Source organism: Pelophylax lessonae (genome assembly GCF_965119305.1).
Source record: "Pelophylax lessonae genome assembly, chromosome: 5".
Lineage (NCBI taxonomy): Eukaryota > Metazoa > Chordata > Amphibia > Anura > Ranidae > Pelophylax > Pelophylax lessonae.
This window is the reverse complement of record NC_138772.1, coordinates 354,460,166-354,532,254: the sequence shown is the minus strand read 5'-3', so window position 1 is coordinate 354,532,254 and position 72,089 is coordinate 354,460,166. Positions and strand designations below refer to the sequence as shown.

The window sequence follows — 72,089 nt, the reverse complement described above, 5'->3', positions numbered from 1 at the left end:
AAGCGAGTTGAAGCGACTGTGTGCACCATCCGTGACGACTGCCAGAGACCAGAGCAGCACTGTGCTTTACAGGCCATCCCTTAGAACACCATCCAGCACTGTGCAGAATTACAGGCCTCCTCTGACCAGTGACCACCGGCATTGTAGCATCCAGAGCACTGTGCATTACAAGCCATCCTTCAGACCACCGTCCAGAGCACTCTGCAGCATTACAGGCCTCCTCAGACCACCGTCCAGAGCACTCTGCAGCATTACAGGCCTCCACAGACCACCGTACAGAGCACTCTGCATCATTACAGGCCTCCTCAGACCACCGTCCAGAGCACTCTACAGTATTACAGGTCTCCTCAGACCACCGTCCAAAGCACTCTGCAGTATTACAGGGCTCTTTAGACCACCGTCCAGAGCACTCTGCAGCATTACAGGCCTCTTCAGACCACCGTCCAGAGCACTCTGCAGCATTACAGGCCTCCTCAGACCACCGTCCAGTGCACTCTGCAGTATTACAGGTCTCCTCAGACCACCGTCCAGAGCACTCTGCAGTATTACAGGCCTCCTCAGACCACCGTCCAGTGCATTCTGCAGCATTACAGGCCTCCTCAGACCACCGTCCAGAGCACTCTGCAGCATTACAGGCCTCCCCAGCCCACCGTCCAGAGCACTCTGCAGCATTACAGGCCTCCTCAAACCACTGTCCAGAGCACTCTGCAGCATTACAGGCCTCCTCAGACCACCGTCCAGAGCACTCTGCAGCATTACAGGCCTCCTCAGACTACCGTCCAGAACACTCTGCAGCATTACAGGCCTCCTCAAACCACCGTCTAGAGCACTCTGCAGCATTACAGGCCTCCTCAGTCCACCGTCCAGAGCACTCTGCAGCATTACAGGCCTCCTCAGTCCACCGTCCAGAGCACTCTGCAGCATTACAGGCCTCCTCAGTCCACCGTCCAGAGCACTCTGCATCATTACAGGCCTCCCCAGACCACTGTCCAGAGCACTCTGCAGCATTACAGGCCTCCTCAGACCACCATCCAGAGAACTCTGCAGTATTACAGGCCTCCTCAGACCACTGTCCAGAGCACTCTGTAGCATTACAGGTCTCCTCAGGCTACCGTCCAGTGCATTCTGCAGTATTACAGGCCTCCTCAGACCACCGTCTAGAGCACTCTGCAGCATTACAGGCCTCCCCAGACCACCGTCCAGAGCACTCTGCAGCATTACAGGCCTCCTCAGACCACTGTCCAGAGCACTCTACAGCATTACAGTCCTCCTCAGACCACCGTCCAGAGCACTCTGCAGCATTACAGGCCTGCTCAGACCACCATCCAGAGCACTCTGCAGCATTACAGGCCTCCCCAGACCACCGTCCAGAGCACTCTGCAGCAATACAGGCCTCCTCAGACCACCGTTCAGAGCACTCTGCAGCATTACAGGCCTCCCCAGACCGCCGTCCAGAGCACTCTGCAGTATTACAGGCCTCCTCAGACCACCGTCCAGAGCACTCTGCAGCATTACAGGCCTCCTCAAACCACCGTCCAGAGCACTCTGCAGCATTACAGGCCTCCTCAGACCACCGTCCAGAGCACTCTGCAGCATTACAGGCCTCCCCAGACCACCGCCCAGAGCACTCTGCAGCATTACAGGCCTCCTCAGACCACCATCCAGAGCACTCTGCAGCATTACAGGCCTCCCCAGACCGCCGTCCAGAGCACTCTGCAGCATTACAGGCCTCCTCAGACCGCCGTCCAGAGCACTCTGCAGCATTACAGGCCTCCACAAACCACCGTCCAGAGCACTCTGCAGCATTACAGGCCTCCTCAGACCACCGTAGAGAACACTCTGCAGCATTACAGGCCTCCTCAAACCACCATCTAGAGCACTCTGCAGCATTACATGCCTTCTCAGACCACCGTCAAGAGCACTCTGCAGTATTACAGGCCTCCTCAGACCACCGTCCAGAACACTCTGCAGCATTACAGGCCTCCTCAGTCCACCGTCCAGAGCACTCTGCATCCTTACAGGCCTCCCCAGACCACCGTCCAGAGCACTCTGCAGCATTACAGGCCTCCTCAGACCACCGTCTAGAGTACTTTTGCAGCATTACAGGCCTCCCCAGACCACCGTCCAGAGCACTCTGCAGCATTACAGGCCTCCTCAGACCACCGTCTAGAGCACTCTGCAGCATTACAGGCCTCCCCAGACCACCGTCCACAGCACTCTGCAGCATTACAGGCCTCCTCAGATCACCGTCAAGAGCACTCTGCAGTATTACAGGTCTCCTCAGACCACCGTCAAGAGCACTCTGCAGTATTACAGGCCTCCTCAAACCACTGTCCAGAGCACTCTGCAGCAATGCAGGCCTCCTCAGACCACCGTCCAGAGTGGCAAAATCTGTATCTGTGGGTTTATTCAAACCTTAATACCATAAATAATAACATGATATTAGATTTTTTTTTACTCCAGGAGTATATAATGAGTTTGTAAATTATATAGAAATGCTTAAATAATGCATTACAATTTAACTAAACACATTCGATTTTAGTCGACTAAAATTATTTCATTCAAGTAACATGTACTGGAGATTTTAGTCGACTAAAATACAATGACTAAAATGGGACTAAAACTAAAATGGCATTTTAGTCAAAAGACTATGACTAAAACTAAATTGATTGCAGATGACTAATATTGGACCAAAACTAAAATGGCATTTTAGTCAAAAGACTATAACTAAAACCAAATCAAAATTTGATGTCAAAATTAACACTGGTGTGAGCATTGACCTCATAAGTATTCTGCTTGTACAAAATGTGTGAGCAGATAATTCCAGCAGAATGGTGTTTAATGTTCATGCAATGTGCAGAAATGAAACAAAATTATGTACGCAGGTAAAGTTTTAGAATGTGTAATATTGGTATGTATAGTTAATGAATACAGCTTCAGTATAGGCAATATTACAGTTTATAAACAACGACAATGTGCATAGAAACCAACACATTAACAAAATAAGAAGAGCTAATGCTCTAAACCAACCTTTCCCAACCAGGGTTTCATGGAACCTAGGGTTCTTTCTGAGGTTCCCAGCAGTGTTAATTTTGGCAGTATATTTCAATTTAGTTTTAGTCTTAGGACTAAAATGGCATTTTAGTTTTAGTCCCATTTTAGTCTTCTGCAAGTGTTTTTTTTAGTCGTATTTAGTCAACTAAAACATCCTACATTTTAGTTGACTAAAATGTCCTACATTTTAGTCGATTAAAACTCATTTTAGTCATCTATAATCGAATGGGTGTAGTTCAATTGTAATTTTTAATGCATTATTTAAGCATTTCTCTACTATTGCCAAACTCATTATATACTACTGCTGAAGTGAAAAATTGAATATGTTATTATTTATGGTATTAAGCTTTGAGCATGCACTAGCACAGCACTACACAGACACCGATTTAGTCATTAATTCTTTATTTAGTTGTGCCAAGAATATTGCTTTTTTGACCAAAGCGGGTAACATAAAAATGTAATAAAAATACAAAAAAATAAAAACTTTGCATGGCTGGCTGTTGTAACTCACTCAGTGGGTGCTCTGCTCTGGATGTGGAGGTGGGTGCCACTGCCTGAGTGGCCTTCTGTCGTGTGATGTGAGTCGGGTCGGGACTTGATTCGGGACACCAGACACCTGGCTGTAGTGCTGCAGTACTCTGGTGACTGTTCTCGACTCTCTTCTTGTAGTCATCACGTCGGACGTCACGGTGCATGCCACGCCAGATGCCACACAGTTGCTTGCTGGAAGCGGAAGCAGGCGGAGCTCCATGAAAACCGGAAGTTGGGTAAACGTCCCTGAAAATAGGTGTGGAGGTAAGTGGCGCTGCCACAGTATAAATATTAAATATGGGTTAGGGTGTATGCATTTAAATCTGGGGTAAATCGAATAATTTAAATCTGGTGAATGGTAGGTGCTATATCTGTGCAATGAATAATGTGTGTAAAAAATATAGAATTGATAATGTAGGAAATGGTGGTATAAATACAATAAATAAATTGGTGATATATGAGCGTGAATAAATATTGGCAAGTAAAAATGTGTATAAACTGGATCTGTGAATATACACAATAAAATAATCACATGAATATATTATTAACCCCACTCAAGTGACAATGATTCAAATGAATAAAGTGCATATATCAAAAAATCATGTGCAAATAAAGTGCATATAAAGGTGCTCAGAATAATAAGACCACTTTAAAAAATGTGTGGATAAAACCAATAGCCTCAGATTAAAATTTCATAAAAGTCCATAACATCAGCAGCAATAAATATATATATAGTGGTAATCACAGTTGAGTCCATAAACCAAATCAAAGAAAACTCCAAAGGAAGTAAGGAAAAAGTGGATTCCGGGTGATAAGTAGGGATGGGGGTGCTCAATGGAGGAATAGGTGCTCCCCTCCTCTTGCTCCCGCACTCACCAGAGAGTGATACCCCTACAGGGGTAACCAGCGTGAAATGTATCTCCCAGGGGTCCCTCAAAGGTTTGTACCGATATCCACTTGTTCCCCGATAGGAATCAATGGGCAGTAAATCCAAAGTAAATCCTCAATCGTATGCCGATAATATAGTAATAGGGAACCGTATCCAGGAAATACGAGGAAGAGAAAACTCCAATAGTGAAGTATTGCTTAAACAACATTCGCTTTATTGTTAAAAACAGTACTGTTTTTTAACTGTTGATTCCTATCGGGGAACAAGTGGATATCGGTACAAACCTTTGAGGGACCCCTGGGAGATACATTTCACACTGGTTACCCCTGTAGGGGTATCACCCTCTGGTGAGTGCGGGAGCAAGAGGAGGGGAGCACCTATTCCTTCATTGAGCACCCCCATCCCTACTTATCACCCGGAATCCACTTTTTCCTCACTTCCTTTGGAGTTTTCTTTGATTTGGTTTATGGACTCAACTGTGATTACCACTATATATATTTATTGCTGCTGATGTTATGGACTTTTATGAAATTTTAATCTGAGGCTATTGGTTTTATCCACACATTTTTTAAAGTGGTCTTATTATTCTGAGCACCTTTATATGCACTTTATTTGCACATGATTTTTTGATATATGCACTTTATTCATTTGAATCATTGTCACTTGAGTGGGGTTAATAATATATTCATGTGATTATTTTATGGTGTATATTCACAGATCCAGTTTATACACATTTTTACTTGCCAATATTTATTCACGCTCATATATCACCAATTTATTTATTGTATTTATACCACCATTTCCTACATTATCAATTCTATATTTTTTACACACATTATTCATTGCACAGATATAGCACCTACCATTTTTTAGTTCACCAGATTTAAATTATTCGATTTATCCCAGATTTAAATGCATACACCCTAACCCATATTTAATATTTATACTGTGGCAGCGCCACTTACCTCCACACCTATTTTCAATTATCTGATATAGCCTTGCTATATTTTGAGGTAGGCTGCAGCCATCTTTATGCTTAACCATAAGCGCGGAGACCCCCTACCTTTAACTGGGTAAACGTCCCCGCCTCACATTCTCGTTTAGTTTTGTTTGTTAACGAAGACGGATTTGATTTTCGTCATAGTTGTCATCATTTGACAAAAATGTGCTATACTTTGTGTTTTGTTTTCGTCACTTGAAAAATGGCGTTGAAGAAAACGGTGATGAAAACATTTTTGTTGACGAAATTACCACTGGTTGCCAGGGGTTCCTTGAACAATGACCAACACCATAATTTTCACTTTCCTTTTATCATTATGAATTTAATTTCAACATTATTACTAGAATAATTTAGTTGTATAGCGGAGGGCTTGTTAAGAAATTTTCTGACCTACTGACCTGGGTGTAGAATATTCTCATAACCCATAAAAATCTCATAAAAATGTTTGGGCTTTTAAACCCTCTTTCAGATTTTGTAGTTGTTATGTCTGTGCCCCATTGGAGAAATTTATCTTCACGGTTCCTGACCCATTTACACAACAGGATGTGATAGAAAATCTCTCCAAATTCAGGAAAATTTTCTTTTAGTTGTCACTGCAACAAATATCCCAGTTGGAATATTTCCTTCATTCTTGTTCTGATGACAGGTCAGAATGTTGTTTCTTTTCCTCACACTCAGCCTCAGTGACAATGGTGACTGAAAGAAATAGAGAGAGGAATTCCTAGTACACACAATCAGAAAATCTGACAAAAATTCTGCTTTTGAAGCGATCATATGAAAATCTGATGATTAGTACACAGCTTACGAGAGCCGATCCCGACAGTTCATGTGAAATTATCCGAAGGGACAAACACAAAAAAAATTCATATACAATACCAGAACAAATGATTTTCGTTTAATCAAAATGATTCTTTTTTTTAAGTTTCCTCCAAAAAAAAAAATCTCATGCTCGGAAATGAAAGAATACATTACAATCACATTGTAAAGCGCTGCGCAAACTGTTGGCGCTATATAAATCCTGTATAATAATAATAATAAAATACAATACATTACATCACTTCCAAAGTTGTATTCTGTTGTACAAAAATTTTCATAACTTTAGTAACCTCTTCATTTTCAATATGACACTAGCATGCAAAAAAAAAAAAAAAAAATAGATGGTCATTCGTTCAATATTCTCAACGTGTGTACAAGGCTGAAATCTCCCCAGTGGGATACAGACAGTAATGAAAACCTGAAAGAGTTGCCAATTCTTCCCTTCTTTATCCAAGTATGATTATCACATACAATAGTACAATTTTTTTCTGCTCTACATGATAAGTATACACAAACTATGCATGGCTGAGGGGGATAAAACTGGATGGTCTTTATAGATAATGCCTTTGAAGTATGTATTAAAATGTATTATAAGTTCATATTGGAAATTAATATAAACAGTAATCTGCTGAATCAGGGGAAAAAAGTGTAATATACATTTGCCCATTAGCTTCTATATACTGACATTGTCAGCACAAATCACCAATCCTGAGGAAGGTAGGTGAGCTTGGATAGATTGGAAATCATTGATGGTCATTGGAGGAAGCTTGGATTCACAACAGTTGGGAAACATCAGAATGTTAAACATTATCCTAAATATATATATATATATATATCATATACACTTTTTTTATTCTATTAATGTGAATTTTCTTAGTAAGTAACCCTCATTAAACACCTATGTATTATTTTTCTCATCCTCAGGTGAGCTTGGGTGGATTGGAAATCATTGATGGTCATTGGATGAAACCTGGATACACAACAGATAGGAAACATCTGAATTCAGAACATTATCCTAACTATATATATCTATAGATATATATATATATATGTCATATATACACTTTATGAATTCTATTATTGTGAATTGATTTGAATATTTAATTAATCCTCATTGAACACCTATGTGTTATTTTTCTCATCCTTAGTTTCAAGTCATTGGTTGATGAAAACAAAGTGGTTCCCTCCAATTAGGAAAAAAAAAAAGAAAGACACTCCCACATTTTTTTTCCTATTGGCCACACAGCTGGGGGCGGGGTTTCCTTTCACCACAACCCATGGAATTTGCATGGGAGGAGCCTAGCTCTGTATGAAGATGACGTGACTGGAGTCGTCACAGCCTTGTGACTTAGCCCCGCCTCTCAGGAGACAACGCGAGACTTGGCAAGGTGAGCTCACACCCTTCACTTGTAGTATAATAGGGGGTGGGTGTGCTGTAGCTTAATTGGGGGGCAGCTGAAAGTCATAGGGCACCCCAAAACTTAGTGAACCCTTAATGGTCTCAGCTGAACATTGCCAATAGTGACTTATAAAAAAAACACAATGGGAAGGGGGCGTGGCCTGACAGTGGACACTTGGTGAATGCAAATTATAGGGTCTGTGACGTCACTTCCTACGTATATACTCAGCCGCCATTTTCTGGCGGTGAGAGAGTCGGGGGAAGGCGTCTCGGTGGCGGGAGAGGAGCGGAGACGGTACCACTGTTAGCACGCCCACCCACTCGGTGACTGAACACGCAGCGTCTCCTCAGGAAGGCAGGGGGCGGGGACAACGGCTTGTACCGGCAGGAAGAAGCGGCTCTAGGAGGAGGCGGACTCCCCCCCCGGCCCGGGGCTCTGATAAGCGGAGCAGTAGCCTCTGGCTGTGCCGGTAAGCGCACCATGTGTGACTATTGTGTGTGAGAGGGCGGTGTGCTGCGCCGGCTCGGGTCCTGTCTGCGGCGGAGACTGCCCTCTTCCCTGACGGGGGCGCTATCATTTTGGGCAGATGCGGTGTGTGCCGTTCGCTGCCCCCTAGGGGGTTGTTCTCCGAGGAGAAAGATGCAATGTGCCCGCTGTGTCTGCAGAGGGGTGATCCTTTATTCCATTTCATACACGTGTTTCTTACAGTGATCAGAGCGGAGTGGGCACAGTATTCTCCAATAAGGGATGGGAGCGGAATGAGGAGGGAAGAGCCCCATGCCATGCGGGATCAGCATCAGCCAACAATGACAGGAGCAGCTCATCTACTCCCCATCACTATAAAATACAACCACCTCTCCTTCCATATGACCTGATCACTTCATAGGACCTGACCACCTCTCCTCCCATAGGACCTGATCACTTCTTCATAGGACCTGACCACCTCTCCTCCCATAGGACCTGACAACCTCTCCTCCCATAGGACCTGATCACTTCTTCATAGGACCTGACCACCTCTCCTCCCATAGGACCCGATCACTTCTACATAGGACCTGACCACCTCTCCTCCCATAGGACCTGACCACCTCTCCTCCCATAGGACCTGATCACTTCTTCATAGGACCTGACCACCTCTCCTCCCATAGGACCTGATCACTTCTACATAGGACCTGACCACCTCTCCTCCCATAGGACCCGATCACTTCTACATAGGACCTGACCACCTCTCCTCCCATAGGACCTGATCACTTCTACATAGGACCTGACCACCTCTCCTCCCATAGGACCTGACCACCTCTCCTCCCATAGGACCTGACCACCTCTCCTCCCATAGGACCTGACCACCTCTCCTCCCATAGGACCTGATCACTTCTTCATAGGACCTGACCACCTCTCCTCCCATAGGACCTGATCACTTCTACATAGGACCTGACCACCTCTCCTCCCATAGGACCTGACCACCTCTCCTCCCATAGGACCTGATCACTTCTTCATAGGACCTGACCACCTCTCCTCCCATAGGACCTGATCACTTCTACATAGGACCTGACCACCTCTCCTCCCATAGGACCCGATCACTTCTACATAGGACCTGACCACCTCTCCTCCCATAGGACCTGATCACTTCTACATAGGACCTGACCACCTCTCCTCCCATAGGACCTGACCACCTCTCCTCCCATAGGACCTGATCACTTCTTCATAGGACCTGACCACCTCTCTTCCCATAGGACCTGACAACCTCTCCTCCCATAGGACCTGATCACTTCTTCATAGGACCTGACCACCTCTCCTCCCATAGGACCCGATCACTTCTACATAGGACCTGACCACCTCTCCTCCCATAGGACCTGACCACCTCTCCTCCCATAGGACCTGATCACTTCTTCATAGGACCTGACCACCTCTCCTCCCATAGGACCTGATCACTTCTACATAGGACCTGACCACCTCTCCTCCCATAGGACCTGATCACTTCTACATAGGACCTGACCACCTCTCCTCCCATAGGACCTGACCACCTCTCCTCCCATAGGACCTGACCACCTCTCCTCCCATAGGACCTGATCACTTCTTCATAGGACCTGACCACCTCTCCTCCCATAGGACCTGATCACTTCTACATAGGACCTGACCACCTCTCCTCCCATAGGACCTGACCACCTCTCCTCCCATAGGACCTGATCACTTCTTCATAGGACCTGACCACCTCTCCTCCCATAGGACCTGATCACTTCTACATAGGACCTGACCACCTCTCCTCCCATAGGACCCGATCACTTCTACATAGGACCTGACCACCTCTCCTCCCATAGGACCTGATCACTTCTACATAGGACCTGACCACCTCTCCTCCCATAGGACCTGACCACCTCTCCTCCCATAGGACCTGATCACTTCTTCATAGGACCTGACCACCTCTCCTCCCATAGGACCTGATCACTTCTACATAGGACCTGACCACCTCTCCTCCCATAGGACCTGACCACCTCTCCTCCCATAGGACCTGATCACTTCTTCATAGGACCTGACCACCTCTCCTCCCATAGGACCTGATCACTTCTTCATAGGACCTGACCACCTCTCCTCCCATAGGACCTGATCACTTCTACATAGGACCTGACCACCTCTCCTCCCATAGGACCCGATCACTTCTACATAGGACCTGACCACCTCTCCTCCCATAGGACCTGATCACTTCTACATAGGACCTGACCACCTCTCCTCCCATAGGACCTGACCACCTCTCCTCCCATAGGACCTGACCACCTCTCCTCCCATAGGACCTGATCACTTCTTCATAGGACCTGACCACCTCTCCTCCCATAGGACCTGATCACTTCTACATAGGACCTGACCACCTCTCCTCCCATAGGACCTGACCACCTCTCCTCCCATAGGACCTGATCACTTCTTCATAGGACCTGACCACCTCTCCTCCCATAGGACCTGATCACTTCTACATAGGACCTGACCACCTCTCCTCCCATAGGACCCGATCACTTCTACATAGGACCTGACCACCTCTCCTCCCATAGGACCTGATTACTTCTACATAGGACCTGACCACCTCTCCTCCCATAGGACCTGACCACCTCTCCTCCCATAGGACCTGATCACTTCTTCATAGGACCTGACCACCTCTCCTCCCATAGGACCTGACAACCTCTCCTCCCATAGGACCTGATCACTTCTTCATAGGACCTGACCACCTCTCCTCCCATAGGACCCGATCACTTCTACATAGGACCTGACCACCTCTCCTCCCATAGGACCTGACCACCTCTCCTCCCATAGGACCTGATCACTTCTTCATAGGACCTGACCACCTCTCCTCCCATAGGACCTGATCACTTCTACATAGGACCTGACCACCTCTCCTCCCATAGGACCCGATCACTTCTACATAGGACCTGACCACCTCTCCTCCCATAGGACCTGACCACCTCTCCTCCCATAGGACCTGACCACCTCTCCTCCCATAGGACCTGACCACCTCTCCTCCCATAGGACCTGATCACTTCTTCATAGGACCTGACCACCTCTCCTCCCATAGGACCTGATCACTTCTACATAGGACCTGACCACCTCTCCTCCCATAGGACCTGACCACCTCTCCTCCCATAGGACCTGACCACCTCTCCTCCCATAGGACCTGATCACTTCTTCATAGGACCTGACCACCTCTCCTCCCATAGGACCTGATCACTTCTACATAGGACCTGACCACCTCTCCTCCCATAGGACCCGATCACTTCTACATAGGACCTGACCACCTCTCCTCCCATAGGACCTGATCACTTCTACATAGGACCTGACCACCTCTCCTCCCATAGGACCTGACCACCTCTCCTCCCATAGGACCTGATCACTTCTTCATAGGACCTGACCACCTCTCCTCCCATAGGACCTGACCACTCCTTCATAGAACCTGACCACTCCTTCATAGAACCTGACCACTTCTTCATAGGACCTGACCACCTCTCCTCCCATAGGACCTGATCACTTCTTCATAGGACCTGACCACCTCTCCTCCCATAGGACCTGATCACTTCTTCATAGGACCTGACCACCTCTCCTCCCATAGGACCTGATCACTTCTTCATAGGACCTGACCACCTCTCCTCCCATAGGACTTGATCACTTCTTCATTGGACCTGACCACCTCTCCTCCCATAGGACCTGATCACTTCTTCATAGGACCTGACCACCTCTCCTCCCATAGGACCTGATCACTTCTACATAGGACCTGACCACCTCTCCTCCCATAGGACCTGATCACCTCTCCTCCCATAGGACCTGATCACCTCTCCTCCCATAGGACCTGATCACTTCTTCATAGGACCTGACCACCTCTCCTCCCATAGGACCTGATCACTTCTTCATAGGACCTGACCACCTCTCCTCCCATAGGACCTGGTCACTTCTACATAGGACCTGACCACCTCTCCTCCCATAGGTCCTGACCACCACTTCTTCATAGGACCTGACCACCTCTCCTCCCATAGGACCTGATCACTTCTACATAGGACCTGACCACCTCTCCTCCCATAGGACCTGACCACCTCTCCTCCCATAGGACCTGACCACCTCTCCTCCCATAGGACCTGATCACTTCTTTATAGGACCTGACCACCTCTCCTCCCATAGGACCTGATCACTTCTACATAGGACCTGACCACCTCTCCTCCCATAGGACCTGACCACCTCTCCTCCCATAGGACCTGATCACTTCTTCATAGGACCTGACCACCTCTCCTCCCATAGGACCTGGTCACTTTTACATAGGACCTGACCACCTCTCCTCCCATAGGACCTGACCACCTCTCCTCCCATAGGACCTGACCACCTCTCCTCCTATAGGACCTGATCACTTCTACATAGGACCTGACCACCTCTCCTCCCATAAGACCTGATCACTTCTTCATAGGACCTGACCACCTCTCCTCCCATAGGACCTGATCACTTCTACATAGGACCTGACCACCTCTCCTCCCATAGGACCCGATCACTTCTACATAGGACCTGACCACCTCTCCTCCCATAGGACCTGACCACCTCAACTCCCATAGGACCCGATCACTTCTACATAGGACCTGGCCACCTCTCCTCCCATAGGACCTGACCACTCCTTCATAGGACCTGACCACCTCTCCTCCCATAGGACCTGACCACCTCTCCTCCCATAGGACCTGACCACCTCTCCTTTATAGGACCTGGCCACGTCTCCTCCCATAGGGACCTGACCACGTCTCCTCCCATAGGGACCTGACCACATCTCCTCCCATAGGGACCTGGCCACGTCTCCTCCCATAGGGACCTGGCCACGTCTCCTCCCATAGGGACCTGGCCACGTCTCCTCCCATAGGGACCTGGCCACGTCTCCTCCCATAGGGACCTGGCCACGTCTCCTCCCATAGGACCTGACCACCTCTCCTCCCATAGGTCCTGACCACCACTTCTTCATAGGACCTGACCACCTCTCCTCCCATAGGACCTGACCACCTCTCCTCCCATAGGACCTGATCACTTCTTCATAGGACCTGACCACCTATCCTCCCATAGGACCTGATCACTTCTTCATAGGACCTGACCACCTCTCCTCCCATAGGACCTGATCACTTCTTCATAGGACCTGACCATCTCTCCTCCCATAGGACCTGACCATCTCTCCTCCCATAGGACCTGACCACCTCTTCTTTATAGGACCTGGCCACGTCTCCTCCCATAGGGACCTGGCCACGTCTCCTCCCATAGGGACCTGGCCACGTCTCCTCCCATAGGGACCTGACCACCTCTCCTCCCATAGGGACCTGACCACCTCTCCTCCCATAGGACCTGACCACCACTTCTTCATAGGACCTGACCACCTCTCCTCCCATAGGACCTGACCACTTCTTCATAGGACCTGACCACTTCTTCATAGGACCTGACCACTTCTTCATAGGACCTGACCACTTCTTCATAGGACCTGACCACTTCTTCATAGAACCTGACCACTTCTTCATAGGACCTGACCACCTCTCCTCCCATAGGACCTGATCACTTCTTCATAGGACCTGACCACCTCTCCTCCCATAGGACCTGATCACTTCTTCATAGGACCTGACCACCTCTCCTCCCATAGGACCTGATCACTTCTACATAGGACCTGATCACCTCTCCTCCCATAGGACCTGATCACCTCTCCTCCCATAGGACCTGATCACTTCTTCATAGGACCTGACCACCTCTCCTCCCATAGGAACTGATCACTTCTTCATAGGACCTGACCACCTCTCCTCCCATAGGACCTGGTCACTTCTACATAGGACCTGACCACCTCTCCTCCCATAGGTCCTGACCACCACTTCTTCATAGGACCTGACCACCTCTCCTCCCATAGGACCTGACCACCTCTCCTCCCATAGGACCTGACCACCTCTCCTCCCATAGGACCTGACCACCTCTCCTCCCATAGGACCTGACCACCTCTCCTCCCATAGGACCTGATCACCTCTCCTCCCATAGGACCTGATCACTTCTTCATAGGACCTGACCACCTCTCCTCCCATAGGACCTGATTACTTCTTCATAGGACCTGACCACCTCTCCTCCCATAGGACCTGATCACTTCTTCATAGGACCTGACCACCTCTCCTCCCATAGGACCTGATCACCTCTCCTCCCATAGGACCTGATCACTTCTTCATAGGACCTGACCACCTCTCCTCCCATAGGACCTGATCACTTCTTCATAGGACCTGACCACCTCTCCTCCCATAGGTCCTGACCACCTCTCCTCCCATAGGACCTGACCACCTCTCCTCCCATAGGACCTGACCACCTCTCCTCCCATAGGACCTGACCACCTCTCCTCCCATAGGACCTGACCACCTCTCCTCCCATAGGACCTGATCACTTCTTCATAGGACCTGACCACCTCTCCTCCCATAGGACCTGATCACTTCTTCATAGGACCTGACCACCTCTCCTCCCATAGGACCTGATCACTTCTTCATAGGACCTGACCATCTCTCCTCCCATAGGACCTGACCACCTCTTCTTTATAGGACCTGGCCACGTCTCCTCCCATAGGGACCTGGCCACGTCTCCTCCCATAGGGACCTGGCCACGTCTCCTCCCATAGAGACCTGGCCACGTCTCCTCCCATAGGGACCTGGCCACCTCTCCTCCCATAGGGACCTGGCCACCTCTCCTCCCATAGGACCTGACCACCTCTCCTCCCATAGGACCTGACCACCTCTCCTCCCATAGGACCTGACCACCTCTCCTCCCATAGGACCTGATCACTTCTTCATAGGACCTGACCACCTCTCCTCCCATAGGACCTGACCACCTCTCCTTCCATAGGACCTGATCACTTCTTCATAGGACCTGGCCACCTCTCCTCCCATAGGACCTGACCACTCCTTCATAGGACCTGACCACCTCTCCTCCCATAGGACCTGACCACCTCTCCTCCCATAGGACCTGACCACCTCTCCTCCCATAGGACCTGACCACCTCTCCTCCCATAGGACCTGACCACCTCTCCTCCCATAGGACCTGACCACCTCTCCTCCCATAGGACCTGACCACGTCTCCTCCCATAGGGACCTGGCCACGTCTCCTCCCATAGGGACCTGGCCACGTCTCCTCCCATAGGGACCTGGCCACGACTCCTCCCATAGGGACCTGGCCACGACTCCTCCCATAGGGACCTGGCCACGACTCCTCCCATAGGGACCTGGCCACGACTCCTCCCATAGGGACCTGGCCACGTCTCAGTTTTATACCTAGGGGGACTGTAGGGAAACATCTGCTGAGGCACAATTACTTAATAGAACAACTGTAGGAATTTTAACCTTTCTAAAAAATCTGCTGGTTTGTGTGGCCTCCTTTTACACAGGCATTCCGATCAGGGCCCCTTGTCAGTTTTTCAGGTGGACCTGGTTGGGAGGTCCGTGGGGCCCTACGGACAGGCAGATGTAAATGGACTTGTCTGGTTATACCCGCCTACCTCCACGTCTGCATCCTTTGTTTTTTTTTTTTTTTTTTTATGGACCTGACCAGGGGTAGCCTGATAAAAACAGACAGGGTTTGTTTACCCCTGTCTTCCTCAAGAGCTGACCAGGCAAAAACTGAGTAGGTGTGGCTGTGACATGCCTAAAGGGTTAAAGCAGGACTAAACCTACAATGATACATGTGAGCAGGCAGGCTTTTTATTGCAGAGAGACACACTGGCTTTGCTGTAATGATTAATTCAATGCATGGTGGATTACGTCATTCATCACCATTCACGGGATGCTGAAAACCCGGCACCTGGGAGTCCTCCAGGGAGGTGTCAATAGCCTGGGAGGGAAGTCAGTCACTTTTCTAGAAGTGGAGTATTTAGCAGAGTTTAGACATGCAGGTTGGGAGCAGTAAAACCCTGCGGTTTTGCCACTTTTATACCGCCCCTCAATTGCTTCCCCTGTTGTTGCTAAGATGGAGTACGCATGCACTGCCACGATGCTTTGCTTTACAGCTGCAGCAGGATTTATACCCCCTGTCATACTCAGCAGATGCACCCCCATTCATGTGAGCAGTACAGCGCTGAAACCATGCGACACATGTGCAAATGTCTGGTAATTTGGGGTTAAAACAGGTGGTGACGAGGCAATACACTGCCTCCTCACTTTCTGTCTATTGCTATCGGAAGCGTGGTTCAAACATGTAAATGAGGCCTTAACCTCGCTAGCGGTATCCCCGAGCGTGACTCGGGGTAGGAATTTTCTGCTATTAGCGGTATCCCCGAGTCACGCTCGGGGTGAATGGCAGAGCTATGCAGACAGCGCAGCGGAGCGTCTCTTACCTTATCCTGGCGATCCAGCGATGAGCTCTCATTGCTGTGACCGCCAGTGAGATCTCCGCCGCTCGTCTGTCGGTAGGAGGACTTCCTAGTTCCGTTCCCTGCAGCAGCAATGCTGCATGGGAGCGGAACTAGAGAGGGAAATTAAAAAAAAAAAAAAAAAACGTTGCACAAAACACATAACACATTTTATATTATATATATGTATATATATAATATAATACACATGAATTATAATCAAATCAATAATATAATTTTATATATATATATATATATATATAATGTGTGTGTGTATGTATGTATGTGTGTGTATGTATGTGTGTATATATATATATATATATATATATATATATATATATATATATATATATATATATATATATATATATATATATATATATATATATATATATTATTGATTCGATTATAATTCATGCGACACACACTATAACGCATGAATTATAATCTAATCAATAATATAATTTTATTATATATTAAATAATAAAATAATATTATTGATTTGATTATAATTCACTTGTTTGTGTTTCAAATTTATCACATCTGGGATGTCTACTAGAGACTGGTTTTGGTCAGGTTTAAGTCAGTAATTACTAAGAATTGTAGGCCTATAATACATAACGCCAAATTTCCATGAAAAGAATTGTACCGCTTTTGGAACAGAATTCCTGACAGAATCATACCGCCAGGGAGGTTAAAGAGGAAATAAACCCATCAGTTTAACTGGTTTCCATAAACAGTTACATTCAAGGCATGCCATAAATCATAACTGTCATATTTGCTTCTACTCAACTTAAGGCGGAGCTCCACCCAAATGTGGAACTTGGGGGGGGGGGGGGGGGGGGGGGGAACGGGTACCTGTTTTTGACAGGTACCCTTCCCCACTTCCGGGAAACAGCGCCGCAGCGAAGTTAGGTCCCCTCCTCCTAATGCAATGCATACTAGCTCATTATGCCTTTGTCCTGCGGTGGTTTTTTTTGTTTGTTTTTTTAAGGGATATACAACAGCTTTAACTGTCAAACCACCAAATAGGTGGAGTTTTAACTGATCATATGTGCAGCAGCGTGGCAACTGCAAATTAAACTAAGACCAAACTGGCAGCTTTCTTAGATGTAAAAAGGTTATAACTCTAAAATAGATTAAATATATATATCCTGTTCCTTTTTAGCAGATTAAACAGCACAGGGCTTGTGCTGTGTAATCTGTCCCTCTCTATGATGTAAAAAATAAAAATCTGGCTGATCCAGACTGTTCTTGTGTCCCCCTTAGTGTGTTGACCATGTTAATCATGGCTGCTGATCCATATTACCTTGGTCCGCTTACCTGACTCTGTCACTTCGCTCCTATAATAAGGCTTGCCTGTAGGTAAAATTAAGATTTACCCTGCATGCAGCCGCTGACACCAGCGGTGCATGCGCTCTGAAGGTCCAGCATATCTTGCCAAACCTTCAGAGCTCCTTGCCGGAAAGTGAACTCCCAACATCATTGCGGCTTCGGCCACTCACAGCGCCGGAGCCGCCGAAACCTGGAAGAGACGCAGAGGGAACATGTCGGCTCCCTCAGCTGTGTGTCATGGAAAGCTTTGCATTTTGTGAACCAAAGCATTCTATAAATGAACACAGGAGAGGAGGGGCAGGCAGTCACACTGCAGCCAAATCTCCCCCCCCCCCACCCCCCACAATGATGATGAAATATAGTGATAGCTGTACCCTTCGGTGCACAGGAAAATTGTAGATTTTTAAGAATGACAATTGCGCTGTCATGCAACACTGTACCCAGCCAACTTTTTTTTTTTTTTTTCACACAAACGGCTTTCTTTTTGTAGTATTCACCACTGGGTTATTATTAGAAAAAATCTTTCAGGCTATAGCGTGGGCATAAATTGGTAAATGCAGGACTTTATAAACCCTCCTATCCTTTGCAGCCAAGGAAGCTTCCATCTTGACCTCTGTGCTGCAGTTGCTTTGGCACAAATACTGCATCTTACCAGTGCTTAGATGTGGTGGCTGCATTCATTTTATTTTGTTTGTTACCTGGTGATTTTGCAAGTAACACATTTCTGTCCCAGGCTGACCTAGTTTACCATACTGTATTTATGGTACAACACTGTTATTTTAGATTAAGGGAAAGTGTTCTGTAGTCCACACAAGATAGCGCAGCAGGGCTGATAACCTGGTTTGAGATAACACATGGAGAATACACAAGACAGAACTGTATTTCTGGCAGTAACAACATTTTTTTCATTTACTGAAAAGTTCCAATAAAACACTTTCAGTGGAATATTTGCCAGACCAAAAGGGAGCAAAATGTGAGACATTTAGTATTATGGATTAATTTTTATTCCCAGTATCCCTTCCTCTATTGTGTCGGTGTTTTTCATGCTTTAGGGAGCAATGTTTATATAGTGACCTGAGGATCATTCTGTGGGGAATTTAGACTGGTTTCATGAAGCACCACAAGGGGTGTGTCCATGGCATCCTGAGATCACAGGAAGTGGGTTGAATGGCTGGAAAAAATGGCTTTCTGTTTTAAGCCTATTCACTTTGACAAAGATGTATCTATTAGATGTAGCTTTATTGATGAACATGAAAAAATGTAGGTAAATCAATTTAAAATGAATATAGATGCAACAATAGTGATTGTCAGCTTAGTTGCAATGGGGATTCTTCAAATAGATTTGACATCTGCAAAATCAATTCTATTGTGTGAGTTCCAAGAGCATCCTAAGGTACTTCACTGGAATCTGCCATTTGTAGTGTTATGTTTTATATATCTATATAAGGAATCTCCTCTGTGCTGTGTGCAGGTGATTTAAGGAGCCATTCGCACTCCAATATGTAAACAAGAAGGAACTTGCCATACTCTAATGTCAAATAGATTCTGATCTATTAAAGCCAACAATCACTGCAACAGTCCCCACCCTTAGGACCTCCCCTCAAAGAGTGTGTCAAGTTACTTGTTTTATAGTTTTTATGCATGCTTCATTTTGGCTTGACGATGGCTAAGCCTGGCAATTCAAAAAGTGCATGGTGTGTTACTTGTAGGTTCATGGTTAGTTATGTTGTAGTCCTAGTATTTAGCCAGCTTTAGGTCCAGGGATAAAAATCTTAAAGCTGATTTTTAGGAATTCAGCCACTTTGTAAAAGTGAATGCACACTTTGAGTTGTCCTGTGAGGTGCTTGACACAAATGCAGCTTTGAAATTACGCCACTTTAGCGTGATTTCAAAGTCCCCGGTCAATGTAATTTCATGTGCGGTTTCCCAACATCTATGCGACTTCATGTGCAGATGTCACAATTTGCACATGAAATTGCCAAGGATAGTGTAGGTAGTTGGAACCTTTTCAAAGTCGGAGTCACGCCTGTGTAAACAGTTCCATAGCCAGAAGTGGCTATGTGGCTATAGGGTGGATCTTGTCATGCAACTTTGATCTGTCTAATTGCTTGACAAGCCGCACTGGTGTGAACAGGGGCTGACCCCTCCTAGGCTTATCTTCATTATTTACATCTGACAAGTTTATAGCTCTGCCACACACTCCTGACTGTGAGAGGAGAGAACCACCCAGTAACTTACCCACCCCTTCGGTCTGCTGCCCATTCATAGAAACCTTTTGTATTTTGTGGATTGGGTAGGATGAGGGTGGGGGCAGGCATAGCAGCTCCAGAAAACCTACTGTTGAAGAAACCAAGTCCAGTAGGTCCAGCGTTTGGAGTTCTTTAAACCTGTCAGATGTAAATAATGGAGATAAGTCCTGGAGATGTCATGCACCTCCTTGGACTTCAGCTTCTTTGTAAAAAGTGAGTTAATTCCTGCAATTCGACTTCAAGTAGTATTTAAATGTAAAATGTTCCTGTTATAGGTCTAAGATAATAAAGATAGGCAATCGGCGCAAACAGGAAAGGTAACAACCCTAAAAATCGCAGGCTGAACACTACAGATAAATCACTATTATCCCAAAACAGTACATAAGATATAAAGTGTAGCGCAATGAAATTATTGTGCGATTTAATATGAGAAAAGTCCAAAGGATCCCATAGGACCCGATCACTTCTACATAGGACCTGACCACCTCTCCTCCCATAGGACCTGACCACCTCTCCTCCCATAGGACCTGATCACTTCTTCATAGGACCTGACCACCTCTCCTCCCATAGGACCTGATCACTTCTACATAGGACCTGACCACCTCTCCTCCCATAGGACCCGATCACTTCTACATAGGACCTGATCACTTCTACATAGGACCTGACCACCTCTCCTCCCATAGGACCTGACCACCTCTCCTCCCATAGGACCTGACCACCTCTCCTCCCATAGGACCTGATCACTTCTTCATAGGACCTGACCACCTCTCCTCCCATAGGACCTGATCACTTCTACATAGGACCTGACCACCTCTCCTCCCATAGGACCTGACCACCTCTCCTCCCATAGGACCTGACCACCTCTCCTCCCATAGGACCTGATCACTTCTTCATAGGACCTGACCACCTCTCCTCCCATAGGACCTGATCACTTCTACATAGGACCTGACCACCTCTCCTCCCATAGGACCCGATCACTTCTACATAGGACCTGACCACCTCTCCTCCCATAGGACCTGATCACTTCTTCATAGGACCTGACCACCTCTCCTCCCATAGGACCTGACCACCTCTCCTCCCATAGGACCTGATCACTTCTTCATAGGACCTGACCACCTCTCCTCCCATAGGACCTGATCACTTCTACATAGGACCTGACCACCTCTCCTCCCATAGGACCTGACCACCTCTCCTCCCATAGGACCTGATCACTTCTTCATAGGACCTGACCACCTCTCCTCCCATAGGACCTGATCACTTCTACATAGGACCTGACCACCTCTCCTCCCATAGGACCTGATCACTTCTACATAGGACCTGACCACCTCTCCTCCCATAGGACCCGATCACTTCTACATAGGACCTGACCACCTCTCCTCCCATAGGACCTGATCACTTCTACATAGGACCTGACCACCTCTCCTCCCATAGGACCTGACCACCTCTCCTCCCATAGGACCTGATCACTTCTTCATAGGACCTGACCACCTCTCCTCCCATAGGACCTGATCACTTCTACATAGGACCTGACCACCTCTCCTCCCATAGGACCTGACCACCTCTCCTCCCATAGGGACCTGGCCACGTCTCCTCCCATAGGGACCTGGCCACGTCTCCTCCCATAGGGACCCGGCCACGTCTCCTCCCATAGGGACCCGGCCACGTCTCCTCCCATAGGGACCCGGCCACGTCTCCTCCCATAGGGACCCGGCCACGTCTCCTCCCATAGGGACCCGGCCACGTCTCCTCCCATAGGGACCCGGCCACGTCTCCTCCCATAGGGACCCGGCCACGTCTCCTCCCATAGGGACCCGGCCACGTCTCCTCCCATAGGGACCCGGCCACGTCTCCTCCCATAGGGACCCGGCCACGTCTCCTCCCATAGGGACCCGGCCACGTCTCCTCCCATAGGGACCCGGCCACGTCTCCTCCCATAGGGACCCGGCCACGTCTCCTCCCATAGGGACCCGGCCACGTCTCCTCCCATAGGGACCCGGCCACGTCTCCTCCCATAGGGACCCGGCCACGTCTCCTCCCATAGGGACCCGGCCACGTCTCCTCCCATAGGGACCCGGCCACGTCTCCTCCCATAGGGACCCGGCCACGTCTCCTCCCATAGGACCTGATCACTTCTTCATAGGACCTGACCACCTCTCCTCCCATAGGACCTGACCACTCCTTCATAGAACCTGACCACTCCTTCATAGAACCTGACCACTTCTTCATAGGACCTGACCACCTCTCCTCCCATAGGACCTGATCACTTCTTCATAGGACCTGACCACCTCTCCTCCCATAGGACCTGATCACTTCTTCATAGGACCTGACCACCTCTCCTCCCATAGGACCTGATCACTTCTTCATAGGACCTGACCACCTCTCCTCCCATAGGACTTGATCACTTCTTCATTGGACCTGACCACCTCTCCTCCCATAGGACCTGATCACTTCTTCATAGGACCTGACCACCTCTCCTCCCATAGGACCTGATCACTTCTACATAGGACCTGACCACCTCTCCTCCCATAGGACCTGATCACCTCTCCTCCCATAGGACCTGATCACTTCTTCATAGGACCTGACCACCTCTCCTCCCATAGGACCTGATCACTTCTTCATAGGACCTGACCACCTCTCCTCCCATAGGACCTGGTCACTTCTACATAGGACCTGACCACCTCTCCTCCCATAGGTCCTGACCACCACTTCTTCATAGGACCTGACCACCTCTCCTCCCATAGGACCTGATCACTTCTACATAGGACCTGACCACCTCTCCTCCCATAGGACCTGACCACCTCTCCTCCCATAGGACCTGACCACCTCTCCTCCCATAGGACCTGATCACTTCTTTATAGGACCTGACCACCTCTCCTCCCATAGGACCTGATCACTTCTACATAGGACCTGACCACCTCTCCTCCCATAGGACCTGACCACCTCTCCTCCCATAGGACCTGATCACTTCTTCATAGGACCTGACCACCTCTCCTCCCATAGGACCTGGTCACTTTTACATAGGACCTGACCACCTCTCCTCCCATAGGACCTGACCACCTCTCCTCCCATAGGACCTGACCACCTCTCCTCCCATAGGACCTGATCACTTCTACATAGGACCTGACCACCTCTCCTCCCATAAGACCTGATCACTTCTTCATAGGACCTGACCACCTCTCCTCCCATAGGACCTGATCACTTCTACATAGGACCTGACCACCTCTCCTCCCATAGGACCCGATCACTTCTACATAGGACCTGACCACCTCTCCTCCCATAGGACCTGACCACCTCAACTCCCATAGGACCCGATCACTTCTACATAGGACCTGGCCACCTCTCCTCCCATAGGACCTGACCACTCCTTCATAGGACCTGACCACCTCTCCTCCCATAGGACCTGACCACCTCTCCTCCCATAGGACCTGACCACCTCTCCTTTATAGGACCTGGCCACGTCTCCTCCCATAGGGACCTGACCACGTCTCCTCCCATAGGGACCTGACCACATCTCCTCCCATAGGGACCTGGCCACGTCTCCTCCCATAGGGACCTGGCCACGTCTCCTCCCATAGGGACCTGGCCACGTCTCCTCCCATAGGGACCTGGCCACGTCTCCTCCCATAGGGACCTGGCCACGTCTCCTCCCATAGGACCTGACCACCTCTCCTCCCATAGGTCCTGACCACCACTTCTTCATAGGACCTGACCACCTCTCCTCCCATAGGACCTGACCACCTCTCCTCCCATAGGACCTGATCACTTCTTCTCCCATAGGACCTGATCACTTCTTCATAGGACCTGACCACCTATCCTCCCATAGGACCTGATCACTTCTTCATAGGACCTGACAACCTCTCCTCCCATAGGACCTGATCACTTCTTCATAGGACCTGACCACCTCTCCTCCCATAGGACCTGACCATCTCTCCTCCCATAGGACCTGACCACCTCTTCTTTATAGGACCTGGCCACGTCTCCTCCCATAGGGACCTGGCCACGTCTCCTCCCATAGGGACCTGACCACCTCTCCTCCCATAGGGACCTGACCACCTCTCCTCCCATAGGACCTGACCACCACTTCTTCATAGGACCTGACCACCTCTCCTCCCATAGGACCTGACCACTTCTTCATAGGACCTGACCACTTCTTCATAGGACCTGACCACTTCTTCATAGGACCTGACCACTTCTTCATAGAACCTGACCACTTCTTCATAGGACCTGACCACCTCTCCTCCCATAGGACCTGATCACTTCTTCATAGGACCTGACCACCTCTCCTCCCATAGGACCTGATCACTTCTTCATAGGACCTGACCACCTCTCCTCCCATAGGACCTGATCACTTCTACATAGGACCTGATCACCTCTCCTCCCATAGGACCTGATCACCTCTCCTCCCATAGGACCTGATCACTTCTTCATAGGACCTGACCACCTCTCCTCCCATAGGAACTGATCACTTCTTCATAGGACCTGACCACCTCTCCTCCCATAGGACCTGGTCACTTCTACATAGGACCTGACCACCTCTCCTCCCATAGGTCCTGACCACCACTTCTTCATAGGACCTGACCACCTCTCCTCCCATAGGACCTGACCACCTCTCCTCCCATAGGACCTGACCACCTCTCCTCCCATAGGACCTGACCACCTCTCCTCCCATAGGACCTGACCACCTCTCCTCCCATAGGACCTGACCACCTCTCCTCCCATAGGACCTGACCACCTCTCCTCCCATAGGACCTGATCACCTCTCCTCCCATAGGACCTGATCACTTCTTCATAGGACCTGACCACCTCTCCTCCCATAGGACCTGATTACTTCTTCATAGGACCTGACCACCTCTCCTCCCATAGGACCTGATCACTTCTTCATAGGACCTGACCACCTCTCCTCCCATAGGACCTGATCACCTCTCCTCCCATAGGACCTGATCACTTCTTCATAGGACCTGACCACCTCTCCTCCCATAGGACCTGATCACTTCTTCATAGGACCTGACCACCTCTCCTCCCATAGGTCCTGACCACCTCTCCTCCCATAGGACCTGACCACCTCTCCTCCCATAGGACCTGACCACCTCTCCTCCCATAGGACCTGACCACCTCTCCTCCCATAGGACCTGACCACCTCTCCTCCCATAGGACCTGACCACCTCTCCTCCCATAGGACCTGACCACCTCTCCTCCCATAGGACCTGATCACTTCTTCATAGGACCTGACCACCTCTCCTCCCATAGGACCTGATCACTTCTTCATAGGACCTGACCACCTCTCCTCCCATAGGACCTGATCACTTCTTCATAGGACCTGACCATCTCTCCTCCCATAGGACCTGACCACCTCTTCTTTATAGGACCTGGCCACGTCTCCTCCCATAGGGACCTTGCCACGTCTCCTCCCATAGGGACCTGGCCACGTCTCCTCCCATAGAGACCTGGCCACGTCTCCTCCCATAGGGACCTGGCCACCTCTCCTCCCATAGGGACCTGACCACCTCTCCTCCCATAGGGACCTGACCACCTCTCCTCCCATAGGACCTGACCACCTCTCCTCCCATAGGACCTGATCACTTCTTCATAGGACCTGACCACCTCTCCTCCCATAGGACCTGACCACCTCTCCTTCCATAGGACCTGATCACTTCTTCATAGGACCTGGCCACCTCTCCTCCCATAGGACCTGACCACTCCTTCATAGGACCTGACCACCTCTCCTCCCATAGGACCTGACCACCTCTCCTCCCATAGGACCTGACCACCTCTCCTCCCATAGGACCTGACCACCTCTCCTCCCATAGGACCTGACCACCTCTCCTTTATAGGACCTGGCCACGTCTCCTCCCATAGGGACCTGGCCACGTCTCCTCCCATAGGGACCTGGCCACGTCTCCTCCCATAGGGACCTGGCCACGTCTCCTCCCATAGGGACCTGGCCACGACTCCTCCCATAGGGACCTGGCCACGACTCCTCCCATAGGGACCTGGCCACGACTCCTCCCATAGGGACCTGGCCACGACTCCTCCCATAGGGACCTGGCCACGTCTCAGTTTTATACCTAGGGGGACTGTAGGGAAACATCTGCTGAGGCACAATTACTTAATAGAACAACTGTAGGAATTTTAACCTTTCTAAAAAATCTGCTGGTTTGTGTGGCCTCCTTTTACACAGGCATTCCGATCAGGGCCCCTTGTCAGTTTTTCAGGTGGACCTGGTTGGGAGGTCCGTGGGGCCCTACGGACAGGCAGATGTAAATGGACTTGTCTGGTTATACCCGCCTACCTCCACGTCTGCATCCTTTGTTTTTTTTTTTTTTTTTATGGACCTGACCAGGGGTAGCCTGATAAAAACAGACAGGGTTTGTTTACCCCTGTCTTCCTCAAGAGCTGACCAGGCAAAAACTGAGTAGGTGTGGCTGTGACATGCCTAAAGGGTTAAAGCAGGACTAAACCTACAATGATACATGTGAGCAGGCAGGCTTTTTATTGCAGAGAGACACACTGGCTTTGCTGTAATGATTAATTCAATGCATGGTGGATTACGTCATTCATCACCATTCACGGGATGCTGAAAACCCGGCACCTGGGAGTCCTCCAGGGAGGTGTCAATAGCCTGGGAGGGAAGTCAGTCACTTTTCTAGAAGTGGAGTATTTAGCAGAGTTTAGACATGCAGGTTGGGAGCAGTAAAACCCTGCGGTTTTGCCACTTTTATACCGCCCCTCAATTGCTTCCCCTGTTGTTGCTAAGATGGAGTACGCATGCACTGCCACGATGCTTTGCTTTACAGCTGCAGCAGGATTTATACCCCCTGTCATACTCAGCAGATGCACCCCCATTCATGTGAGCAGTACAGCGCTGAAACCATGCGACACATGTGCAAATGTCTGGTAATTTGGGGTTAAAACAGGTGGTGACGAGGCAATACACTGCCTCCTCACTTTCTGTCTATTGCTATCGGAAGCGTGGTTCAAACATGTAAATGAGGCCTTAACCTCGCTAGCGGTATCCCCGAGCGTGACTCGGGGTAGGAATTTTCTGCTATTAGCGGTATCCCCGAGTCACGCTCGGGGTGAATGGCAGAGCTATGCAGACAGCGCAGCGGAGCGTCTCTTACCTTATCCTGGCGATCCAGCGATGAGCTCTCATTGCTGTGACCGCCAGTGAGATCTCCGCCGCTCGTCTGTCGGTAGGAGGACTTCCTAGTTCCGTTCCCTGCAGCAGCAATGCTGCATGGGAGCGGAACTAGAGAGGGAAATTAAAAAAAAAAAAAAAAACGTTGCACAAAACACATAACACATTTTATATTATATATATGTATATATATAATATAATACACATGAATTATAATCAAATCAATAATATAATTTTATATATATATATATATATATATAATGTGTGTGTGTGTGTGTGTGTATGTATGTATGTATGTGTGTGTATGTATGTGTGTGTATATATATATATATATATATATATATATATATATTTATATTATTGATTCGATTATAATTCATGCGACACACACTATAACGCATGAATTATAATCTAATCAATAATATAATTTTATTATATATTAAATAATAAAATAATATTATTGATTCGATTATAATTCACTTGTTTGTGTTTCAAATTTATCACATCTGGGATGTCTACTAGAGACTGGTTTTGGTCAGGTTTAAGTCAGTAATTACTAAGAATTGTAGGCCTATAATACATAACGCCAAATTTCCATGAAAAGAATTGTACCGCTTTTGGAACAGAATTCCTGACAGAATCATACCGCCAGGGAGGTTAAAGAGGAAATAAACCCATCAGTTTAACTGGTTTCCATAAACAGTTACATTCAAGGCATGCCATAAATCATAACTGTCATATTTGCTTCTACTCAACTTAAGGCGGAGCTCCACCCAAATGTGGAACTTGGGGGGGGGGGGGGGGGGGGAACGGGTACCCTTCCCCACTTCCGGGAAACAGCGCCGCAGCGAAGTTAGGTCCCCTCCTCCTAATGCAATGCATACTAGCTCATTATGCCTTTGTCCTGCGGTGGTTTTTTTTGTTTGTTTTTTTAAGGGATATACAACAGCTTTAACTGTCAAACCACCAAATAGGTGGAGTTTTAACTGATCATATGTGCAGCAGCGTGGCAACTGCAAATTAAACTAAGACCAAACTGGCAGCTTTCTTAGATGTAAAAAGGTTATAACTCTAAAATAGATTAAATATATATATCCTGTTCCTTTTTAGCAGATTAAACAGCACAGGGCTTGTGCTGTGTAATCTGTCCCTCTCTATGATGTAAAAAATAAAAATCTGGCTGATCCAGACTGTTCTTGTGTCCCCCTTAGTGTGTTGACCATGTTAATCATGGCTGCTGATCCATATTACCTTGGTCCGCTTACCTGACTCTGTCACTTCGCTCCTATAATAAGGCTTGCCTGTAGGTAAAATTAAGATTTACCCTGCATGCAGCCGCTGACACCAGCGGTGCATGCGCTCTGAAGGTCCAGCATATCTTGCCAAACCTTCAGAGCTCCTTGCCGGAAAGTGAACTCCCAACATCATTGCGGCTTCGGCCACTCACAGCGCCGGAGCCGCCGAAACCTGGAAGAGACGCAGAGGGAACATGTCGGCTCCCTCAGCTGTGTGTCATGGAAAGCTTTGCATTTTGTGAACCAAAGCATTCTATAAATGAACACAGGAGAGGAGGGGCAGGCAGTCACACTGCAGCCAAATCTCCCCCCCCCCCACCCCCCACAATGATGATGAAATATAGTGATAGCTGTACCCTTCGGTGCACAGGAAAATTGTAGATTTTTAAGAATGACAATTGCGCTGTCATGCAACACTGTACCCAGCCAACTTTTTTTTTTTTTTCACACAAACGGCTTTCTTTTTGTAGTATTCACCACTGGGTTATTATTAGAAAAAATCTTTCAGGCTATAGCGTGGGCATAAATTGGTAAATGCAGGACTTTATAAACCCTCCTATCCTTTGCAGCCAAGGAAGCTTCCATCTTGACCTCTGTGCTGCAGTTGCTTTGGCACAAATACTGCATCTTACCAGTGCTTAGATGTGGTGGCTGCATTCATTTTATTTTGTTTGTTACCTGGTGATTTTGCAAGTAACACATTTCTGTCCCAGGCTGACCTAGTTTACCATACTGTATTTATGGTACAACACTGTTATTTTAGATTAAGGGAAAGTGTTCTGTAGTCCACACAAGATAGCGCAGCAGGGCTGATAACCTGGTTTGAGATAACACATGGAGAATACACAAGACAGAACTGTATTTCTGGCAGTAACAACATTTTTTTCATTTACTGAAAAGTTCCAATAAAACACTTTCAGTGGAATATTTGCCAGACCAAAAGGGAGCAAAATGTGAGACATTTAGTATTATGGATTAATTTTTATTCCCAGTGTCCCTTCCTCTATTGTGTCGGTGTTTTTCATGCTTTAGGGAGCAATGTTTATATAGTGACCTGAGGATCATTCTGTGGGGAATTTAGACTGGTTTCATGAAGCACCACAAGGGGTGTGTCCATGGCATCCTGAGATCACAGGAAGTGGGTTGAATGGCTGGAAAAAATGGCTTTCTGTTTTAAGCCTATTCACTTTGACAAAGATGTATCTATTAGATGTAGCTTTATTGATGAACATGAAAAAATGTAGGTAAATCAATTTAAAATGAATATAGATGCAACAATAGTGATTGTCAGCTTAGTTGCAATGGGGATTCTTCAAATAGATTTGACATCTGCAAAATCAATTCTATTGTGTGAGTTCCAAGAGCATCCTAAGGTACTTCACTGGAATCTGCCATTTGTAGTGTTATGTTTTATATATCTATATAAGGAATCTCCTCTGTGCTGTGTGCAGGTGATTTAAGGAGCCATTCGCACTCCAATATGTAAACAAGAAGGAACTTGCCATACTCTAATGTCAAATAGATTCTGATCTATTAAAGCCAACAATCACTGCAACAGTCCCCACCCTTAGGACCTCCCCTCAAAGAGTGTGTCAAGTTACTTGTTTTATAGTTTTTATGCATGCTTCATTTTGGCTTGACGATGGCTAAGCCTGGCAATTCAAAAAGTGCATGGTGTGTTACTTGTAGGTTCATGGTTAGTTATGTTGTAGTCCTAGTATTTAGCCAGCTTTAGGTCCAGGGATAAAAATCTTAAAGCTGATTTTTAGGAATTCAGCCACTTTGTAAAAGTGAATGCACACTTTGAGTTGTCCTGTGAGGTGCTTGACACAAATGCAGCTTTGAAATTACGCCACTTTAGCGTGATTTCAAAGTCCCCGGTCAATGTAATTTCATGTGCGGTTTCCCAACATCTATGCGACTTCATGTGCAGATGTCACAATTTGCACATGAAATTGCCAAGGATAGTGTAGGTAGTTGGAACCTTTTCAAAGTCGGAGTCACGCCTGTGTAAACAGTTCCATAGCCAGAAGTGGCTATGTGGCTATAGGGTGGATCTTGTCATGCAACTTTGATCTGTCTAATTGCTTGACAAGCCGCACTGGTGTGAACAGGGGCTGACCCCTCCTAGGCTTATCTTCATTATTTACATCTGACAAGTTTATAGCTCTGCCACACACTCCTGACTGTGAGAGGAGAGAACCACCCAGTAACTTACCCACCCCTTCGGTCTGCTGCCCATTCATAGAAACCTTTTGTATTTTGTGGATTGGGTAGGATGAGGGTGGGGGCAGGCATAGCAGCTCCAGAAAACCTACTGTTGAAGAAACCAAGTCCAGTAGGTCCAGCGTTTGGAGTTCTTTAAACCTGTCAGATGTAAATAATGGAGATAAGTCCTGGAGATGTCATGCACCTCCTTGGACTTCAGCTTCTTTGTAAAAAGTGAGTTAATTCCTGCAATTCGACTTCAAGTAGTATTTAAATGTAAAATGTTCCTGTTATAGGTCTAAGATAATAAAGATAGGCAATCGGCGCAAACAGAAAAGGTAACAACCCTAAAAATCGCAGGCTGAACACTACAGATAAATCACTATTATCCCAAAACAGTACATAAGATATAAAGTGTAGCGCAATGAAATTATTGTGCGATTTAATATGAGAAAAGTCCAAAGGATCCCAAGAGGTCCATAAAGTGCATGAGGAGATGGAAACCAAAGATCCCTCCACAGGTGAGAAATACACCGTGCTCACCTTAGGTCAATAAGCGCCTGAATAAACATATCCAGATGACTGGAACTAGGCAGAGGGACTTTCCAACCAGGATCCAGGCAGCCACTTCCAGATAGCAGGGGACCTCCTCACAGAATACAGACTGGCCATAACCCATATAAAGAATAGGGGCAAGATCTAAGTGCTCTCCGTTTAAAATTACTTTATTAAAACACACAAAGTATGGCACTCGCATTAAGATGTTAACTTCAGCATAAGAAAGCCTTTCGGATGGCCTAAGCGGTGCTGTTTCACATGCCGCGGCTTCCAGCATCAAGATAGAATGAGGATGGCAGCGGGTGACAGGCGGCTCCACCTCCCGTACGCGTATCGTCCAATCGGGACTTTGTCAGCGCTAACGGGTCCCTGCTGACGAAGTCCCAACACAGTGCCTGGACCAACTTATGTGACGTCCGCTCTCTGCTGAAAACGGGTCACAGGAGTGCAAAGTGAATTGCACTCCTGTGATCCATAGAAGTACAGCCAAACGAGCTTTGGCTATAAAGCCTGTACTGTAGCTACTAACTTTTAATTTGACACTTACCTGTCCAGGGTTCCCACGATGTTGGCACCCCAAGTCGATCTATCCATAGACTTCGGGTGCAGGCATCGGCATTGCTAGTAAGGGAAACCAGCAGTGAAGCCTACAGGCTTCACAGCCGGTTTCCAACTGCGCATGAGCGAGTCGTGCTGCGCTTTCTGAATGGTCCCCGTTGTTGTCTTCAGCAAGACACACATGTCCCAGAAGGCAGTGGGGGGAAGGAGGAGGGCCAGATGAAATTGTGGAAGTGACATACCTCAAAAACGAGGGGGAAGGGGAGTATGTGTGGTGCTCTATTGTTTAAAACCTACTTTGATTTCAGCCTGGAGCTCTGCTTTCACTTCTGCAATCAGAATCAGCCAGCAGCTGGGTTAACTGATCCAAAAGGTCATGTGTGACTGCAGTAGGGATCCTAGCTGATGTAGGCTTGGCCCTCTCTGACAGAGCTAGGACAAGTTTCGACCCTAAAATCATTGGATCAATGGAAAACAGGATTCCACAATGCCGATTTTGGCAACTTCAGAAGGCTCAGAACAAACATTCCCAAAACTGTGTAGAGCTGCACGATTAATTTTTAAACGGATCGCAATCTTGATTCGACCCCCGCCCCCCCAAACATGATCTTAATGCAGCATTTCTTTGTTCAGCCAATTATATTTTCAAGGTCTGGAGAAAAGCATATGATAAACAATTTTAGTGCAGCGCTTTACATAAATGAAAAAGTCCACGTGTTAGATAAATAGTCCTATGTGTAACCAACTGTCGTGAACCAACGTTCCTGTGACAGTACGATGTGTGAAAACTCACCAGAGAGCGCATACCATCCAGCATTAAATTATAAACACTTGCACCTAGAATCATGAGAGGATCGTGATCTTTATTCTAAACAAATTGTGATTCTCATTTTATTCAGAATCGCGCAGCTTTAGTAGAGTAAGTTCGATTTCTCCCCCCTCTTGAAATGCATATATTGTAATGGTGTAGTAGTAAGGCAACTCCATCTTTGGGTATAAGGTAAGCCACAGGGACTCCCAAAACCCTGACATCTGGTAGCAGACGAGGGTCGCAGGCTGGCGGTAATAGGGAACACTGTAAGCGGGCAGTAGGAATGAACTTGGAATCCAAGTATTTCATGGGGCGCTTAGCAATGCAGCAGCAGGGAGATGTTTCCTTAATGATGAATGGTGGAAGAGTATCTGTATGAGACCCTCCATCCAGTGGACAAATCCAGCACTCAGTTCCTCATCGTTAAGCCTTCTGCTGTAGGAAACAGTGAGGAGGAGTTTTTAAAGGCACATCAATCTGAACTAATGATGTAGCTACCCAGTGTTCAGCGTGTACAGCTTTTTCACAAAGTGATATATCAGAAACCGCAAACATGCTTATTGCCATGCCAACAGCTCTAGATCTGCAAAGCGATCTGTGGTTATTATCTTGTTACCCCAACTGAGACAGGAAAGCACCTTTCACAGAACCCAGTGTTCAACTGGTACTTCCAGGCTATGCATTGTCCAGTTCCGTGTGATCTGGTTGCGACACTCTTAAAGCTGCACTGGAGAGCTACAATTGTTGAGGCCAGCTCAAGCAGCTATGTACAGGAGAGACTTAAAGAAACTGAGGAAAAATGCTAAAAAAAAAAAAATTGGCTAGACTTTCCAGCATAGCTGAAGAAGACATCCATACTTCCTAGGACACACACTATGGTGCAATAAAACAGGTGGACTGCCAGTGGGAGGGATTGTCCTGAGCTGATCTACAGTCTTCTTTTTTTTTTTTTTTTGCCAGTGTCCAATCCTGCAGACAGCAGTATATCCTGAAGGTAAAAATTCCTGTGTCTCTCAATAGTATAGGAAGATTTGCCATGTAAAAACACAAAAAATAATGAATCGGGAGCTCTATTAGTTTTGTTCATTTATTAGAGATGAAAATGTTTTAGCCTCTGTCCACATTTAGGCGACTAGGGATCTCTGCAAAACGCAGACTGCGTCTGGATCATTGGACAGATCGTCTTCAGGGTTTGTCCAGTGCGCATTTAATTGGACAATGCCATGGCCGTGGCTTATGTCAATCATCAAGGGGCCCTAGAAGTGTCCTGGTGGCTCTGGAGGTAGCCGGTATTCTAAGGTGGGCAGAGCGGTTCATTCTAGCCCTCTGTGCCGTACACATTACCGGGATGAAAAATTGGCATGCGGATTACCTCAGTCGGAAGGGGTTGGACCACGAAGGAGTGGTCCCTTCATCCGGAGGTGTTTCTTCAGCTGTGTCTCCGGTGGGGCACCCCCGAGGTGAATCTGTTGGCGTCTCGGCTCAACAAAAAGGTGCAAAGGATTGTGGCCCGATCGAGGGAACCTCTGGCTAACGCCACAGACGTGCTGGTGGCCCCCTGGGGTCAGTTTTATCTGATCCACGCCTCCCCCCCCCCTCAAGCTTCTGCCCAGACTTCTACGCAGATTCGAGGCAGAAGGCATTCCGGTCATCTTAGTGGCGCCAGGCTTGGTACGCCGAGGTGGTGCGGCTGGTCGCGGACGTTCCTTGGCAGCTTCCTCTCAGGGAGGATCTGCTGTCCCAAGGACCGATCTTCTATCCTGCTTTACAGTCGCTGGCTGTTGAATGCCAGGTGCAGAAGGATAGAGGTTTATCGGAGTCTACACTGGGAAAGCTGCCTGTAGGAAGATCTACCATCGTACGTGGAATACATACATTGCCTGGTGTGAGTCTCTTGGAGTTCATCCTTGCTCCTTCTCGGTGGCTTGGATCTTGACCTTACTTCAATGGGGGGGGGGGTGAACCAATATTGCCCTTGAGTATCATCAAGGGCCAGGTGTCGGCTTTGGCGGTCTTCTTCCAATGACCTTTGGCCACACACTCCCTGGTGCGTACCTTTTTTCAGGGTGTCCGATATTTGGTTCCTCCCAATGTAGGCTACGTTCCTGCCTTGGAATCATAATTTTGGTGCTTTCAGCTCTACAGAAGCCTCCCTTTGAAAATATTCAGAAGATTCCCCTGCTTACGCTGTCCCAGAAGGTGGCCTTTTTAGTGGTTGTCACCTCTGCGTGCAGGGTGTCGGAACTGGAAGGGTTATCCTGTCATTCACCTTACCTGGTGATTCACAGGGATAAGGTGGTTCTTCGCCCCTGGCCATCGTTCCTTCCAAAGGTTGTCTCTGATTTTCATTTGAATGAAGATATTGTGTTGCCTTCCCTGTGTTCCAGGCCTAAAACATCCGAAAGGAAATCGCCTTACATGCTTTGGATGTGGTCTGGGCAGTTAGGGTGTACCTGGTAGCTACGGAGTCTTTCGGGAAGTCAGACTCCCTATTTGTGCTCACGGATGGACCTCAAAGGGTTGTCCATTTCCTGTACGACCATTTTTAGATGGAACAGACAGACGGTGGTTCAGGCCTATTCTATCAGGGGTCAGGTTCCTCCTTTTCCTATCAAGGCCCACTCTACTTGGGCGCTCAGTGCCTCCTGGGCTTTCTGTCATCAGTCATCAGTGACTCTGGTTTGCTAGGCGGCCACCTGGACGTCGGTGCACACTTTCACAAAGTTGTATAAAGTGGATGTGTTGGCATCTGCGGATGCTTCTTTTGGCCGCAAGGTTTTACAGGCTTCTATTTAGAGGACTTGGTCCTCTTGAGGGTGTGTTGTTTTTTTCAGGTGGGCTCCAGTTGTTTGGTCGAGCTCCCGTTGCCTGGTTGGCTAATGTTTAGCCTTGGAAACTTTTTTTTTTTTTTTTTTTGTTCCCACCCCTCATTTTTAACACTGCTTTGGGACATCCAATGGTTATGAATATCAGGGGCTGTATTAGTCAATGAACAAAAGAGAAAATGGGATTTTTGACTTACTGTAAAATCCATTTCTCTGGTGTTCATTGACGGAAATGGCATCCACCCCTCTGTGGAGTTATAATTCTCCTGATACTGCTTGTAACAAAACTGAGTGGCTGTAGCAGAGAGAGAGTATACCCCCTGGGACTGCCAATGGGTGAAGCCAGCATTCTTTTCTGCCTAGTGTCCTACTCCTGTAGGGGGCAGTATAACCCAATAGTTAGGATCAGGAGCTATGTCTGTCAGTGAACACCAGAGAAATGTATTTTACGGTAAGTCAATCAAAAATCCCATTATCTCCTAATCCTGCACGGTTTAGGAGATATTCACCCTTTCATGCAGCCGCTGACAGTAGTGCATGCGCTCTGAAGGTCCGGCGTATGCCAGAACTTTAGAGCTCCTTGCCTGTTGAGAGGGCTCCCGTGCACATGTGCGGGAGTGAAGTCATCATGGCTCCAGCCACTCGCATCGCTGGAGACCGCGAACCCGGAAAAAAACGCAGAGGGAACATGTTGGCTCCCTCAGCAGTGACCGGGCGCAGCTGCTGGGGCTTCTTTCTAAGGGAAGTATTTCATAATGTGCTAGTATGTGGTGCAGGCTCACCCCCCCCCCCCCTTTCTCATTGGCTGTGTTTAAGGGGTAGAACCGCTACACTCATACACCTGAAACAAAAATCGGGCTTCAGTAAGTATAAAGGGGATTGTGGGGGGGAGGGTTTTTTTTTGTTTTTTTACCTTAATGCAGAGAATGCATTAAAGGATACGTTCATTTAGAAAGAAAAAAATCATACTTTTTATGCAGGTTAAAGTTGTTTTTTTTTTTTTTTTTTTTTCTGCAGCCTGTAAAGCATTGCAGGTCTCCTGCAGATATTTCTGTGTATCTGTGTGACCATGCACCCCGTATGGGCAAGCAGATACTGACGGGAAGTATAAATGAACTGCCACCGTTCATTGAGAACTACAAGATCATGACCTCATCTGCCTGCCTCATCCAATCAGAGGAAGCTTTGTATTTATTCATAGAATAGAATACAAAGCTGTATATGACTGGTTGAGCACCACTCAGCCTGACTCTATTTTGTTCTGGGTGTGAAACAAGAAGTGCTCGTCTCGCTGCCGAAACACAACTGTATTCTGTATGTAGTCGAGGCTATGTATAGTTTATACAGCATGTCCAGCGGGCACATCTTAGTGTTAAAAAAAAAAAAAAAAATTGTTTGGGTCAACGTGGCCCGAAGAAACTAGTTGTCAGGACAATAAAAGTGAAATGCAGTCGTGTTTTAAATAATTAGGGCTGATATTAGCCAGTATGACATTTCAAACACAAAGCTTGTATACACTGTTTACTTGGTGCTTGTGTGAGTTGGAGTAACCTAATACAGAAAGTGCAATTTGGAATCACAAGCAGAATTGCAGCAAATGCCCTCCCACTACCAAATCACAAGATGTGAACGGTTCCTAACTGTTTTAAAAAAAAAAAAAAAAAAGTTACATTCCGGCTCGAGCCAGGAATGTATCTGTCCCATTTGCTTCTGCCCTCAACCAAACTGTCAAACCATGAAATGGCTGGTGTCATAACTGATCACACGTAAAGCATCATGGCAGTTGAAAATCAGAGGCAAAGATGGCAGCTACCTTGGCTGAAAAAATAGGCTTTAGTTCTGCTTTTAAAGAGGTATTAAACGCAAAACCAACAATGGATTATATTGCAGCTTATCATTTATTAATTGCAGTGAATGCATTCGTTTTTTCCTTTATTTTAGGCTATTTCTCCTTTGGTGATCTGGCCAGTAACCTGCCTCCTGTATTAGAGTTCTGCATAGAGCAACAGAGACCTCTTTGGACAGCAGCATTGTCAGTCTGTGGGGAGTGGAGTGTAAGACTAGCAGATTGGGTTACACTAACCCAGCTATGTCCAAACTATGGCCCTCCAGCTGTTTAGGAACTACAATTCCCATCTGCCTAGTTATGTCTGTGAATGTAAGAGATTGACAATGCCTCATGGGAATCGTAGTTCCTGAACAGCTGGAGGGCCATCGTTTGGACACCCCTGCACTAACCTATTTCAGCCAAACTCTAGCTAACATTTTATAAGCAGTTATAGAAAACGCGTTTGTTTTTTTTTGTTTTTTGTTTTTTTTGGATAAGGGTCATGCATGGATGTGCATCCATGTATGTATGTATACATACATGGATTATTAGACTGGAGGTTGGGACTGAGGAGAGCCCTGGTGCAAGACCTGACAATTGTAAGAATCCCTGTTAGTGTTAAATGTCTTGTCTCATCTCTGTAACTGATTGAATCTGCAAGAGCGCTCACTCTTTTGAAAAACAGACTTACTGGCTAGATTACCAGATGCAAATGAAAGAAAGCCTAAAAAGAAATTAACACCGCTAAGAATTGGTAAGCTGCAATATAATGTTTAATACCAATTTAGCATGTTGACTGATCACATGATGTTACCTTGGTGAGTAAAAGAATCAATTGGGAATATGAACCTTTCTTGCTGATTATGTGTTCTTGAACACTAGTGTAGAGATTGTTGGTGTGATTCAAAGTTAAGAAATGTATTTATGTATTTTTTTTTTTTCTTTGAAGATCAATATGGAGACTGAAAAATCAATGAAATTGGTTACAAATGGTTACAAATTGTCTTTCTTCCTAATTTTTTTTTATTTTTTTTATTTCTAGCACTGCAAAAATGTTTCAAACACCTGTCAATAATCTGGAAAAAATAAGAAAGACTAGGAAAAGAGTCAAACAGTTGCTGCTGCAGATTGGTTTAGACACATGCAGAGAAGCATATGAGGTAAGGAGGTTTTAAATTAAAGATTTGCCTTTGTATAGGCTTGAAATCTTGAGGTATGTGTGAACAAAGCAAAACCTTTGCCAGCTAAAGACTCAGTCTGCAAACAGGAATCGTAGTGATGGTGGATTAAATTATCACTGTAAAAGCCAGTTTATTCAATTTTGCATTGTAAAATTATTACAAATGTTTTACTACTGCAGTCCTGTTAGTGCATATTACAGATGTGTTCTTTCTTCGATCACAACAGAAACTGCACCACATCTGTAAAGTCAAATAATAAAATGTGGCTTAATGCAGTGCACCCTGTGATGCATCTACATCCCCATGTGTAACATAAGGACTTACAATAATTTTCCCTTGGGACTTTAAATGAGGTTTGTCACGCCATGATAATGAAAATATAAAATACAAATTTATTGGTACATACAATGTAACAAGATAAACACAGACAAGCACTGTATTCTCGAACAGATTTTTGATGTTTATACATATCATGTATTGTTTCAAGCAGGTACAGTATTCCAAAGAGCAGTCCGTAGTAGGTATGAGAAGGGCCGACACGTTTCATGAACAACTGTTCACTTCCTTAGGGGTTGATTTAAAACCACTCTCTGTGAAATAAAACCGTTTGAAAGTATATAATAAAAATAGTAAATAATGTTATACTAGTGCGAAACGGTACAGGGCCACCATGGGGGGGCCCATACTTACAAATATGTTGAAAAAGGAATTACATGCTCAAAACTATATTTACTACTTTTATTATATACTTTTAACTGTTTTATTTCATAGATAGTGGTTTCGCATTAACCCCCGAGGAAGTGAACGGTTGTTCACGAAACGCATCGGACCTATAGGATACATTCTCATACCCACTATGGACTGCTCAATGGAATACTGTGCCTGCTTATGACAATACAATATATGTATAAACATCAAAAATCTTTGAGAATATGGTACTTGTCTGTGTTTACAATGTATGTACCAATAAATTTGTATTTTATATTTTCATTATCAAGGCTTGACGCACCTCATTTAAAGTCCCAAGGGCAAATTGTTGTAAGTTTCCACATCTGTAAAGTCAGACTATTCCCTTTTTTTTTTTTTTTTTCTTTTTTCCTCTATTCTCCCTTCCCCTTCCCTTCCCTTCCCCTCCCCTTCCCTTCCCTTCCCCAATCATCTTCCAGGACAACTCACTTGAGAGATGATTGACTCTGCCTTCAACAGAAAACACAAATGAGAGAGATTAAAAGGCCCTTCCCTGCCCTTATCCCTCAGTTGTTTTGTGTTTCCACACCTCTAGGAGTACACTTTGTCAAGTTTGTTATATTCATCTCTGGTCTGGTGATTGTGGTTAATTGAACCCCTTACTGGTGATTAGGACCTGTTGTGCCAGAGGTGTCAATGCAGTTACAAGAAGGCCTTTTCCACTTTTTAAATTACACAGTGGGAAGTGCAACTCCTGTAGCCTAGCCTTTAGGTCTCGCATGCCTGGAGGATTGTGTATTGTCAGGTGTTCCAAGATGACAGTTCCACTATTTCTGGCCTGCATGTGTTTCTCCTTCCTCTGTTGTGGGCATGTACAAGCAGAGGGCGCTTCTGGGCGTGCCTTTCCATATAGGTGTCCCAATATGATGCAAGTGTCGGAAGTGCTGGTGACACATTTCCTCCCAAGAGATACAAAATTTGAAAATACATTTCTTTATTTGTAAAATTTTTTGCCATTATATTGCTTTGTACTAGTCACATTTTTATAATGACCCAAAAATAATTTTGCTAAAAAAACGTTATACTTTGTATCTACTGTAACGCTTTAGAATTCCTCTAATTTCATCCAGTTATCTTTTAATTTTTAACACTTCCCTTTTCCCTCCCCCACATCTTAAACGTACCCTTCCTCTCTAATGCAAGATCCATGCTGAGCGGCTATAAGATTCCAGTGGAGAGGCCATCTATTTTTAGGACACTTGCTAAAGATCACCTCTTTATAGGAATGAATCAAATTTTTTTGCCACTGGGAAACAGTGCAGATGCAGTTGTTTGGCTTCCTGTGGGTTGCACCACACTGTTTTTCCAAAACTGTGGACAGGTGAGTATATTGCAAAACAAAAGAAAATTCACACAAAGATACCAACGCAACGGTTTCAGCTTCACAAAGCAACCAGTCAATGAAAATGCAGAGATACCTGGATCTGTTGTCAGCCGTAGTGATGGGCTCAGTCGTGTTCGAATCGAGCCCGCCAGGAAGCCGGCACTGCATACTGCCAATCATGGGGAGTGTGTGTATGTGCAGCTGCCGGTCAGGAAATGCCTCACTGCCTAGAATTGGCTGTGTGCAGTGACGGCTTCTTGGTGGGCCTCGATTCGAACATGCCGGAGCCCATCACTAGTCAGCAGCACCGCTGTTGTCTTTGGTCTCCCAGATCACTGGCTCTGTAGACTCACTCATCCTTTAGTTACAGCACCTCACTGCACAGCACGGACCTTAATTGCCGGGAAGGCATCCATTTACGCGCTCCCGTGCATGAGCTCAAGTCCATGAGACTTGGCTGATCGCAGATGGGAGTAAGGGGGCGGTCCCAGTCCCTTACCACGTGTTCAGCTGTCAGCCATTGACAGCTAATCATCTGATGTAAACCGCATTTTGTTCAGCAAAAAATCCAGTAGTGATTAAATACCACCAAAAGAAAGCTATATTTGTTTGGAAAAGAATGATCAAAATTTCATTTGGGCACAGAGTTGCATGACCGCGCAATTTACATTCGAAGTGCGACAGCGCGGAAAGCTGAGAATTGGCCTGGGCAGGAAGGGGGTTTAAGTGCCCAGTAGCCAAGTGGTTAAACTACACTGAGAGCCCATTTAAAATGGTCTGCCCTCATACTCTGTAAAATGTTGCATTAATGCAGCGCATAGTTTGAACGTGTCTTAAGACATTCATACTTTACTTTTAACATATCTTGATATCCGATAGTGGATCACTAAAAGAGCACTCCAAGTTTCCTTTTTCTGTACTTTATAGTTTTGTTTGGGCCATCTTGCATCTAACACATTTTCCATGGCAGAATGGTCTGGCTGCTGGGGATGCTGTAATAGACTTTATCAGTGTGTGCTACATACAGGAAGCTGTGTTGTCTTCTTACATGGGTACGAGCAACTTCCCCTCTTCTGCTGGGAAGAGGGAGAGTCGCTATCTAGGGGACTCCTGCGGAGCACAGATGGTGTGGGTGTGTGTGTTTGTTTTTTTTTTTTTTTCCTTCTTTTCCGAATTGATTTTAGACAGCAGTTTGTTTTAAAACTTGATAGAGGCTGGCAGGTTTGATATAATGTATAAAAAAAAAAATATATATAATATATATTTGACAGAAGCCTGCAACAGCAAGGTTAATTGCTTGTGATTTTCTAAGGAATTGTAGAACAAGCTCCATAATTTACCTGATTCCCTGTGCCCAGGGCTCTCCTCCGCTCTGAGTGGAGCCTCATAGTCTTTGCTTTTACAATGCAGGGATGGTAACCCTGTATTGTACCTTTTTAGTAGGCTGCAAGGGTGGATTTTTAATAATTTTCCTGGAGTTTGGCTTTAAGGGGGCTGAACTAGCCACCATTAGAGGTGCTTTTGAGAGAACAGGATACAAGCCCTGTACTGGTGTAAATTACACAGGGCTCATGGGGCAAGAATTGCTTTGCACAGGAATGATAATGTGGTGCTGGAAGTATAGGCAAGTCCAAGACTTTTGGAGTAAAGTGTTTTTTAATTGTTAGGGGGAGGGTCAGAGTGGTTTTATCTAAACCCAAGAACAAAAATGTAATTCATTGCAGCTTACCAGTCATTGGATGTGGTGGTTGCAATATTTTCTATTGCAGGCTTATTACTTTTCGGCAGAAAGTGTTAGGACAATACCACACCTCATTTGTCCATAACACAGGTGCAGGGTGTTCTGTAGTGCAGGAGACCTAGGCAGAGCTAATCGCATTAAGAGTACAGCAAAGTACTGTATAGAATGAGAATCATTTGGGGAAAGTATATTACAAGATTAAAATTATAATCTATGTACCCTTTACAACCATTGGTTTTGGGTTAAGCTTTTATGCAAAGGTTGTTGAGGGGGATATATATTTTACAGAACTGTTTAGGTTAAGGTAAGGTGGCCAGGGCATGTGGGCCAAATACTACTAGCACTGGGTTTCTTTGTGCCTGTTAACAGAACTGTAAAATTTTGAATTTCTCTTTCGTTCATTGACACACAGCTCTTGTCATTCTTGACCATTGGGTTATACTGCCCCCTACAGGAGTAGGACACTAGGCATAAACAATTCTGGCTACACCCATAGGCAGTCCCAGTGGGTATACTCACTCTCTCTGCTATAGTCACTCATTTTTTTCTGTTTTTTCTGCCTAGTCAGGAGTAAGGACCTAGTTCCTTGCTGGGATCTTTGGTCCTGGCAAAAATCTTTTAGGTAGACAATTTTTTTTTCCTTCTGGATTTTTCCTGTGAGATCTACTATTCACTGCTGGACTGGGAAACAGGCTGGATAATCTAGATCCAGTTGTCACCCCCAGTCTTGCCAGCGAGCCCGCCCAGGCCTCAGCTCCGCGCTAGGTCGGCCTGCAACATAGCCCCACTGGATGGGGGATGGCCTTGAGAGTTAAACATCTCGTGCGGTCGCATATGACCTTTCCTTGGCCTGATTTGCAGCGTTTCTCCTGGCTGACAGCCCCCCCATTTTACTGGAGAGGAGGATCTGTCTGGAGCGGTGCCCATCTGGTTCTTGGTACCCGCCCAAAATCCCCCCCCCCCCCCCCAGAGGCTGTCTTTGGGAAATAGACGTAAGAGTGCTGCCAGCATTGCTGTGGGGGGGTCTGCCTGTCGGTGCTCAGACCATATGCCGCACACTGCATCAAATTGGTCTGCATGGCTGTTGTCCCAGAAGGAAGCCTTTTCTAAAGATAATGCATAAGAAAGCCTGCAAAACAGTTTCCTGAAGGCAAGCAGACTAAGGACATGAATTACTGGAACCATGCCCTGTGGTCTGATGAGACCAAGATTAACCTATTTGGTTCAAATGGTGTCAAGCGTGTGTGGTGGCAACCAGGTTAGGAGTACAAAGACAAGTGTGTTTTGCCTACAGTCAAGCATGGTGATGGGAGTGTCATGGTCTGGGGCTGCATAAGTGCTGCCGGCATTGGGGAGCTACAGTTCATTGAATGGCAACATGTACTGCGACATACTGAAGTAGAGCATGATCCCCCTCCCTTTGGAGATTGGGCTGAAGGGCAGTATTCCAACATAACCCCAAACACACCTCCAAGATGACCACTGCCTTGCTAAAGAAGCTGAGGGTAAAGGTGATGGACTGGCCAAGCATGTCTCCAGACCTAAACCCTATTGAACATCTATGGGGCATCCTCAAATGGAAGGTGGAGAAGCTCAAGGTCTCTAACATCCACCAGCTCTGTGATGTCCCTATGGAGGGAGTGGAAGAGGACTCCAGTGGCAACCTGTGAAGTTTGGGTTAGCTCCATGCCCAAGAGGGTTAATGCAGTGCTAGAAAATAATGGTGGCTACAAACAATATTGACACTTTGGGCCAAATTTGGACATTTTAACTTAGGGATGTACTCCCTTTTGTTGCCAGTGGTTTAGACATTAATGGCTGTGTGTTGAGTTATTTTGAGGCAATGTGGGCTATGTGGGACTTTAAGTGAGACACCAGCAGGTATGCCCAGCGTCTCCATCCCTGTATCAGAAAAAAACAAATTGAAAAGGATTAAGAGGTGCATGGAAGCCAGCCAGCCCCCAGTCTGATGTACTCACCCTCCAGTCTGCCACCAACCAAGTAGACCTGTCTCGATATAAATAAAGAACAGGGGTTTAGTTGACACGCATTTGCAAACGCATGTGTAAGCTGCAGAGCCACGACACGGCACCCTGTTTTATCTGCTGTCCCTAACACTTTTAAATTTGAGTGTCTCCACTCTGGGAGCACATGGCTGCTAATAGGGGGATAGGAGGCAGGTGGGAGGGAGCAGCCCAAACTTCTCCCAACCCACCTCCATCCACGACTGGTATAGTATCTCAATGCTCTAATAGCAATGTTCTTAAGATGGTACAAACTGAAAACGACCAGCTGAGAAGCATACACCTCCAATCCCTTGGCGGATGCAGTGTAAAACACAGATTGGGACTTTATGAGGCAATTGGCCTGTATAGCTCAGTGCCTCCATCCCTAATTTCATAAAATATTTGGGACTTTACATGAGACAAGCAGGTCATGCTATGGTCTCCATCCCTGTATATGAAAAAACTGGGGTCAAATTAGACTGCATCCACCAAAAACGCACGAAAATCGCGTTATTTTGAGGGGCAGCAAATTTACAATGTTATACAAGCTGTACACTCACTACTTTACATTGTAGCAAAGTGTCATTTCTTCGGTGTTGTCACATAAAAAAGATATAAAAAAATATTTACAAAAATGTTAGGGGTGTGCTCACTTTTTTGAGATCCTGTATACGAGGATGTATAAAATGGTAATGGTAAAATAACTAATATGGCATACGTTGAGTACCGTGGTGTTGAAAGATCCAGAGATCCCAGGGGTCCTCGGCAGCGCTCGGGGATTCACAAGGGCCACAAAAATCATTTTTTTTTTTTTTCCAAATTACCTGTGGGACCATATTAAAGCGGCCCAGGGGCTGGACTTTGGACATGCCTGAGTTAGGTAATCAAATTTCAAGGTCTGTCCTCCAACCTTCCTTTCATCTAGAAAACTTAGTTCTCATTCTAGAAACATCCCAGGAAAAAGTCTTCTTTCCAAAGGACAAACTCCTGTCTCTAAGATCTCATGCTCAAGATCAAAGAGTGAGTTTTGAGTCTCATTTGAGGCTGTTCAATTTGCTCAATTCCATTCAAGACCTCTCTGGTTCTTCATCTTGGCCATGAACAAACATGCTCAATTTCTTAACCTCCCTGATTCTCTCCTGCTAAGCAAGGAGGGTTGATGGCTTGGTGGATTTCTAATCCAGGCTTGACAAAGGGGGGGGAAGTAATTTCTACTACACAGATGGAGGACGAGAAGAGATACCAGCCTTGCAGGCTTGGGAGGAGTGTACCAATCTTTCACAGTTCAGGAAACGTGGACATCCAGGGAAACCAAGCTCCCCATCAACATCCTGGAGTTTAGAGTGAGAATAGTATACGTCACTGGACCCCCTTCATGGACGCCTAATCAGGGTACAGTCAGACGCCATGGCTGTGGCCTATAATAATAAGGTGGGTACCAGATGTCTGACAGCCTTAAAGGAAGTAATTCTGATCATCTCAAGCGTATTGAAAGACTGTCAAAAGGCTGTTGAAAGTGGAGATGAGAGGCAATGACCAAAGCTGCAGAGCCTGGGCGATGTCACCCATAGGCTTACTATGGGGCATCTGTTGTTGGCGGTCCCTCCTCTACGCTAAAGCAAGTGCTGGGACCTGATCATATGATCTGACAGGCTTCATAATAGGTTAAGTATAGACATCTTTTCTTTTACATGGTAGATAGAATAGTGTTAGAATGGGGGTTGGAGTAGGTTTAGGCTTAAAATTTGACTAATTCCACTTTAATGCTGGAAAAGCCAGTTCCGAAAAGATCTGCTATAATAACCTTTTTTTGCCTGGTGTGAACACTGGCACTTCAGTCCCAGAGATTACTCTGTCCCTTGCATTTTGGCCTTTCTACAATTGGGACTTGACCAGAATTTGACTTTAAGGCCTCTCCATTTCTTGTAAAAAAAAAAAAAAAAAATTCTCAGATTAGAGCAACCTGTGCTTCTTTTGGGATATTAATTTTGCTTCTCTGCCCGGCATTAAGCATCATTTGAACCCATCAGGGAACTCCTGTTTGAATGACCTCTCCTGCAGAGGCCTTCTTAGTGGCTATTGCATCTGTCAGATGTGTCTCTGTTAGGAGTCATTCCTGCTTCTTCACAAGGATAAAGTAGTCTTGTGCCCAAGACCTATCTTGCTACCTATGGGGGTAGAAACCTTCCAGCATAATGAAGACTTTGTCCTCCTTTCTTTGTGCCCTGCTACTAAGCACCCCTAAGACAGGGCTCGACAAACCCTGGGCGCCAGGTCGCATTTGCGACTAGAATTAGCGAACTGGCGCCTGGGATGCCCTGCAGGAGGTGTCCTGTCCCTTTTGTGCCCCCACCTCCTCCCCGAGTGCATGGACTTCCGCGCCGTCCGACAATTGAGGCCCCGGCTTTTCGGCCTTCTTTTGTGAGATGAGAGAGGCTTCCAATGGGGAACTGGCGCCCTCTTGTGGTGGCCAGGAGTAATGACTGTTTCCACTGCCTGTTCTCAATGCATTCCCATCTCCTTCCCAAGAGGAGATGAGAGGGAAGTTTTTGCAGGCTTCATCTCCCTGTCCAGTTACCTTTGCTTAAAGGTAAGTGGACAGGGAGTGTGGTTATTATTATTAATTTAATAATAATTTTTATTATTTTATCTTTTTTTTTTTTTTTTCCTCATCGCCATGCCACAGCCGAAGGCCCCTTTCACACGGGCTGTCTGATCAGGTCCGCCTGTCAGTTTCTCAGGCAGACCTGATCGGACCCTTCAGTCTCCTCTATGGAGCGGTAATCTGCCACCATCTGATCCTGTCCGCCAAAAACAGACGGATGGTGGTTCTATTTTCTATCCATCCCGTGGATCGAATCGGAAAGAGACAGTCTGTTTCCATACAATTGCGCTATAGAGGAGAGTGGGGTTCTAGTCGTATTTATGTGTAAATTTAGTATCCGTTTTATTAAATAAAACTTGGTTGTTAGTTTAAAAAAAAAACTGGCTCCTAGATTTCAGGCAAATTTGTCAAGCCCTGCCCTAAGAGATTGCATTTTTGTTGATTATACACGGTCAGGGGCTATTAGTTTATCCAAAAGCTGCAGTTCTATCAGAACGGAGTTTGTCCTACCAACAGGGCCGTTCAAAAGGCATACTGCTTCAAAATCTACTATTGTTAGGTGGGCAAGACAACTGATCTTAAGAGTTTACACCCAAAAGGATAAAATGCCTTCAGCACTATTATGTGCACAACAGATTTGTGAGTTTTTTTCCTTTTGATAGTCTCTGTTGCCAGCTTTGTAAAGGCTCCCAGCTGGCCTTTAGTTCATACATTCTCGGAGTTCTACCAGGTGGACATCCAAGCTTCTGCCGATGCAGCCTTTGGGCACAAAGTTCTTATAGGAGCATTCTGTGTTGGATCTATTGATTCTTGTTATTGTTGGGCTTGTTGACATAGCTCTGTTTGTCCCAGGGACTGTTAATATCCAATTTGTGTACTGTATGATAAAGGAATTTGGACTTGCCTGTAAATTTCAATCCTCTTCAATCCTGTTTTCATGCAGGCTACAAAACTTAGGACTCAAAGTGGGGTTGGGTTATAGTGGTATGCCCAGCATAGTTTTGCCAGTGTCAATTCACCTAAAGGTAGCAGCCTATAACTCGGGGTACATGAATATCCAGCTTGTGTCCTGTACTGTATCCCAAGACCTGGATAGTGTAGGTAAGTCTTTTTCTTTTTTCCTTTTTTATTTATTTATTTTTTACATATTTCTACATATGTGGCCACTAGTCCTATGCAGAATGGTTTTGGTCCCTATCACTTGCATATTGTAGAGTCCAATCAGCTGAAAACACCCAGCCTATCCTTTTTTAGTTTGATCTTCAGTGTGAAGGATGCTGGAGGTATCTGGTGCCCCACAAATTTTACAGTTGTCATATTGTAGCTGTCACTCATTATGCATGTGTAATTCTTCCAACTAATGACCAACCTGTTTTATGCTTAAGTGCAGTCTGAATATATCAAACAGAAAAACCGCACAAGGGGCTTCACTTAGTCAGTATGGGGGACCCAAAAAATGTATATTTGCCTAGGTGGATGCCGAGCCAATGATGCTGCTGTCCCCCCGCTGGCTCTGTCGTGGGAACTGAGCAGTTGAGCACCGCTGATTGCGCATTTCTCCCCCTCTGCTCTAAGCAGAGAGCCATAGGTGTCAATCAGACGCAGTCTGCTCTCCCCTTTAGGGTGCACTGGGCTGTGGAGGGTTGAGCTCAGGCAGATCTCTGAGAGGCTGAGCCAGGTGCTGATCCAATCTTCTGAGCAAATCCCGCCATATAGTTGGGATCTTTTCAGAGCCTGGGCCAGCTCTGTGATGTCAGCTGACTATAAACAGCTAACTTTTGGAACTAGCTCTGATTTCAGCAAGCTTGAGTCAAGTAAAGGAACACGCAACTCCATTGCCATCTTAAGAGCCTTATAGGCCCCCAGGCAATGCAGTGCACTGGGGCCCTGCCTACACAATCACCCACGAGAATAAAAATGCAAATTATCGATAAGGCTATATTTATTGGTAGATCTACGTCCGTCGCGCGCAGGAAGCTAGGGGTACTCGGCAGCGGGGAAGCCGATGCGAGGGTAAGGCGGCTCCGATTGCCGCCTCACATTTGCGATCGTTCCCCACTGAGAGACGAACGGTTGGCTGTTGTAAACACAGCTGGCTGTTTTTCTCCCTGAAATGATCATAGAGGCCATGTGATCCTTCTATATAGGATCACATGTCTCTATGGTCATTTCAGAAGCCCCGCCCCGATACAGTTAGAATCACTCCCCTAGGCTCACATTTAACCCCTTGAGCACCCACAGGGTTAACCCCTTCCCTGCCAGTGTCATTATTACAGTAACAGTGCATATTTTTTAGCACTGATTACTGTAGTAATGTCAATGGTACCCCCAAAAGTGTTAAAAACGTCAGGGGTCCGATCTGTCCGCCGCAATGTCGCAGTTCCACAAAAAATTTGCTGATCGCCGCCATTACTAGTACAAAGAAAAAAGACAAATCTTTCCCGTAGTTAGCAGACTGATAACTTTTGCGCAAACCAATCAAAATACGCTTATTGCGATATTTTATTTATTTTCCCCAGTCGTCTTCCAGGACAGCCCTTGAGAGATGGAGCTCCTCCTACTGGACCGGAAACACATTGCCATCAGCTCTTTAAAAGGCAGTTTATTTTTTTTTAACCAGAAATATGTAGCAGAAAACAAATTGGCCTAAATGTTAAAAAAAAATAGTTTTTTTGACTGTCGTATAGCAGAATGTGAAAAATTTTTTATTTTTTTTTCCGGACTATTGTCGCTCTTTTTTTGTTTATAGCGCAAAAAATAAAAATCGCACAGGTGATTAAATACCACCAAAAGAAAGCTATTTGGGTACATCGTCGCATGACCGCGAAATTGTCCGTTAAAGTAACGCAGTGCCGAATCGCAAAATATGGCCTGGTCATTAAGGGGGCAATTTATTCCGGACTTAAAGTGGTTAAACTAGCAACAAAAATAACATGAATGCAACATATTCATGACTGCAAGTACCTTCAAATTTTTTTGTGTGCAACCCAAGGTTTTCTATTATTCAAATTATGTAAGTTGGTTGCTGTTCCTCCGCACCCACAATATGACAACCTTTAAATTGGTATCCAAGATGGTTATAAATCAATTATGAACTGAAAGTCTTTTGAGCTAATGAAAGCTGAATGTGTGTGTGCGCACGGAGGAGGATGCTCCTCTGCTGTGCATGCTGGGTCCTCTCCTCCAGACGTCACTGGTTGCTAGATGCCAGTCGGCTGGCCATCCTAGCAACCAGTGTAGCGCAGAACCACAAACTAAAGCCGCCGGAGGAACAAACTGGTCTGAGGGGGGTCTAGACCACCAATTGCCACCCTGCGTGGTGCCCCCGGGCAACTGCCGGGCGTGCTCATTCGTAAAGATGGTCCTCCGAACCCCCCCCTGTTTTACAGAGAATACTGCAGTGTACCCTAAAGTCAGCCCTAAATCATCTAAATCCCAAACCAAAATTGTAATATTGAAGTCCATCAATCCTTAGGCGCTGTGACTGCATTGAGGGTTTTTTTTTTTTTTTTTGTTCTGTTACCACTTAAAGACCAGGCCAGGCCTATTTCTGACATTTGTTGCTTACAAGTTTAAAATTAGGGGTGCACTGATCCGACTTTTTTGTCACGATACCGATATCTGGCATTGTGTATCTGCCGATACCGGTACCAATCCGGAACTACACACATAAAGCATACGGCTGCAGTACAGAGCAAAGCCGCTGCTTCATGTGTATGGCTTCTCCATTCACAGGTGGAGTGCATCTGATATCACTCCGCCTGTGAGCCAGACCTATACAGGAAGTAGCGGCTCCCATCCCATACTACTACTACACCAAGTAAAGGATGGGTGAGCCGGGACTCGGCAAAACCGGATCGGCCTGTGGATCGGTTAATTTTACCGATTTCCCCGATCCAGCTATTGTGGCAGTATTGGCGCCGATATTCAATCCTAATATCGGATCGGTGCATCCCTAGTTAAAATCCGTAATTTTTGCTAAAAAATTACTTGGAACCCCCAAAATGTATATCTCCTTGCAAAAGTATAAAGCATAAAAGCATAATTTGTGTTTTTGTTGCCTCACAACCTGGAATTAACATGGATTTGCATCATTTAATTTACAGAACATGCCCACAACTTTGAATTTTATTTATTTATTTTTTTTTTTTTTAAGCAAACAACAAATAGGACAAAATAACAGAAAAAGTCAATGTGCATACCTATTCACCCCCCTAAAGTCAATACTTTGTAGAGCCACCTTTTGCGGCGATCACAGCTCCAAGTCGCTTTGTATAAGTCTCTATGAGCTTGCCACATCTTACCACTGGGATTTTTGTTGGATGGTTTGCGCTTGTGAACAGCAATCTTTATATAATATTATAATCTGACCACAGATTTTCTATTGGATTGAGGTCTGGGCTTTGACTGGGCCATTCCAACACATTTAAATGTTTCCCCTTAAACCACTCAAGTGTTGCTTTAGCAGTGTGTTTGAGGTCATTGTCCTGCTGGAAGGTGAACCTCCGTCCTAGCCTCACATCACACACATAACAAAGGGGGTGAATACATACGCACGTGTGTGTGTATATTAGAATATCTTTTTTTTTTTTTTTTATATTGTGAAAGATGGTACACAGAGTAAATGGGTGGGACGGGTGAGCCCAGTCGAGCTGCAGAAGGAGGGGGCATCCCCTCCCACTGCTGGTAATTACAGCCGCATTGGTTGTTATTACAAGAAAGTTGACTGTCGGCTCTAAAAAAAGTACCGGTGTGTTGCCTACATGCTGATGGTAATGCAGCTGCAGGCATTACTGGTTGAGCAAAATGTACAGGTACGTGATTTTGCGGCAAGTGGTTAAAGACTTTATTTCCACCTTCTGATCTTGCTAGTTAGCATTTTGTGCTAGGGTACCTATGCTCGCTCACTGTGCTGAATCTATGGAGTAGCAGCATTGTCATTTTAAGGCTGCTCCCCTGAGGAACTCCTCTTGCGTTGCTGTTACATAGGGGAAATATTTTTTAGTTCACAGAATCCTGGGCGTGTTAAATTTTTGGTAGATCTGTACCTATCATGTGCTGTGCTGTTTTCACCAAAGAGACAGGCATACCCATCTTATCCTCCACCCTGCAGCTGGCACACCACACTACAGCACAGAGGAGAAGAATACTCTCAATGGTGCAATGATAAAAACTGACCAGAAACCTTCAGGGCAATTCAGCCTGTTTCAGTCTCCTATGGAAAGACTGTTTCTGCTGCGCTTTTTTCACTAGAAAACAAGCATTTGGAGACCATGACACATCCCTGGTAATAACACCCAAAAATTTGATAGAGTTCACTTTTTCCACCTCTTTACTTCTTACATATACTCTATACTGGGCAATAATTGATCTTTCTTTGTCTCCTTTAAGCCACCACTATTTCTTTTTGTTTTTTTCAATATTAAGGCAGGTCATAGATTGTACACAAGTGAATTTATTACATGTACAACCAGGGTGCCCATACATAGATTGAAATGTTGTTGTCTCTGCTGAACCAACCAAATTTTAGATTTATGTATTGCTGGCTTAAAGGTGTTGAGCTTTTCAGTGAATGGCTGGCTGTACAGGTGGGCGTGTCAGGACAAGTGATCATTAAAGGAGAGAAGGAGTTCCCATCATAGCTAGAGAACTGACTACAGTGTGCTCTCCTGCTTAGTGTGGTCAGTTTTTAATAGGAAAGTAGAGGTACTGACAAACACCAGGTGTTTCACACAAAGGAAGCAACACAAAGAGAACAGGATACTTTTTTCATACAAGTACATGGTATAGCAGGCACATATCGGAAATATGAAATGTTGGGAACAAACTTGTTAACTATTTTCAGTACCCCACTCGCCATATGTTTCATTTCTTGCCTGTAAGTGGTCTCCACATAATTTTGTTTATGTAGTATTTGAGGAATATATTGGGAGTACAGTCATGTGTAAACAATGTAAACCGAGCCTGACTCCACACACATTCCTGTGGTACCCCATGTATTCAAAATAATAGTATTAGACACCTGATCACCTATTACCCCCATTTGTGGTCTGTATGTTAGAAAGTAATGTACTGTTTTTTTTTTTTTTCTTTCTTCCCTGCCTCTAAATTCCTCTGCATATTAGCCTATGGGGTTAATTTACTAAAACTGGAGAGTACAAAATCTGGTGCTGCTCTGTATAGAAACCAATCGGCTTCCAGGTTTTATTGTCAAAGCTTATTTGAACAAGCTGAAGCTAGGAGCTGATTGGCTACCATGCACAGCTGCACCGGGTTTTGCGCACTCAAGTTTTCGTAAATCAACCCTTATGCGTCCATGCACACATAGGCTTTTAGCAGTGTTTGTGCATGGCAAATGCTTTTAGAGGCAGAAAAAAAAAAACCCCACTGCCTGCGTCAAAGAGCAGAAGAGTTTTCGCAGAAAAATTGCTTGACGTTTCTAAAAAAAAAAAAAGGGTTCACTCTAGGCACTTTTACCCCTTGAGCGTTAATTCTTTTTAGTGGCCAGAATAAATGATTCTGGCCAATGAAATGAACGCCCAAGTACTTTAAAGCTAGATACACACTATATAACTTTTGTTGTTTTTGATTTCCTTTAGATTTACCTTCAACTATATAGTGCAAGGGCCTGCCTGATTGCATACAAATTGAAAGCGTTTAGGTAAATTGTGTATCCAGTTTAGATCTGTAAATGCGCCTCAGCATGTTACCCGTTTTTTTTACAAGCATCAGGCGTTTTTTCTGCCAAATCACTGCTGTCAGGAGGAAAGGCTTTTAGGAGAGTTGGCAAAACTTCCTGTGTGCACGAGGCCTTCTTATTTAAATCCACTTCGTTCCCCCTAGTGAAAAATATTTTTTTCTTGCAAAAACAGGCAAGGATGCAGTTCACATGTGCATGCTGCCATGCAGTTAAATGAAAAACTGCATGCAGCATTTCTAATATTTTGTACTGTTACTGTATACTCTATGATCAACATGAATTGCAACTCATGAGTCTGCATTCACTGGAAGTGTAAGGTTGCATACATTTGAATTCTAAGACTTTTGTTATAACTAAAAGGTATAATGTACTTAGTTCTCCTTTTTTATATGAAAAATCTGTACCACGCTTTGACACTTACTGTATGTACAAAACTAGCAGGGCATTCTAATTCTTCCTTTATTTGAATTGTAACTGTTCTGTCTGCCCCTGCGTTATAAACCCTACGTGTTGCGTCATTGTCATTGACTTTTTTTTAGAATAAGATGAAGTCTCTGACATTCATTTGAACGTATATTGGTTTATTATTCACAATTATTTATTTTTTTTTTATACTGGATTATACGTTTGATGCAAGCACATTTGTAACTTCATTATTACGTGGCAAATATATTTATCATGTAGTAAGAGTCAGTGTGGTTTTCTATAGTATTTTCAAGTAACACGTAAGCATATTTGTTGTAAGTTTATATTCGTTTTGTACATGCAGAAGTAACAATGTGCAGTACGGATTTTTCAGATAATTTCAGCAGCATTCTCTATATAATGGAGTACTTCAGCTCTGAAGTTTATAAGTAATTGTGAGTGTGAGGTTTCTAATTTATATTTAGTTTTCATTTTGTACTGCTACCTATCTGGGGAATCGGCAAAGCATTTCTTTTGTTTGCCAGAATTGCATGGCCTTTACCTTAAGCAATAGTTAAGCTTGCAAGAAGTTAAATACATTAAGTATCAAAATGTATATTCTTTTGTTTGTTTTTTAGGAAATCAACACTTATAATCCAGGCGACACAAATTTTTCCAGTACATCATGGGAGGATGTCTCGCTTTGGGAAGCTATTGGACGCAGAAATGTATGTCTAACACTAGTGGTTGGCAATCAGAGTAGAACAGATTTTTAATATTATCAAAGTCCTGTGTAGGACTGTCTTTCTTGAGCAATGACCATATTTATTCATTTTTTTTTTTAATTTGCAGAAGGTTCAATGTGCAGGAAACTATTTTTGTGCCTTATTGTGACTTTGCCTCAACAACAGCATATTTTTGTTTTTAATATATTTGGCAGGATTTTCAATTGTAACATGCACGTGAAAACACATTTGTTAGTTTTGTCATTTTAAGATTTTGTATCTAACAATTAGAAGTAGGTTTTTGTAAAGGGTGCTTGACAACGCTTTCTACCTGTGCAAATTTTGGGCATCAGACCGGTGGTGGGTGATTAGGAAAAACTACAAATTTTTAAAAATTTCTTGCTGAGCTAAGATCCTCCCTTGATGTCACTGCTTTCTGTAACTTAAGACATTAACCTTCTGAAAAGCCTTTAGACTGTGTGCATGTGTTACTCCTTCAAATTGGCTTCTTACACCCAAAACTAGTTTTATTTTCTAGGGTTATGTCAGGTAGATGCTTTGAAAGTTATGGCATGCATCTCAAATACATTGCTGAAAATGGCTACAATGAAAAGATGAAATTCTGCACATTTTAATAGGGATAATGAAGGGGCCAATTGGGTCAGCCTGAAAACTGACATTTGCATGGATAGATCCACCTAAATGAAAGGGTATTTGGGGTGATTGTAAAGTCCAGACTCTAAAAGTATGTTGCCAGCTCAAACGTAGTGCCAAACAGCCCTGAGGTTTCTATATTGGATTTTATATTTGCTCTAATGTATATCCTTATTTGTAACTGAAACGGCTATAATGCTAGTTTTCTAGTTATGAGTGAGCAAAAACAAATTAGCATTTTAAGCTGGAGGTAAAGAACTGTCTATTTTCTGTGCTAGGGGAGTGCTGGCCATGGTGCTTTTAGGGACCCATGTGGTGAATAAAGCTTCAATGGAGCGAATAGCTGAGTATTTGGCAAAACACATTTACATTTCTTTAGGCCAGCCTTTCTCAAACTTTTCATCACAGGAACCCTTGAAACAAATTTCTGGTCTCAGGGAATCCCTGCTAAAAATGAAAAATCTACAACTCATGACAGTGTGACAGTCAGTGGGAAGAATGCTCCTTACTCTTGTCATTATTGGGAAGAATTACCCCCTTACAGATAGCTAAAAGGAACAATGGTGTCATTGGAAACTTATCTGAGAGGCAGAAATTGCCCATTTCTCAAGGAACCCCCAGCAACCTCAGGAGGAACCCTAGAGTTCTACAGAACCCTGGTTGAGAAACCCTGCTCTAGGTTGACAATATAAAAAGTTCATTAAGCATTGCTTTAGACCTTGATAGGTAAATCTGAAATGCCTATTACTGTTTCTGCTTAATATCAAATGTTCTAGCAGCCCTCGTTCAATTTTTGAAGCCATTAGCATTGTAGGGAAATTTCTCTTTAGGCCTTGTTCATACAGGCACTAAGGCTCATATACTGTCAAAAGGCCCTTTATTCTGATGTCTCTATAACCCTAAGGGGCTGCCTGCAGGCAGCCCATTAAAGTCTATTAGGATGCAGAGGTTGCAAGAACACAGCTGCTCAACTAATGGGACAGGTGCAAGTGAGCACAGACTGCGTGTGTTCGGGCTGCTCACCTAGATGCTGGTCTCATTAGGACAAGAACCTGTGTCTGTGCAGCTGTTGCATCCTAATATACTTCATTGGGTTGCCTGCAAGCAACACCTAGAGAATAGACCTGCAGGAAAAAAAAAATACGCACCTTTACACAGTGTGTTAATAGAACATTTTACTCAGGATCTTTTTGTCAGGGGGCCAGAACTTCTGGTTGTGGAGGCAATATAAGCACCTAATCTGCAGCTTTACCATGCCTGACCACTCCACCTTAAACTTCAAAGGCAGCGGCCAGGAGTGTACACATGTGGTGAAACTAAACCCATTTTGTGAGCCGTGGGCACTACCATCTGCCATGCATGACCTATTCAAATAAATGGGGCCATGCTGCAACCACGTGTAGTGCATGCAGTCGTGACGTTATAGCGTGACATTTACAAGGTTAAAACATGCAGTGATGAGGAGACATGTCACCTCACCGCTGCCTGTCAAATGCCTTTTTAAAAGTGATCTGATCAGAGAAGTGACTGTCCTTGCTGCCTGTGTAAGGGGTCCTGTTCACATCAGAATGCAGTTCTGGAAACCTACATTTTGTGCGCATTGCCTGCACTGCGTTCAAAGCACTGCCGTTGCGATCTGAAGCGGTTGTCGATATAAAGTTGATGACTACGTAAACTGTGCTTTTGCCTGCATCAGATCTCATTATACAGAAATACACACAGTGAGTTTCCAAAAGTAGTCCATAAGTTATTTTTGTTGCAGTGCAGTTTCGCACCACATGGAACTGCTCGTGAACCACACAGCATTTCTGATGTGAACTGGCTCTAATGCATTACTTCACATTAACAGAGGTTGGGGATAGGTTTTTCTAAAATATATTTCTGCTTCAGAATGTGTAAATTGTTTTGTCTATATTCTGGGCACAGGGGCACTTTTTAAAATGAACCGAATGTCAAAGAATGACTTTAGGTACACAGCTTAACCTTGCTGCTGTCTTTCAAAAGAAAAATGGCAAATAGACCCTGCAAATACTTGAGTCTCTCCTGGGGTTCCCCCAGAGTCTGTGTACCTGACTTCACTACTTCACTGCAGCTCTGCCATCAGCTTGCCAAAGAAAGCAAGTAGTGTAGCATAGAAATGCAGCTTTGTTAATTAGTCTTTGTAGAAAAGTATGTTTTAGTAGTACAGCCAAGCCAATGCAATTTGTAATTGCTGCCATCTAGGGGTGTCAGACTGGATAAAAACTGTTTGCATCACCTCCTGGGATGTACATCTTAAAATGATGTGCACAGTATATGCAGGTATCTATGTATTGCCGGCTGGAATTAAAACCAAACTAAACCCTCCTATTTTTTTTACAGCCAAGGAAGCATCTGTGTTTGATCTGCAGTTACCATGGTGCTGCACATGTCAGTTAATGATAACAGACATTTGATGGCTTGACGGTTCAGTTGGGAACACTAGCAACGGTGACTGTTATCATTCATGGCATGAATGTAACTTTTTTGAAATGCAATAAAATTAGATGGGTTTAGTTCTGCTTTAAATTGACAAAAAGCAGCAAATAAATTCTGCCTACCAATTCCACATTTTCACTGCTAAACATACTTGCAAGATAAAATGTTATCATTTTTGAAGGCCTGATTCATATCAATATATTTAAATTGGACCTTCACTTAAATGTGAATGTACTGCTCATCCCCCTTTTCCAGATATCAAACGACAAAAAAATATCTGTAGAAACGTAGGGAGGACACAAGAGGGCGCCAACCCAATTGCTACACTTAAGGCCCGTACACACAATACGAAAATCGGAAAGAAAATTTCATCCGATGAACGATCTGCCGATTTTCGGATTGTTAGTATAGTGCTTTCGACAACCGATTATGGATTTTCGGATGACAAAAACTGGATGTGCAGGCTATAAAATTTTTTATCGTACGTCAACACAACGTCCGATTTTCGTTTAATTAGTACAGTTTTTGTTCGAAAAAAAAAATCGTAAGAGCAAGACTAGGCATGCCTCGAAACGAAAGAACGAATACAAAACCATTCAACACACGACATCACTTCTGAAGTAGAATTCTGTCATACGGGAATTTTCGTATGAAAGTAACCTTCACTTTCCATATGAGACTAGCATGCAACAAAAAAACGGACGACCGATTGTTCGATAATCTGATCGTGTGTACGAGGCTTTAGTTTGGCACCCTCTTGTTCTCTCTTCCAGACATGTCTGCTTTTGTTCTCCATTGCATGGGGGTGATGGGATTTGTAGATTACAGAATTAAGAGGTTTTGCTTTTTAATTAGCTCATGGGAATTCTCAAGTTCTCTGCACTGTTGGTAAGATCAACAAGTGTTTTTTTTTTTTTTTTTTTTACTTGCTAAAATGTTTTTGCCTTTTAAAAATAAACTAATGCAGCCACCACATCCAAAAGACTGGTAAGCTGCAATATAGAACACTCTTGTTCTTGGGTTTACTTATTGTAATTTTTTTGTTCTTTATTGAAGTAGAATACAGAAGTGCAGAAGATCAATTTCTTTTAATTTTGCATAGTAAGAAAATTTGGTGTGTTTTTGACAAAAAATAAGAACATAACTAATTTTATGTTCACTTTCTTTAGGGTTACAGATCCCAGCAGTTTTGTTGCACCCTCTGCAGCTTTTCAACGAGACTGCTATCGTCTTTCAAAAGTCATCTGCAGCGCTATCATGAAGATGAGAAAGATCAGGAGATGATGGCAAGTTGTCCAAGATGCCCATTCACTTCCCATACAAAGAGTGTGGTTAGACACATGCGGATTTTTCACTCAAGTGTTCGAAAAGTCCCAACACCTACTACAAAAGATGGTCAAAATGCTGTCTGGGCAAAAGATTTACCAAAAGCAGTTCAAATGAAATTTTCATGTTTAAAGTGTTCTTTTACGGACAGCCTATATTACACTATAAAGCGGCATGTTCTGAGTAGCCACTACAAAAGTGAACTTGAAAATTATTTTGGGGAAAAGTCTGAAGAGGAACTTAAAGGGACTCTTGGATCAAAAGTTAATCTTGATAATAGATTTTACTGCAAAAAATGCAATTACACCATTCACAACCATGATGCATTAATGTACCATATTCTGACATCTGACAAGCATAGAGATTTGGAACAGAAGCTGAGATCTAATATCTCTGATGCTGGTCGATCAAGTGCAAAAAGGCCATACAGGAAAGTGCTTGCTCCACCTATAGCGCTTTCACCTAAACCAACAGCAGTGCCAATCTCCCCAGCTCCAGCTGTGGCTCCTCCATCTGCTCAAGATGCAAAGGTGGCTTCACTTCCTCAAAATGGTCCCAATCAACCCCTTTTGGGAGCATCTACTGCTATTTCAAATATAGTACCATCTATAACATCAGTTCCTGATCCTGCTGGAGGTATAGTGAAGACAACATCTACTACTGTTGCCCCTACTGCTCAAGTTGGATTTGTAACTACTTCCCTTCCTCAAAACCAGAGCATTACCCTACAAGCTTCCCTTCCTCAGTCTGTGTTCTATTCTCCAAGATTTACTCTAAATCAACCTGTCACTGCAACTGTACTTCCTTCTGCTTGCAGTGTTGGTGGACAGATCATTCCTGGAGGTCAGACCAATACAGTTTTACCAGTTAATCAGCCATTAGCCAGGGGCCTGCTTCCTGTGAACCAGTCAACAATGATTGCGTGTCCACAGCCTTTACAGTCCAATGTAATACAGATGAATCAAAATGTAAGGCCTACAATCATCTCTGTGAATCAACCAATGAATTCGACTAATGTTGCAGGCAATCAACCTGGAGTTCCCCAAAATACCTTCCTTGCAACACCTATAATAAGGCAGCTCATACCAACAGGAAAACAAGTAAATGGAATACCTACATATACCCTTGTAACATTACCATGTACTCCATGTGCTATTCCAGCTGTTAATTCACCAAAAGTGCCTGTACAGCTATCCCAGCCAGAGAAAGTGGTTCAAGTATCCACTTCTCCAGCCAGTGCACCATCTCCCCCTGTTGTACAGTCACCACAAAGCACATCACAAAATAATCCAACTCCAAAACCAACTCCTGCCAATAGCCCAGCAGCTGCTCCAGGTGCCAAGGACAAGACTAGACAATGGAAGACCTGTCCAGTATGCAATGAACTATTCCCTTCAAACGTCTATGAAGTTCACATGCAGATTGCTCATATAAAACAAGAAAATAGCCCTGATAAGCCAACAGAGTCTGCCACCGGTAATGAGACAAATCAACCTGTAGTTGCAGCAGCACATGCATCTTTTTTGAAAGTTTTGAAGGAAAAGTCTATTCGATGTGTCACTTGCAGGGGGTTTACTCCAGAGAAAGAGGTGTTACAGCACCTTTTAATGCACGGTATGGTATGTCTATACTGCAAAGCTGTTTTTTACGAACTCAGAAACTTTATCTACCACATGAAAATCCTGCATGTAGACCAAAAGAAAATCCATGGAGACTTTGTTAGAAAAGGTATTACAGTATCGTGTGATGCTAATGGTACAGCACTGTTTCCTCATTTTGACTTTACCTTTCATGTTTCCAAGGAAGAGCTTGGAGAAAAAGAAATGCACATTGCTGTAGTTACTGGAGCCAATTCTAACACTTCTACTCCCTTATACATCAAAATACAAACCTCTGATGAGGGAAGTACACAAGATGATCAGGGCTCTAAATGCTCTTTTTGTGAACATGTTTTATCCAAGTCAGAAGCACTGGAAACACATTTGAAAGAGAAGCACCACATAATGCCCACAATGCATACTATACTTAAATCCCCTGCTTTTAAGTGTATACACTGCTGTGGTGTCTACACTGGTAGTATGACTTTGTCAGCCATTGCACTGCATCTTCAGCGATGCCGTAATGCTCCTAAAGATAGTATTGCAGCACTTGAGTTGACTGCAGACAGCAATGCTAAAGGGCAGTCGAAGGGAGGATCGAATGATGGTACAAAAGGAAAACCAAATTCTACTGCAGAAACTCAGGTTACATCAAATGATACAAAAATTAGCCAGAAAAATGGTCTAGGTGCTTCAAAAGACATGTCTCCTGTGCCTTCTAAAAGAAGAAAAATGGACCCTAAATCAGAATTTTCAGATTATTCTGCCGATCAAAATGTTAGCATGCTTGTGATGGTACCAGATGCTTTTGCGACTGTATCTCATGAAGCTAAAAAGGAATTCCTGCTGAAGTATTTCAATGTGAAACCCTACCCCAGCAGAAAGGAAATTGAATTGCTGGCACATGTACTAGATATGTGGAAGAGCGATGTTGCTTCGTTTTTTGGTACAAGACGATATATGTGCACGAAATTTGTCAAAAATCATGAACAGCAAGTATTACTTGGATTTAAAATGGGGGATCTTAAGCAACTGAAACATGACATAGACCTGCCTGAAGATTATTAAAGGCTGCTTTAATAGGTTTTAACGTTACAGAAATTGGGATACAGCTGGTTAGCTGTCCCATGGCTTGCATATCTTCCCTTCTAATGAGAGAAAATTTAAAATGAAAACTGGAACTTGTTAAAAATGTCTGATCCAAAACACTTGCTCGTCAATCCATTTTTTTTTTATGTTTACTGTTCACTATGGTGCTCCTGACTTCTGGTCCAAAAGTTCCACCAAATTGACCACTCTGTAGAAGTTTGTCAGTTTCACAAGTCTTTATTTTTATTTTTTTCCTCCTGCATTCAGCACTATATTCTAATGTCTGTATGCTTCATTTTTATTTTTTTGTTCTTTCTTTCTTTGTATTTTTTTTTTAAAAACTCAGTGTGTGATGTGCTGTATGTTTAACATGCTGTATGACTAGTCAAGCCCAAGCTTTTTAAAGCTTGGGCTTGACTAGTCATTGATGATGGTATTTAATCAAAGATTTTTAGACTGTGGCTAACTTGTTCCCCATCATTACACAGTGGTTGGAGGGGAATAGAAGATGTGTTGAGGCTTATATAGGATCAGTAGGAATATCTGGGTTAAAAATTCAATCCGCTAGACCAGTGGTTCTCAACCACCAGCCCATAAACTCTCATCTGCTGGACCGTGCTTTTCTCTGTTCCCACCTGTTTGTTCCGCAGTTAGCCCCCATGTTGGGTGAGGAGGTGCAGACACTGGTTGGAGTCTTGAGTGTTTGGCTCCTGACTAAGGGATTGTGCTTCCTAGCTGGGGACCCAACTAAAGGACCACACGGAGCTGATCCTTGAGTATATACAGCTGGCTGCTTATGCTCCACCATAAAGAGCTAGAAAAGGGATAGCAAGAATGACCAGAGCCCTCTGCTGACAAAACACAATGTGGCCCAGGGCAGCATCCAGATTTACCGCCTGCAAAAGGTAAAAGCCTGTACATTGGTGGTTCTAAACCACTGGGCTGTGCGGTGTATAACATGAGCAGGTTCAGAACCTATTGTGCTACACACACACAGTAGGCGGTACAGGAAGTTCCTATGCCTGCTTTTTTGTCACAGAGCACATTTTTTGTTTGCACTCTAGGTGTCCCTTTTTTTTCCCTTCTACATTCTGTTCAAAGGTATGTATAGTGCAATAATGACGTGACTTGATTTAACACAGCTATGGCAGCATTGAACTGTCCAAAATAGTTGCAGTTGTGCGAGCATAAACCCTTTCTTTTTTTTTTTTTTTTTTTTGTTAATTGGAAAGTTTGGGGAAAATTTGGTCTCATTAAGGTTGAGAACTACTGCTCTAGGTACGTTGTTGCTCCTGCACCATGTACTGACCCTTTAGGCAGATTTCATAAGTTCTTGGCTTTGCTGTACATAGTGACATGAGCCTATTGGCAATTACATAGGGTTTAGGATTTGGTTTTGTAATTTAGGTGCAATGTACAGTTTTTGTTTGTTTGTTTTTTGATGTGCTGCTCCTTAGATGCATCGGTAACAGTATAGCTCTATCGGTTTCCACTTTGTACACTATTTGTTTTCAATTGTAGTTATGTGGTTTGGATCCCAAACCTTTTTCTTTATACAGGTCTAAATCTTTATTCATTTCATCTACGTACTGGATGGAGCATCATTTATGCATCATTTTAGGTGTACTTAACATGTCTGTGTTTTTGTTTTTTGTTTTTTCCAGTAAGGAAATTAAAATTTCTGCAATTAAGTTTTTAATGTGTGATACAGGACACTTTTATATTCCTATATAAATATTATATAATTTATTAGTAACTTTGGGAAATCAGGAACCCTTAGTCGTAGGAAAGGCTTCATGTGGTGCCAGTTAGGCCCCCTCGTTTCTACTTTACTGTAAAATATCTAGTATAAAGAATATATTGCCTTTGCCAATTTGGACTTGCTTTTGTTCAAAATAAACATTTTAACTACAGATTGAGTACTGTGTTTCTTGAAGCCACTGCAACATTTGCACTGTCTGAAATGTTTACTATGAATGATTTTTGAAGGGAATAAGGTGCTTTTTAGCTTTACGAGAAAGAGGTTCCACTCACACAGAGCTGTTTGAAAATAAAATAATTCATGCTACCCAAGGTACATATTTTAGGAATAATAACCACCTTAAATTGGAACTAAATTTACATTTTCAAAAAGTGAGAACACAGAATGTTTCTGCAAAAAAAAAAAAAAAAAATCTAAATATATTCTGCAATAATACAAACTTACCTGCCTGCTCAGTTTCCTACTGAATGTACACTAAGCTGCACATGTGCAGCTCAACATGCATTCTGGGAACTCTAGCTGTGCCTAAATGGCTGATTCCTGTGCCCATCCTTGGGATAACGTCACCCAACACTGGCCAATCAAGAGGCCTGAAAACCCACCACCCAGGGAGATAACAGCAGCTGGCAAGGGGTGTAACCTCCACATTTCTGGAAGGTGGAGAGGAGTATCTTTGGGGCTTTTCTGCTTTAACCTCTTGCCGACCCTGGATATACGGCAGCAAAGTGGCACAGCAGCGCCATATCACGTAGCAAGTACATGATCCAACGCTTCCGGGTCTGGGTTGTGCCATGCACGCTACCATTGGCCCGCTCCTGCTGTGATTATACACAGCAGGAGCTGAGCAGCAGGTACTGCTTCTATGTCCACCGGCACCCGCCAATCCTTCAGTACAGAGGAAGAATGGCAGTCTGCCTATGTAAACAAGGCAGATCCCCATTCTGTCAGTACAGAAGGCATGGATCCTGTGTTCCTGCAAATCAGGGACCTGGATATATGACTTCCCCCCCCTAGTCAAAGCACCTCCCTCAGAGTAAGAAAATACAAGCTAGGCACACAGTTAACCCTTTAACCACTTAAGCCCTGGAAGATTTTACCCCCTTCCTGACCAGGGGGTTTTTTGTGATGTTTTTTTTTTTTTTTACTGCGTGACTTTAACGGACAATTGCGCGGTCGTGCGACACTGTACCTAAACAAATTTGACATCCTTTTTTTTTTTCCACAAACAGAGCTTTCTTTTGGTGGTATTTGATTTTTTTTTTTTTTGATCATGCGCTATAAACAAAAAAGAGCGTAAATTTTGCAAAAATTATATTTTTCACGTTTTTTTATATGAAATTCCCCAAAAAAATTGTAAATCAAAATTTTTTAACATTTTCGGCCAATTTGTTTTATGCTACATATGTTTGGTAAAAAAAATTGCAAAAAGCGTATTTTGATTGGTTTGCGCAAAAGTTATCGCGTTTACAACAAAGGGATTTTGTCATTTTTGTTTTTTTTGTTTTTGTTTTTTTACGAAAAATGGCGGCGATCTGCGATTATTTTTTTTTTTTTATTGCGGGACTGCGACATTGCGGCGGACAGATCGGACCTGTGACTGACATTTTTGACACTTTTGGGGTTACCAGTGACATTACTGCAGTAATCAGTGCTATACATATGCACTGTTACTGTAAAAATGACACTGGCAGGGAAGGGGGTTAACTGTAAATAAATAGTTACTTACTGGTAACGTCTTTTCCAGTAGTCTTTCAGGACAGGCACCTTGAGAGAACCTGGCTCCTCCCTTCTGAGGAAACACCGCCCCAATTTCTTGGAAATCAGCCCCCTGCCAGCATGCTGCCTCAGTTCTGGTGTTTCCTCCGGAGGGGAGACACCGTCCAAGGGACCGAGCTGAGCAGCCAGGGGGCTGAGGCTAACAATCCAGAGGGAGCCAGGCTCTCTCAAGGCGGCTACAACAGACTACAGGACCGAGAGCGGAGCACACTAACCTGCAAAGGTACCGCATGATGTCACCCCAGGTCCAGCTCGGGGGAGTAGAGGACTGGGGGGCCCGCCTTCCACGCTTGGCGAGAGCGTTCCCGACGGAGGCTACCCGCCCCCTGCTTTTCGCGGCAGGTTTTTTCAATGGAGTTCACCGGGTCGGACGACGGGTGACGTCATGTCCGGCGGGGGCGGGTACTTCCGCCAGCAAAGGTCGCGACTTCCGGTTCCGGGTCGCGCATAAGGAGAGCGGGCCAGACGAATAGGCTGGTGCAGTTACAGGCTGGGAGACAGCCGAAAACAACGCGGCGAGCCACCCCTGGAAGATGTCCGAGGCACAGGCCACAGCGATTGCTCCCGGGGATGCCAGCACCAGCCTCCAAAAGGTAAGGAGTCCTGGGGAGGGCTCTCCTTACTTTTTCCCTCCCAAAACTCTACGGTGTTTTCCCCTTACCTGGTGTGGCCTCAGGGGGGAAGGAGGGACAATAAGGGGTACACTAAGACTTGGTGAAGGTGGCCTTAGCAACACTCCCTAGGGGGCCCTCTGTTATTCAGCTGGGGTTAAAATGTTAACACTACCCTTATGTATTTCAGGGTAGATCCCTGGACAGCTCTAAACCGCATGATTCTAAAAAGAGATGCCCATCATGCAAATCCACGATGAGAAGTTCCTGGCCCAAAGCACTCTGTAAAGAGTGCCTAGACAACTTAGTTAGGGAACATGAGGAGGAGAGGAATAAGGACCTTGCTACCTCCATCAAGGAGCTCTCAAGCACCGTTCACTCATTTAAGGATTTATTCTCAAAAATCCAAATACCTCAGGGTTCCCCCCAGCTGACACAGGAACCAACCCCACCCCCACCAGTGATGCCCTCAACTAGCAGGGAGGCACTGGGGGGCTTACAAACACAAGAGGAATGTGACAGTACCCCCCCTGTTTCACAGGGGGAGTCGGATACGGAAGGTTTGGATGGTGAATCCACGACAACTTCCAGATACAAGCTGACCCTTGAAGAGGTGGAAAAGCTCCTGGGAGCTATTCATACCACCCTGGGGATTCAGGAAGAGAAAAAGACCCTCTCTCTTCATGACCAAATGTACGCCGGGTTAAGCGAACATAAGAAAAGTACCTTTCCGGTACATGAAGTTCTCGTAGAAGCAGTCAAAAAAGAATGGCAGGACCCAGAGAGAAAGCCCTTCTTTTCCAAGGCCCTGAAAAGGAGATATCCTTTTGACGAAGGTGAAACTTCAGTTTGGAATAAAACTCCCAAACTGGATGCAGCCTTTTCTCGGGTATCAAGGAACACGGATCTGGCCTTCGAGGACATGGGTTCCCTACCCGATCCTATGGACAAAAGGATGGATTCCCTGCTAAGGAAATCTTGGGACTCCACTCTGGGCAATCTAAAACCCGCAATGGCCATGACGGTGGTCGCGCGCAATTTAGAGTACTGGTTAACCCAGATTAAAGCCCACATCGAGGCAGATACCCTTAAGGAGACAATTCTGTCTTCCTTCCCCGTACTCCTCCAGAGTGTGGCCTATATTGCGGACGCTTCAGCAGAGTTGAGCATGTCAGCAAGATCCTCAGCCCTAGCCAATTCAGCAAGAAGAGCTCTCTGGCTGAAAACATGGCAGGGAGACATAGGATCAAAGGCAAAACTCTGCGATATACCTTTCACAGGGGATCTTTTGTTTGGCCCCGAGCTTGAAAAGTGTTTAGACCGAACAGCGGACCGCAAGAAGTCCTTTCCGGTCAAACAAACACGAAAGGAATTTTCTAAAAAGAAACCCTATTCACAAAAGAATTTCTCTGTCCCCAAAAGATTTGAGGGACAAAGGAAACCATGGGTCCAAAGGGGTAGGGGCCGAGGAGGAGCTATTTTTCGCCCTCCTGAACCCCCCCAAGAAATCACAGTGACACACTCACCACAGTGGGAGGAAGATTGGGGACCTTCCTCACACAGTGGGAGGAGATCACCTCCAGCCAGTATATACTACAGATCATACGAAAAGGATACCGGCTGGAGTTCTCAACAACCCCAACCCACCGGATGTTTGTAACCGAGCTTCCAAAATCCGAAAGGAAGGCCTCTGCCTTACTATCCTCCTTAGAGGACCTAGAAAGAAAAGAGTCATATGCAAGGTTCCTCCAGGACAACTAGGAAAAGGTTTCTACTCACATATTTTCGTGGTACCCAAAACTTCAGGGAAATTCAGACTCATCCTAAATTTAAAGATCCTGAACCTCTCGATAACATACAAAAGATTCAGGATGGAGTCAATTTTTTCAATAAAAACCATTCTCCCCCAGATTGCTTTATGGCCTCCATAGACCTGAGGGATGCTTACCTTCACATTCCGATCTCAGAAGAGAGCCAGAAGTTCCTCAGACTTGCCATAAAAACGAAGGAAGGCGTAAAACACTTCCAATTCCAGGCTCTTCCTTTCGGGCTATCCTCTTCCCCCCCGCATATTTACAAAGGTCCTGGCAGAGGCCCTGGCACCAATGCGGCTCAGAGGGATATCGATAATTGCATATCTGGACGACCTGCTCCTGTTTGCATCTTCACAGGAACAATTGTCCAGGGACCTAGTGGAGGCAAGACAGTTCCTAGAAAGCCTAGGGTGGCTACTGAACCTAGAAAAATCCAACCTAGTTCCATCCCAGAGAGTCACATTTCTGGGTTACGAGTTGGACTCCACACTACAACAAGTCTTTCTGCCCTGGACAAAAAGCCAGAAGATAGACACGGCAGTCAGCCTTCTACAGAACAACCAAAACATCTCAATAAAGCAGGCCATGTCAACTCTGGGGTTACTTACAGCCACACTCCCAGCAGTTCCCTGGGCAGGACTTCACTTCCGCCCTTTACAATTATTCATACTAGAAATCTGGGATCACGCACAACAGTCTCTAGACGCAGTAGTGCAGATCCCAACACAGGTAAAAAGTTCCCTGTGGTGGTGGAGAAAGATTGCGAATCTGTCTCAGGGCCTCTCCTGGACTCAGACTCCATCAGTAATCCTCACCACGGATGCAAGCGGCACAGGTTGGGGGGCACATCTCGGCTCCATGCCAGTACAGGGGCACTGGGAAAGCAAGGAGTCGGGGCACTCCTCCAACTGGAAGGAGTTAAGAGCGGTGGAACTGGCCCTAAAGGCTTTTCACACGGAACTGCAGGGGCAGAGTACAGGTCTGGTCGGACAACGCCACAGTGGTGGCTTATATAAACCGGCAAGGGGGAACAAGGAGCAAACCCTTATGGGACCTGACGGAGAAAATACTTCAATGGGCCGAGGCCAATGTACTTGCTCTCTCAGCAGTTCACTTAAAGGGGGAACTAAACCAAGTGGCCGACTTCCTGAGCAGGAAGACTCTCAGAGAGGGCGACTGGACCCTCAATCAAGAGGTCTTCAGGGCCATCACCCAGAAATGGGGTGTGCCGGAGATAGACCTATTCGCCTCTCGGAAGAATGTGAAAACAGGGACCTTCTTCTCCCTGAGCAGATGGGACGGAGCACTAGCAATAGATGCTCTCGCACAAGCCTGGACTTTCCCCTTGTGCTATGCCTTTCCCCCGCCAGTACTAATACCGGCAGTTCTGAAAAAATTTCGAGAGGAGGACACCGTCCTAATTCTCGTAGCACCACACTGGCCCAAGAGACCATGGTTCTCGGTGCTGAAGAAGCTAGCGATAGAACCCCCCTGGTTTCTACCAGCACGGAAGGACCTTCTGTATCAAGGCCCGGTGTTCTGTCCACAGGTGGAACTCTGGAACCTAGCAGCTTGGGTACTGAAAAAGAGCTACTGAAGAGCAAAGGCTTCTCAGAGCAACTAGTAAAAACTCTGCTTACAAGCAGAAAAGCAGAAACGCAAGCAATTTACCTCAAAACCTGGAAATGCTTCAATCTCTGGTGCAAAAAGAACTCCTTGGGGGAAAGTAGTCTGATTACAGTGATGGAATTCCTTCAGGCGGGTGCGGACAAGGGCCTAGCCATCAGTACACTAAAGAGCCAATTTTCCGCTATAAGCGTGTTCTTAGAAACATCTTTAGCCAGCAATCCCTGGGTGGTCCGTTTCTTTAAAGCATTAAGCAGACAGAGACCGGTCAAACATCTCCCGTTCCCTATGTGGGACTTGTCAGTGGTCCTAACAAGCCCTCCTAGAGGATCCCTTTGAACCTATCACGTCCTGTGACGTAAAATTTTTGACCCTTAAAACAATATTTTTGGTAGCAATCACTACCGCAAGGAGTGTCAGTGAGTTAGAGGCACTCTCTATCAGATCTCCTTTTCTGCAAATTTTTGCGGATCGTATAATTTTCAAAACTGATCCTGCCTTTTTTGCCCAAAGTAGTCTCTAAGTTTCATAGGGATCAGGAAATAGTTTTGCCAACCTTTTGTTCAAATCCTGTGAGGGAACAGGAGGTGAAATTTCATAAGTTAGACGTAAGAAGATGCGTTCTCCAGTACATAGCTGGAACAAAGGAATTTAGGAAGTCAGATTCCCTTTTCCTTACCAAAGGAAGGAAACCAGCTGGGCAACATGAGAAAAAACTTGCTCAACGGGAGCAATAACCCAGGAAAAAAACAAATAACCCAGGGATAAAAAGAAATCCCAAACAGCCCAAAGGTCCAAAACAAGGGACCCTAAGGAACCGCCGCACTAAGAACCTTGCGGCCAAAGGAAGCATCAGCCGATGCTCGAAAATCCACTCTGTAGAATAGAGTGAAGGTGTGCACGGTCGACCAAGTCGCCGACCTACACACCTGGGCCACAGAAGCCCCATGACGACAGGCCCAAGACGTACTCAGAGATTTGGTAGAGTGCGCCTTCACAGGCATAGGGGAAACTTTTCCCTGCAAAACATAGGCCTGTTCAATGACCTGTCCGAACCAATTGGCGACGGCAGAAGCCGACGCCGCCACGCCCTTCCGAGGACCCCCGGAAGAACAAAACAAGAATCCGACTTGCGAAAAGATTCAGACGATTTTAGGTAAATCCTAATCGCCCGAACATCATCCAAGGAGTGCAACTCCACCTCCTGCGGACGTTTAGACTTTGCGCAAGGCGAAGGCAAGACAATGTCCTCATTGAGGTGAAATTCCGAAACCCTCTTCGGAAAAAAAGAAGGGTTAGGTCGCAAGACCACCCTAACCAAGTGAGTGACCAGATATGGACATTTGCAGGACAAGCTGCCAGCTCCGACACCCTGCGAGCCGAAGTGATCGCCACCAAAAAAGGTGACCTTCTAGGACAACATAGACAACGAGATCTACCTGATCCGTTCAAAAGGACCATGTAGTAACACGGACAGAACAAGATTCCAGTCCCAAGGAGGCAGAGGCACCCTCCTAGGAGGGACCAGATGCCCCTGAACAAAAGTGCCAACCAAGGAGTTGGATGCCATAGGACGTTGAAAAAGAACGGCCATCGCAGCAGACACCTGACCCTTGATCGTAGTCAGCGCCAAACGCTGGCAACACCCTTTCGAAGGAATGACAACACCCTAGACACCGAGTACGGGTGAGGTGAAAACCCCCGGACTCACACCAGGCAAAATAGGCCTTCCAAGTACGCTAATAGACCTTCCCCGAGGAAAATTGCCTCGCGTCGATCAAAGTGTGAATGACCTCAGGGGAGAGACCCCTATCCCTCAGGACCTCGGTTTCAACAGCCAGGCTGTCAAAGCCAGCGACTGTTAAAGCAGGATGGAATATCGGCCCTTGAGACCGGAGATCTTCTCGAAGAGGCAGACGCCCCGGGGCGTCGACCGCCAAATGCACGAGGTCAGCGTACCAGGACCGGCGAGGCCAGTCCGGTGTCACAAGAATCACTGTGTCCTGGTTCCGAGGTCAACCTGCGAAGGAACCTGGACAGCAATTGAAAACGGTGAAAACGCATACATCAGTCGATACTGATGCCACGGAGCTACCAACGCGTCTGCCCGAGGATCGCGCGGCCATGCCACGAACCTTTTCACCTTGCTGTTCAGACGAGACGCAAACAGGTCTACCCCTGGAAGACCCCCACTTCGCGCACAACATCTGGAGACATCCGAGTGGAGGGAACCATTCCCCCTGGTCCAGGGACTGGCGGCTTCAGATAACCCGCCTGCCAGTTCTCCACCCCCGGAATGTGAACCGCCGATATCGCCGGGACGTGTGTCTCGGCCCAAGACAGAATGTCGGCCACTTCCCGAGCCGCTCGGGCTCTCTTGGTGCCCCCTTGGCGATTGACGTAAGCCACCGCCGCGGCATTGTCCGCCTGCACCCGAACCGGACAGCCCTGCAGCCTGTCCGTCCAACGTCGAAGGCAGAGATTTATCGCACGCAATTCCAGAATGTTGATTGGAAGGGAGGATTCCTCCTCCAACCAAGTTCCCTGGGCGGACAGAACGCCCAGAACACCACCCCAGCCCGACAGGCTGGCATCC

At 45.4% G+C, this 72,089-nt stretch overlaps 1 protein-coding gene across 2 annotated transcripts; it reads left to right on the top strand.

Moving 5' to 3' along the window:
• Positions 1–38,392: 38,392 nt before the first annotated feature.
• On the top strand, positions 38,393–62,137 carry ADNP2 (ADNP homeobox 2). 2 transcript variants are annotated; one of them, XM_082257445.1, is made up of 3 exons: positions 38,393–38,506; positions 54,694–54,783; positions 59,061–62,137. In XM_082257445.1, exons 1-3 carry the CDS (start codon positions 38,399–38,401, stop codon positions 61,881–61,883), a joined length of 3,021 nt encoding a protein of 1,006 aa, XP_082113571.1. In that variant the 5' UTR covers positions 38,393–38,398; the 3' UTR covers positions 61,884–62,137. The 2 variants fall into 2 exon arrangements, with proteins under 2 accessions (XP_082113571.1, XP_082113572.1); XM_082257446.1 differs by lacking the exon at positions 54,694–54,783 and having other exon boundaries at positions 38,394–38,506.
• The last annotated feature ends 9,952 nt before the right edge of the window (positions 62,138–72,089 follow it).

Bases quoted from the DNA above. Each gene is read 5' to 3' on its own strand.
- ADNP2 (XM_082257445.1), top strand. From the start codon at position 38,399: ATGTTTCAAACACCTGTCAATAATCTGGAAAAAATAAGAAAGACTAGG. The intron at 38,507-54,693 runs GTAAGGAGGTTT...TTTGTTTTTTAG, and splicing joins CATGCAGAGAAGCATATGAG to GAAATCAACACTTATAATCC. The intron at 54,784-59,060 runs GTATGTCTAACA...CACTTTCTTTAG, and splicing joins AAGCTATTGGACGCAGAAAT to GGTTACAGATCCCAGCAGTT.